General features: G+C 38.5%; 7 protein-coding genes across 9 annotated transcripts; 1 reads left to right on the top strand and 6 right to left on the bottom strand.

The window, feature by feature from the left end:
* Positions 1-264: 264 nt before the first annotated feature.
* On the bottom strand, positions 265-1141 carry LOC126607713 (major strawberry allergen Fra a 1-3-like). The gene is made up of 2 exons (XM_050275424.1): positions 864-1141; positions 265-735 (listed from the first exon to the last, which is right to left on the bottom strand). The coding sequence occupies exons 1-2, from the start codon at positions 1045-1047 to the stop codon at positions 440-442; spliced, it is 480 nt and encodes a 159-aa protein (XP_050131381.1). The 5' UTR covers positions 1048-1141; the 3' UTR covers positions 265-439.
* Positions 1142-4141: 3000 nt separating this feature from the next.
* On the top strand, positions 4142-7118 carry LOC126607711 (uncharacterized). Of its 3 annotated transcripts, none has more exons than XM_050275422.1 (2): positions 4142-4786; positions 5603-7118. In XM_050275422.1, exon 2 carries the CDS (start codon positions 6351-6353, stop codon positions 7023-7025), a length of 675 nt encoding a protein of 224 aa, XP_050131379.1. In that variant the 5' UTR covers positions 4142-4786; positions 5603-6350; the 3' UTR covers positions 7026-7118. The 3 variants fall into 3 exon arrangements, with proteins under 3 accessions (XP_050131379.1, XP_050131377.1, XP_050131378.1); XM_050275420.1 differs by having other exon boundaries at positions 5385-7118; XM_050275421.1 differs by having other exon boundaries at positions 4142-5384.
* A 12492-nt stretch (positions 7119-19610) lies between these two features.
* On the bottom strand, positions 19611-20526 carry LOC126607712 (major strawberry allergen Fra a 1-3-like). Its single transcript, XM_050275423.1, has 2 exons — positions 20244-20526; positions 19611-20090 (listed from the first exon to the last, which is right to left on the bottom strand). Exons 1-2 carry the CDS (start codon positions 20425-20427, stop codon positions 19795-19797), a joined length of 480 nt encoding a protein of 159 aa, XP_050131380.1. The 5' UTR covers positions 20428-20526; the 3' UTR covers positions 19611-19794.
* Positions 20527-26020: 5494 nt separating this feature from the next.
* LOC126609065 (major allergen Pru ar 1-like) lies at positions 26021-27124 on the bottom strand. Its single transcript, XM_050277086.1, has 2 exons — positions 26744-27124; positions 26021-26520 (listed from the first exon to the last, which is right to left on the bottom strand). Exons 1-2 carry the CDS (start codon positions 26925-26927, stop codon positions 26213-26215), a joined length of 492 nt encoding a protein of 163 aa, XP_050133043.1. The 5' UTR covers positions 26928-27124; the 3' UTR covers positions 26021-26212.
* A 6991-nt stretch (positions 27125-34115) lies between these two features.
* LOC126609117 (major strawberry allergen Fra a 1.06-like) lies at positions 34116-36740 on the bottom strand. The gene is made up of 3 exons (XM_050277120.1): positions 36561-36740; positions 34958-35301; positions 34116-34581 (listed from the first exon to the last, which is right to left on the bottom strand). The coding sequence occupies exons 1-3, from the start codon at positions 36738-36740 to the stop codon at positions 34284-34286; spliced, it is 822 nt and encodes a 273-aa protein (XP_050133077.1). The 3' UTR covers positions 34116-34283.
* Positions 36741-43798: 7058 nt separating this feature from the next.
* Positions 43799-44269, bottom strand: LOC126609116 (1-aminocyclopropane-1-carboxylate oxidase homolog 1-like). Its single transcript, XM_050277118.1, has one exon. It carries the CDS (start codon positions 44267-44269, stop codon positions 43799-43801), a length of 471 nt encoding a protein of 156 aa, XP_050133075.1.
* Positions 44270-59011: 14742 nt separating this feature from the next.
* On the bottom strand, positions 59012-60003 carry LOC126608097 (major allergen Mal d 1). Its single transcript, XM_050275868.1, has 2 exons — positions 59716-60003; positions 59012-59544 (listed from the first exon to the last, which is right to left on the bottom strand). The coding sequence occupies exons 1-2, from the start codon at positions 59897-59899 to the stop codon at positions 59249-59251; spliced, it is 480 nt and encodes a 159-aa protein (XP_050131825.1). The 5' UTR covers positions 59900-60003; the 3' UTR covers positions 59012-59248.
* Positions 60004-71178: the final 11175 nt, after the last annotated feature.

Here is a 71178-nt window from a genome sequence, read left to right as displayed (position 1 = left end):
ATTTGCTCATTTGTTAATTTGAGGGTTTTTTTTTTTTTTTTTTTTTCCCAAGGAATTTGGTGGTCTTTTATTCTTTTGTCATAAGAACCTTGCATCCCAACAACCCAAACAGTTGACTTTTGAGTTAATTGGTCTAATTTTAGTCGTATAACTTTTCTTTTCCTTTCTATGTGTAATTGAGTTTACCCCATAGCAGATTGAATGTGAAATTCATGATATTGCAAGGGAAAAATATTACTCCAAGTTAAATGTGTCATCAAATAATTTACATATAACTAGTACATGTTTTATTATTCAGATTAAAAATCAAATACAACATTATTCTTTAATCATATCCAAAGTGCAAGTCAAAGAATTGTTTTGGTACGATAGTAAATTGAACCACACAGCTGAATAAATAGAGAAAGCAAGGCACAAGATTGTTGCCAGAGCGATGGTTTTAGTTGTAGGCATCAGGATTGGCCACAAGGTGGTTCTCAATAAGCTTGAACAAACCATGGGCCCTTTCTTTGCCAGCCTTGACATGTTCTTCCTTAATCTCAACATCTCCCTTGGTGTGGTAATGACTGATGTTTTTAATGATGGAACCACTGCCAGATGCTACCAACTTAATCTCATAAGAGATCTTCTCAATTTTGTCAGAAATGACATCTCCTTCAATCAAACTGTAGCTGTACACAAAGTTATCTTTATCAATTCCCTCAACCTTGTGCTTCACATAACTATATTCACTCCCTGTCAAATAGAAAAATGAAATAGAAATTAAGATACTAGCTAGTATTGTCGAGATATATGTGTGTGTATATATATTAAATAGGTAAAATTAGCAAGTTAATGGAGAAAATAGTTGAAACTAAACAAACCTTCGCCAAAGCTAACTTTCTTGATGGTTCCAACACCGCCATCTCCCTCGAGAATTTCAACAGTTTTGACTGCTTGTGGAGCAATCTTGGGGATGAGGTTGTCAGCATCAAGAACAAGAGCATTGTACAACCTAGCTGGGGGGATGACGGAGGCGTATTCAGTTTCATATGTGAGGACACCCATGATGATGATTTTTAAGAGCTTAGAAAGAATCAAGGAAATTAAGAATGAAATGAGGAAGCAAAGAGGATGATCAACGTTGATGTGACAAAATGTTCTCTCCAGAGGGTGGTATTTATAGATTTGGGAGGGAGGGTACGTGTGTAAAATTAACCCCCTATATCTAAAGGAGTTGGGACAAAATTTGAAGTTTTCAATGGATGCTGTCCATGTGAAAGGAAACTGAAATACTAATTTTCAATTGCATGGCATAAAATAAAAAAAATCAATGCATAAATATATTAGTCAAAGAAAGCCACCAATAAAATTCTAGAACTTGATTAGAAAAAAAAAAAATCAACTTATTTCTACTGCATCTATTAATATTTTATGGGTAAATTACACTTTACCATCTTAAGTTTGAGGTCGATTTCAATTTCTTACAATATCTTTAGAACATTTCACTTTCATACATAAAGTATTATTTTATTTCAATATAATATATTCGTTATATTTTCCATCCACATTTATGTCACGTGGCTAAACACTTAATAAAAAATTTAAAAAATTAAAATAATTATTTAAAGAAAAGTTAAAAAAAATAAATAACAAAAATCCTCAGATCCCATTCGTCTTCCTGAGAATCCCCACCGGCCATCACCCACCCCGCCCCTTCAATCACACTTCATCTAAGAAATCTCCGTAGCTTTCTCGTCCCTACAAACTCTCTACATCTTCGCCATGGAGTTGAAGCACAACCAATCCCAAATTCCAGTAAACAAAAATAATGGATCATACCATGTTTGAACTCTGGATGATTCCTGCAAATAGAACTCGTCTGAGAATCCCAACAGGAATTTGGGGCCAATTTAGGATTTTAGGGTTTCAACTATCAATTGATTTGGGGATAATAGCTATCTATGAGAGAGATTGGAGATGATGATGGGATGCAAACGAAGGACGCAAAAAGGTTGCGGGAGATGAACTAAAAACTTCGATGAAAGAGACGAAGCCGAGAAGGAGGTGATGTCTGCTAGGTTTTTCGTAGCCCAATACTGCACGAGAGATCGTGGCGGTTCTTTGTGGCCCTCACAGATGCCCTTAACTTTCTCTAGGCGGGTGTCTTTGCTGGTGTACCAGGCCAATTCGGTCGCTTTGGGTGGGTTTTCCTCCTACAGCCGCTCAGAGCGGATTTGGGTCGGGGCGGGGACAGGTCGTTGGGTGATGGTGAAAGAAGGTCCTATCAAACTAAACATGTTAAATACCAAAAATATATATGACAACAACAACAACAACAACAAAGCCTTTTCCCACTAAGTGGGGTCGGCTATATGAATCCTAGAACGCCATTGCGCTCGGTTTTGTGTCATGTCCTCCGTTAGATCCAAGTACTCTAAATCTTTTCTTAGAGTCTCTTCCAAAGTTTTCCTAGGTCTTCCTCTACCCCTTCGGCCCTGAACCTCTGTCCCGTAGTCACATCTTCGAACCGGAGCGTCAGTCGGCCTTCTTTGCACATGTCCAAATCACCGGAGCCGATTTTCTCTCATCTTTCCTACAATTTCGGCTACTCCTACTTTACCTCGGATATCCTCATTCCCAATCTTATCCTTTCTCGTGTGCCCACACATCCCACGAAGCATCCTCATCTCCGCTACACCCATTTTGTGTACGTGTTGATGCTTCACCGCCCAACATTCTGTGCCATAAAACATCCCTGGCCTTATTGCCGTCCTATAAAATTTTCTCTTGAGCTTCAGTGGCCTACGACGGTCACACAACACGCCGGATGCACTCTTACACTTCATCCATCCAGCTCGTATTCTATGGTTGAGATCTCCATCTAATTCTCCGTTCTCTTGCAAGATAGATCCTAGGTAGCGAAAACGGTCGCTTTTTGTGATCTTCGCTAGATTGCTCCGGTCATTAGTGTGGATAAGTATATAAATGGATAGAGATAGGAAAGCAAACACAAGATGTACGTGGTTCACCCAGATTGGCTACGTCCACGGAATAGAAGAGTTCTCATTAATTGTGAAGGGTTTACACAAGTACATAGGTTCAAGCTCTCCTTTAGTGAGTACAAGTGAATGATTTAGTACAAATGACATTAGGAAATATTGTGGGAGAATGATCTCGTAATCACGAAACTTCTAAGTATCGGAGTGTGGTGTCGTCTTAACTTGCCTTATCTGTCTCATAGGTAGATGTGGCATCTTCTCTGGAAGTACTCTTCCTCCATCCAGGGGTGGTATCTTTAACTGGTGGAGATGCACAAGGTAATGTATCAATTTCACTTGAAGCTTACTTGTAGTTTCAGGCTTGGTCAAGCGCGATACAAACCATGTAGTAGGAGTCCCCCAAGTCGCCGAGCTAGGGGGTCTGCTGAAAGAGGTGACAGACAAGGTAAGCAATCAGAGCTCCGATTGATTGTTCACCTTCTCCCCATCTTGCAGCAGCATGAAGGATAAAGAGAAGAAAAATGAGAAGAGATGATATGAGATACTTTTGCTTTTGAAGAAGTAACTTTCCACAGGCTTATTCTTGAACTGAGCTGGAGGGTTTTCTGGTTTCCTCCAGAGTATAAGGCCGACTGAAGAATTTGAGGGTCAAAACAAGTCCATCAAATCTAGAGTACGTTCCACCCTGCTGATATGGGATACTTTTGCTTTTGACAGAGTAATGGATGTATCGGCACGTGTGCTGTTACGCTTGTCTCCACATGCTTCCTTGTATCCTTCGCACTTGCCTTATCTGTTCCTCAAGCAGATGCGGAATCTTCCCTGGAAACATAACATGTTGAAGATGAGTACTCGAGAGCAATGCCAGGTAAGTAATCAGGTAAGGGGTTCCAGGCAGTCAGTTCCTGGCTGGAAGCTTGATTCCAAGTGCTGACTGATTGCTCTCTTTCTCCTTGTCTTGCAGGTAAAAACAAGGCCAAAGGAAAAGACAGGGAAAAAGCATGATATGGGATACTCTTGCTTTTAACCCTGATGATATGAGATATTCTTGCTCTAGTATAGCTTGTTTGCAGAGGTATTATCGGGGGGAAAGAAAGCTGAATATTTCGAAAGGCTTCGTTGGGAGTGCCCTCTCAGATATGATGAAGGGTTGAGCATTTTTGCAGGTCTGCCTGTCCGTTGGGGATGGAGGTCGACATATATAGGAGTCTCCCTAACAACAAGTAGTAATGCTATTCCTTTACCCTGCTTGGTCATAGCACGGTAGTGGGAGCTGCCAGTTTCACATGTTTTAACTCTGTCAGAGCACTTTGAAAAAGTGGTCTGTGGTATCTGGCTCTCGAGATTCGGAAAACGATGCCTCTTCGATTTTTGAGAAAGCAATCATGCTGGGGGTCTGGCTCTCGAAATTCGGAGAGCAGTGTCTCTTCGATTTTTGAGGAAGTAATCATGTTGGGAGTCTGGCTCTTGAGATTCAGAGGGCGGTGCCTCTTCGATTTTGGAGCAAGCAATCCTGTTGGGAGTGTTGTCTCGAATGTGAGTAAAGGTTGGGCATGTTTGCTAGTCTACCTTGCCACGAAGCACAAAGGTTGACACACAGGGACTTTCCAATTATCCAGCAATGGTACTGTTCCTTTACCCTCTCTTCGCTTTTGAGAAAGTAGTCATGTTGGGAGTCTGGCTCTCGAGATTCGGAGGACGGTGCCTCTTCGATTTTGGAGCAAGCAATCTTATTGGGAGTGTTTTCTCGAATGTGAGTAAAGGTTGGGCATGTTTGCTAGTCTACCTTGCCACGAAGCACAGAGGTTGACACACATGGACTTTCCAATTATCCAGCAGTGGTACTGTTCCTTTACCCTTATGGGTAATAATATGGTAGCTAGACCTTCAAAATTTATGTGTCTAAACTTTGTTAGTGCTGTTTCTTTGCTATTCTTTTACCTTTCTTGGTCAGAGCGATGTAGTGGGAGCTGCAAGCTTCACGTGCTCAACTTTGGCAGAGAACTTTGGCAAAGTTATCTGTGGTACCCATGAGCTATTGTTGCGTGTGACAGGTGCTGACAAGGCTAGAAAAGTAGGTGCCTCTTCGATTTCTGAGATCGGCCCTCGTGGTCTCTGAGCAGCCCAGCTTTTGAGAAAGCGAGCGCCTCTTCGATTGATTCGGAGAACGATGCCTCATCGATTTTTGAGAAAGCAATCATGCTGGGGGTCTGGCTCTCGAAGATTCGGGAAGCAGTGTCTCTTCGATTTTTGAGAAAGTAATCATGTTGGGAGTCTGGCTCTCGAGATTCGGAGGGCGGTGCCTCTTCGATTTTGGAGCAAGCAATCTTGTTGGGAGTGTTTTCTCGAATGTGAGTAAAGGTTGGGCATGTTTGCTAGTCTACCTTGCCACGAAGCACAGAGGTTGACACACAGGGACTTTCCAATTATCCAGCAATGGTACTGTTCCTTTACCCTCTCTTCGATTTTTAAGAAAGTAGTCATGTTGGGAGTCTGGCTCTCGAGATTTGGAGGACGGTGCCTCTTCGATTTTGGAGCAAGCAATCTTATTGGGAGTGTTTTCTCGAATGTGAGTAAAGGTTGGGCATGTTTGCTAGTCTACCTTGCCACGAAGCACAGAGGTTGACACACATGGACTTTCCAATTATCCAGCAGTGGTACTGTTCCTTTACCCTTGTGGGTAATAATATGGTAGCTAGACCTTCAAAATTTATGGGTCTAAACTTTGTTAGTGTTGTTTCTTTGCTATTCTTTTACCCTTCTTGGTCAGAGCGATGTAGTGGGAGCTGCAAGCTTCACGTGCTCAACTTTGGCAGAGAACTTTGGCAAAGTTATCTGTGGTACCCGTGAGCTATTGTTGCGTGTGGGAAGTGGGTGATTGAACAGTAAGATTCATGTGTTTTCTACTTCCCCAGAAGTCTTCGACAGAATGCCCATAATTTCCGCAAAGCTGAGTGTGCGTGTGACAGGTGCTGACAAGGCTGGAAAAGTAGGTGCCTCTTCGATTTCTGAGATCGGCCCTCGTGGTCTCTGGGGAGCCCAGCTTTTGAGAAAGCGAGCGCCTCTTCGATTTCTGAGATCGGCCTTCGTGGTCTTTGAGCAGCCCAACTTTTGAGAAAGCAAACGCCTCTTCGATTTCTGAGATCAACCCTCGTGATCTCTAAGCAGCCCAACTTTTGAGAAAGCAAACGCCTCTTCGATTTCTGAGCAGGCGCCTCTTCGATTTCTGAAGCTCCGTCGAGTGCAGATTTTTATAGGGGCTGGCATTAAGTTCCAAAGCACACTTGAATCTCCACCAGTAGAAGCTTCATTCTTGCACTTCGAAGATCTTGATTTGTCCGACCTCTTCTCTCTTCAACACCTTTGAAAATGTCTGGCCCCTCTGACCGTCGTTTTGACTTGAACCTTGTTGAAGAGGCAGCCCCGCCTTCTCCAGACAACATATGGCGCCCATCCTTCGTCTCCCTTACTGGTCCTCTTACCGTTGGGGATTCCGTGATGAAGAATGATATGACCGCTGCGGTGGTGGCCAGGAACCTTCTCACTCCCAAAGATAACAGACTACTTTCCAAACGGTCTGATGAGTTAGCTGTTAAGGATTCGCTGGCTCTCAGTGTTCAGTGTGCAGGTTCTGTGTCTAATATGGCCCAACGCCTATTTGCTCGAACCCGCCAAGTTGAGTCATTGGCGGCTGAAGTGATGAGTCTCAAACAGGAGATTAGGGGGCTCAAGCATGAGAATAAACAGTTGCACCGGCTCGCACATGACTATGCTACAAACATGAAGAGGAAGCTTGACCAGATGAAGGAAACTGATGGTCAGGTTTTACTTGATCATCAGAGATTTGTGGGTTTGTTCCAAAGGCATTTATTGCCTTCGTCTTCTGGGGCTGTACCGCATAATGAAGCTCCGAATGATCAACCTCTGATGCCTCCTCCTTCTAGGGTTCTGTCCAGTACTGAGGCTCCAAATGATCCCCCTCCGGTGCCTTCTCTTTCTGGGGCTCTACCGACTGCTGAGACTTCTCCTAAGCAACCTTTGTGAAGGCTCCCTCTTGTGTGTTTATTTTGACTCATGCATATGTACATATTTGTAGCTTATCGGGGATATCAATAAATAAGCTTTCCTTCATTTCAACGTATTGTGTTAAATACACCAAAGCCTTCTTCGCTAAGTTCTTTGAATTTTCTTTTGTTGAAGCTTGTATGTTGAAGCTTTCTGAGTGGAGCATGTAGGTTGGGGTAGTGTTCCCTTAATTTCCCGAGTGAGGAAAACTTCTCGGTTGGAGACTTGGAAAATCCAAGTCACTGAGTGGGATCGGCTATATGAATCTTAGAACGCCATTGTGCTCGATCCTGTGTCATGTCCTTCGTTAGATCCAAGTACTCTAAGTCTTTTCTTAGAGTCTCTTCCAAAGTTTTCTTAGGTCTTCCTCTACCCCTTCGGCCCTGAACCTCTGTCCCATAGTCGCATCTTCTAATCGGAGCGTCAGTAGGCCTTCTTTGCACATGTCCAAACCACCGTAACCGATTTTCTCTCATCTTTCCTTCAATTTCGGCTACTCCTACTTTACCCCGGATATCCTCATTCCTAATCTTATCCTTTCTCGTGTGCCCACACATCCAACGAAGCATCCTCATCTCCGCTACACCCATTTTGTGTACGTGTTGATGTTTCACCGCCCAACATTCTGTGCCATACAGCATCGCCGGCCTTATTGCCGTCCTATAAAATTTTCCCTTGAGCTTCAGTGGCATACGGCGGTCACACAACACGCCGGATGCACTCTTCCACTTCATCCATCCAGCTTGTATTCTATGGTTGAGATCTCCATCTAATTCTCCGTTCTTTTGCAAGATAGATCCTAGGTAACGAAAACGGTCGCTCTTTGGTATTTCTTGATCTCCGATCTTCACCCCTAACTCGTTTTGGCCTCCATTTGCACTGAACTTGCACTCCATATATTCTGTCTTTGATCGGCTTAGGCGAAGACCTTTAGATTCCAACACTTCTCTCCAAAGGTTAAGCTTTGCATTTACCCCTTCCTGAGTTTCATCTATCAACACTATATCGTCTGCAAAAAGCATACACCAAGGAATATCATCTTGAATATGTCCTGTTAACTCATCCATTACCAACGCAAAAAGGTAAGGACTTAAGGATGAGCCTTGATGTAATCCTACAGTTATGGGAAAGCTTTCGGTTTGTCCTTCATGAGTTCTTACGGCAGTCTTTGCTCCTTCATACATATCCTTTATAGCTTGGATATATGCTACTCGTACTCCTTTCTTCTCTAAAATCCTCCAAAGAATGTCTCTTGGGACCCTATCATACGCTTTTTCCAAATCTATAAAGACCATGTGTAAATCCTTTTTCCCATCTCTATATCTTTCCATCAATCTTCGTAAGAGATAGATTGCCTCCATGGTTGAGCGCCCTGGCATGAACCCGAATTGGTTGTCCGAAACCCGTGTCTCTTGCCTCAATCTATGCTCAATGACTCTCTCCCAGAGCTTCATTGTATGACTCATTAGCTTAATACCCCTATAGTTCATGCAATTTTGTACGTCGCCCTTATTCTTGTAGATAGGCACCAAAGTGCTCGTTCGCCACTCATCTGGCATCTTCTTCGTTTTCAAAATCCTATTGAAAAGGTCAGTGAGCCATGTTATACCTGTCTCTCCCAAAAGTTTCCACACTTCGATTGGTATATTGTCTGGGCCTATTGCTTTTTTTATGCTTCATCTTCTTCAAAGCTACAACCACTCCCTCAAGTTGGTGCAAAGATGTCACGCATGCCCAACTTGTCAAGCGAGTTGGAAAACACACTACTAGACACAACTTAGTAAGAACATCAGCAAGTTGATCTTCAGATCACACAAATGGAAACATAATAATTCCAGCATCCAACTTTTCCTTGATGAAATGTTGACCAATCTCCACATATTTTGTTCGATCATGTTGCACTGGATTATGAGCAATCTCAATAGTAGCCTTGTTATCACAATGAAGTTTCATAGCACCATCGGGTTTAAACCTAAGATCTTTCAACAATTTTTTCAACCACAACAACTCACATACACCATGAGACATACTACGAAACTTAGCTTCTGCACTTGACCTAGCCACCACTTTTTATTTCTTACTTCTCCAAGTAACTAAATTACCACCCACAAACTTAAAGTATCCATATGTAGATCACCGATCAGTGATAGAACCTGCCCAATCTGCATCTGTATACCTTTCGACATTCAAATGACTATTCTTGGAGAAAACCGAGTCTCTGCCAGGAGCAATTTTCAAGTACCTCAAAATACGGGTTACTGCATCCATATGAGCTTCACTATGTGAGTGCATAAACTGATTTACCACACTAACTGCATAAGCAATGTCAGGGCGAGTGTGAGACAAATAAATTAATCTCCTCACAAGCCTTTGATATCGTTCCTTATGAGTAGGAACTTGATCTAGAAATAAGCCCAGCCGATGATTCTGCTAAATCGGAGTGTCAACAGGTTTGCAATCTAACATACATGTTTTAGCTAACAAATCAAGAACATACTTTCGTTGAGACAAAAAAAATACCATGCTTGGATCGTGCAACCTTGATTCCAAGAAAATACTTCAATTCACCCAATTCTTTTATCTCAAATTTAGTAGCTAGGTACTTTTGAAGGTGTTGTATCTCCTTCTGATCATCACCAGTCATTATCATGTCATCATCATAAATAATCAATGCAGTTAGCTTACCATTTTGTCGCTTTAGAACCAAAGTATGATCTAAATGACTCTGGATATACCCAAACTTCTTCATTGAAATTGTAAACCTCCAAAACCACGCTCTAGGAGATTGTTTCAAACCATACAAAGCCTTTCGTAACCTGCATACAACACATTTTCCAAGAGATGTTCCGATACCAGGTGGAAGATCCATATAAACTTCTTCCTTAAGATCACCATGAAGGAAAACATTCTTAACATCAAATTGCAACAAAGGACAATCCTGGTTTGCTGTTAAGGACAGAAAAACACGCACAGTATTAAGTTTGGCAACATGAGCAAAAGTTTCCTGATAGTCCACCCCATAGGTTTGAGTATAACCTTTAGCAATTAATCTGGCTTTATACCGGTCAATAGAACCATCTGCTTTGTGCTTAATAGTGAATACCCATCTACATCCAACATATTTCTTCCCATTTGGTAAAGGAACCAAATCCCAAGTAGAATTCTTTTTCAAAGCTTCCATCTCAACTTTCATGGCATTAACCCACTAAGGGTCAGACAAAGTATCTTGCAATTTTGTTGGAATTGATACACTAGATAGCTGACATATGTAAGATGCATATGGTTTGGACAAACGATGAGTAAACACATAATTGTTGATAGGATATTTGGCTTTGACATGCATATCAGGCTCATACTGTACTTTAGGTTTTCCACGATTAGCTCGTGGAGACAACTGATAAGTAGAAAAATCGTCAGAATTTACCTCATGTATGCCATCATCTTGTATCAAACTGTTAGAAGAATCATCACTGGACAAACCATCATCAAGCAACTCGTTAAACATACCAGCAGCAGGCAACCGATCATCAGAAGGTAATTCGTCAGACATACTAACAGACAACTCACTGGGCATATCTGATCTGTCGTCAGTAGAAATAGTTTCGGGGATGACAGGTGACCGATCACTATCTGTAGCTGACTGATCAGTATCACGCAACATAATAGGTTCTGTTCCCAACTCTGTCTGTAACACATCATCTATACCATCTATTCGAATATGCACTTCACTCATCCTCTCCCCCTGAAATGGAGAGTCGGAAAAGGGTTTCACAAAATATGAAATTTCCTCGTGGAAGGTGACATCCATGGTAATATAAGTTTTTTGAGTCGAAGGATGATAACACTTATAGCATTTTTTATTGTTAGCATACCCAATAAAGACACATCGGAGAACATATGCATCAAGTTTACTCCTCTGATGATAGGAAGCTTTGATACAGAAACAAGATAAACATGTTTTTGTAGCACATCAAGCGGTGTCTAAAAATCAAGAACCCTACTTGGAACTCCATTGATCAAATACACAGCAGCCAAAACAACATGATCCCACAAATGATTAAGAACACACTTATCCAACATCAAGGAGCGAGCAACCTCCATTATTTGACGATTCTTCCGTTCGGACACACCATTTTTTTGGAGTGTAAACAGAGTAGTCGTCCGGTGAATAATACCATGATCACGAAAAAAACATGCAAAGTGTGATTCACATATTATCCTCCATTATCAGACCCGAAGACCATAACTTTGGTCTAAAACTGAGTAGACACCATTGTACAAAAATTCTTGAAGAAGCAACGGAACATCACTCTTATTCTTCATTAAGAACACCTAAGTCAACCGAGTACAATCATCAATAAAAGTAACAAACCAACGGAATCCATTAGAAGTAACTTTTGCCAGACCCCACACATCAGAATGTATCAAATTAAATGGTAAAGTAGCTTTAAAATCACTTACGGGAAAGGAGGCACTATGACTCTTAGTCATGACACATGTTTCACATTTGAACTCTGAATCACTACAAGTGCGTAACGAAAAATAAAATAAATGCTTCATTTAACTGAATGGTAAATGTCCCAATCATCGATGCCACAACCAAATTTGATGTCTGTCATCCACTCTAGCACCTTTAGCACCTTTAGCACCTTTAGCACTTCGAAACTCCAAAATTTGTTTCCTAACCACATGAACCATCTCTATAGGGTTAACAAGGACTCCATTAAATACCATTTCATTCCGAGACTTCCAGATTCTCCAGAGCACAAAGACACACTCCTGCAATAAATCCTCTTGTCTATCATTTGGCGAGGTATTAACTTGATTAACTAACAAGTTCCTTCCTTAATTTACTGCTTACCATTTGTAATTTTGTATAATCTTTTCCTTTTTAACTCTGCTATTTACCTTCCCGTTTTATCTGTTTCCTGTGGTTTGACCTTTCAAATTATCTAATTTTGAATCAAAGTCAAATCATTTGATCTAAACTTTTATTTTATTTTTGTTCAAATTTTTATTAATTTCGAACATGAAGACCCAAAAATGCAGAAAATAAATTGTGCTCGAATCTAACGGAGTTTGATACTCTTCCTTCCAAATCATCTTCCCTTTTCTTCCATGCTTTCTTACTTTTATCTTCATCTTTTATTTGTATTTTTATAAAGAAATCAACATTTTATCTTCATCTTTTTTTATTTTTATAAAGAAGTCAACATAAATGTTGATGTTGACGTGATTTAATTGTAACCGTTCAAATAAGAACAAACTAGAAAGGAAAGAAATTTTAAAGGAAGAGAATCATACTTCTTACTAATTTAATCATGCAGCCAATGATACCTAGTTAAAGAAAAAGATTAAAGTCGTCCAAATTTTGATTTACCTTTGATTTTGTTTTGTGTTTCATTTACTTGTAGGAGATTCAAATTGGGTCACTAGCACACTATCATTAGAAAAGGAAACAAAAGTTAATATACAAACTTCTTTTTCTTTTGAAAATGTTGATTATACAGGAAAGTTTTACGATTATGAAAAAATAACTACAACGTTAAGAATGTAAAACACAAGTTCGACTAGATAAATTCTTGAAAAGTACATCATGAATAAGCATCGGAACACATAAGACAACCTTAAGTACATATATAAGTACAAAAACAAAAAACCGTTTTCATGACGATGGTAGAGGATAATGCTTGCTATTTTGATCGATTAATGTTTTACACCAACATAATATTCGTTTGTTCAAAACTTGGAAATCATGTTGCCAAAGTAAACAACCACTTCCATACATTGTGAGGGTGGTTTAGGTTTTCCACCTTCAATTCACCAATAGTGATCATACAATCAACTTGCAAATTTTATAATACCAATTCAAAAAAATAATTTTAATTCATGACAAAATTTCGATTAGCAGGTCGAGTAGGTCAATTCTCACATTAATTCTACGCATTGCTTTTCAGTTTTGGTAGTTTGCTGTGTTGTGTTTGCATGTTTTCTTTTAAAACCTAATTACTTTATTTGTTTCTTAATTTCTTAATCCTCATTGATCTGAATATGGTATGTTTGATGCTAGATTCATGTGTGAATTGTATTTATCATTTATAAATTCAAACATATTTGGCTTATGTGTAAAAGTATAATGACCACACATGTTTATTTGATATGTGTTGTCTACGTGTTTTATTTGAGTATTTTCACATGTGAGGGTGCATGTAAAGATGCAAAATTTTGCCCCACATTGAAAACTCAAGGGACTTTTGCATATCCCAACCTTATTCCGCATTTGAGGTGGAACATTAACTTCCTTCAACCACTCGTCTTCATTGCACTATTCTAAAAATCCTGCCTGGTGCCGCCCAGGCTTGGCCTAGGCGCTAGGCAGACACTTGGCGGCTGGCCACCGTCTTGATTAATGACTAGGCGTTTGAAAATTAAGAAATGACGCTTAGACCTGCTGAGACATCCGCCTACCTGCCCAGACCCGCCTAGGCACCGACTAGGTTGCGACTTACTTAGACAAAAAATAGATAACTTTCTTTTTGCATTTTATTTATTTTTCAATAAATTATAAAAACTTGTTGAATACTTAAATGAACACACATTATATGCTTGTTCCCCATATTTTCATTATGTCCAATACTTTATTATATATATGTCATTCTATTTTGTAGTTTATGATGAAATTATATATATTTTAAGTATAAACAAATACTTATTTATATGAAATATAATAGATTTACTTAAATCCGCCTAGTTCGCCTAGGTAATAGGTGTCAGCCCACCGCTCGATTAGCGCCTATTGTCTTTTAGAACCTTGGTTTCAATTACATTGAAAATTTCTTTTGGAAGTGATAGAGTTAGAAGTACACATTTCTAGCTAATGGAATTTTCAAAGAAGTAGATGTGATAAATATGTTGTAGTAGCCTCTCTGCGATTTATATTTGAATTTTAAATTTTAAATAATTTCTAACCGTATAATATACGATAAACGAACATAATTGTAGAATCCTTAAGATAAAAAAAAATAAAATAGATCCGGTAAGGATCCTTTTCTTTCCCGCTCACCCTTTGACATGTGAAATTCCATTGCACATAAAACTAAAATATTAATATACAGAAAGTTTGGATTTTTCTCTTCCCTTCGTTACCCTTATCATAAATCCAACAAATAAAATAAATAAATAAATAAAATGGGCCCGCCCACCTATCTCTCCACCATCTTTAAATTTGTGCTATTTGGTCATTTTCTACTCTATTAAAAATAGTCGTGTTTTAAATAGAAACACTCAAACCAATTGTACTACTCATCACATAAATATAGTAAACATCACAAAAATTAATAATATAAAAAGTAACTCAACTTTTTGTAACCCTTGCAAGGTTTTATAAAAGAACACAAATCAAAGAATATTCCTTTAGAAATGAGGATGTTGAAGATTTTTTCGCATCTTTATTAGAGCAAGGGTTGATCGAGCTTCCCAAACCTAAGAAACCGGATGAGGTGGGATGAGTAGAAGATCATCACCAATATGAGACTTTTTACTTCGCATTCTCACTTACTGAATTGTAAAACTAATTATTCAGTCAAAACATCCTTGCTTTGTTTTCAACAACAAAAAAAAAAAAAAAAATCCTTGCTTCCCTTCTGCCCACTATGTCCCTACAATATGACCTTTTTACAGTAGTACTCACTGTTAATTGCGTATTGCGCGAGTCTTTTCAGGATTACATCATTTATTTTTCTTTGTTGTCTGGAAAACTTCGTACATGTAAGGTTTGGTGTACTTCAAATGATTTTATATGAATTAGAGGAAAATGATCTATAGGCTCGTGTAAGGGCTGGTTTGGTATTGCTGTGCTTTGAAAAAAAGCTACTGTGAGAATAAGCGGCTGTGCTATGAGAATAAGCGGCTGTGAAATAAATCAGCAGAGTGTTTGGTAAATTTTTTTGTAAAAGTGCTTTTGGAAAAAAAAGCAGTCTAATATTGGGTATTTTCATTAAAGAAGCACTGTAGCTCCATGTGCTTTGAAAAAAAGCCAGTTTTTCAAAGCTACAAATAGCAGCTTCAGCTTTTTCCTTTGATTTCAGCTTATTCTCACAGCAGCTTCCAAAATAAGCTCTTTTTTTCAGTTTACCAAACACCTAAAACCCTCACAGCTTTTTTTCATGGGTGCTTTTTTTTTAAGCACCTCACTCCCAAACTAGGTCTAAGTCATGTGCTTATGTTTGATGAAGTTGTGAGTTCTACGATACGATTGATATTTGATGATATTTGTAATTGGTTAGTATTATTTTGTTCTTTCCAATGGTGGCAATTTCGAAAACAATTTGAAACTCGCATGAACATAAGTGTCAATGTGTTCGCAATCAAAACGCGATTAACTATGTACAGTAAATATTATTTAATAATTCTTTACTTTTTCAATTCTATGCTAATACTATAAGTTGTCATATTCTGTATATAATTATTTTTAATGCAAAAAAGAATTAAAAATAATTACAATTATCTTAGAAATAGCATATTCTTCGATTAAACTGTGGTTGTAGACAAAGTTATCTTTGTCAATCCCATCCACCTTGTGCTTCACATAGTTGTATTCACTTCCTTCACCAAAGCCAATCTTCTTAATGGTTCCAACACCTCCATCTCCCTCAAGAATTTCAGTAGTTTTGATTGCTTGTGGAGCAATCTTTGGAATGAGATTGTCAGCATCAAGAACAAGGACATTGTACAACCTAGCAGGGGGTGACAAAGCCGTATTCGGTTTCGTATGTGAAGACGCACATGGTGATGATTTCTAAGAGCTTAGAAAAATGATCCAAAAAATTAAGAATGAAATGAGGGGAAGCAAAGAGGAAGATTAATATTGTTGTGAAAAAATGTGATCATTAGAGCCGTAGATTAGGGCCGAAGGTTAAGTGTGGAAAGTGGGCCCTATAACAAAAGGAGTTCAGACAAATTTTCAATATTTGTTGTCCATGTGAAAAGGGAAACATATAATATTCAAATTCCGTACAACAATTTATATTTGTCAAAGAAATTAGGCCACCGGTAGAATATAATTCGTTTAGAAAAATTCAACTAATTATTGTGAATGCCAAGTAATTATGTGAAATGCACATGTCATTTTTGAAATGAATATTGAATAGCACACCAATTATGTCCGAAAATCTGATGGAAAGTTCCCAATACATGTGCAATGAAAAAATTCTGAGGTCCAAATGCTGAGTATTATTCAGTATTGGACAAAAGAAGAAAGAAAAATTGATGCCAAGTATCAAACAAGGAAAGAAAGCCTCAGGACCGACCCTAGCTCTAACTTGGACGACCATACGTTCTCCCACCGACTTTGTCAACTGCTCCCATCCTTTTTTCTCTCTCTACAATTCATATATATATATATATATATATATATATATATTTTATTATTATTATTATTATTATTATTTTTTTTTTTTTTTTGACAGAAGCGATAAAATTTCATTACCACAAACTAGGGGTGGGTTTGGTACGGTTACCGTACAAAAACCCTTGTACCAATTACCGTACCAAACTTTCGGTTTGGTAAAATCTATTACCATTACCATACTAAACTTTCGGTATTGCCAAAAGTTCGGTTGACATGGTATGACAATGGTAATTGTCATTTTGTTTTGGGACAAAATCTGTTTTTGTTTTTTTAACCCAATTCAAGGGCAAAACTTTTTTTTTGTACCCTTATCTCATACATTATAGATTAAATTCATCTATTATTCATCATTAACAATTCACACACATAATAATTCAAATGATGCATCAAGATTTATTATGAAAATTAAGCTTACAATCCAAATAGAAGTTACAAACCAAAACAAATAGAAGTTAACAATCCAAATAGAAATTAAAGTTTCAAACCAGATGAAAATTGGAAGTAAACTTCAAAAGGGAGAATTCATTGATCAATTATTCAAGTTTGAGATGTCGAAGCTTTTGGAGGAGGCATTGAACTTGTAGAAGATTGAGTTTGTGTCAAGCCTACATTACAAACAAAGAAAACATATTAATTAGCAGCAAGAAGGATTAAAATTGAAAACCATTTAATAACAAATTTACTAAAAAAATTAAAGCATATCTTTCTTGTTTTCTCTTCTTCTATTTGCTTGTAAAATTGAAGCATATCTTCTGTTGATTCCTTGTAGAAGTTTACTTCATTTGCCCTAAGCCAACCACTAGTACGCACTAGTGCCTTCATTATTTTAGGAGTCAAGGATACCCTAAAAGGGTCAACAAGCCTCCTCCCTAGGCTAAATGCATTTTCACTAGCAATAGTAGAAGTGGGGGTTACAAAGATATTTTGGCTATTTGTGAAAGAATTAGGAATTCTTTTGTGTTTGATTTCCACAATTTCAAGAGATCAAAGTCACCAACAACAATGCTAATATAAGTAGAGTTTTATTTTCAAATTATTGGAATATTATAAATATGTGTTATATAATTTATAAATTATAAATTATATTGTATTTTCGGTATGGTACAGTAATACTGTGGTAATGATATCCATTACCAATACCGTACCATGAAATTTCGGTATGGTACAATACCGTACTATTACCAATTGGTACAAAAAATTTGACACAAAATCGGTATGGCACGGTTGGCAATTCGGTTGGCAGGGCAATTTAGCAAAAAAATCCACCCCTACCACAAACAACCAACCAATGACAAGGGTGCCAGACGGGTACATATGCTCTAGTGATCAATTAGCACAAAAGCAAATTATTAAAACCCCTAAACGGCCACCCCACAAACTACACCACTAGAACAAAGAGTGAGGTAGATATGCCACATAGATGAGACGTGACATACCAAGCACCTAAACCCTCACAAAAGCCATCACAACCAATGAGGCTACAAAAATGCCGTAGCGGCACAAATTGCCGAAGCAATACAGACAAAAAAAAAAAACCCCCAAAGGACCTAGGCTAAAGAACCGACGTGTCCATAGTGGAGAAGCAGGTGCAGAATTGGCAGAAGGCATGGGTTGCAGATGCACGAGCAGAATTGGCAGGAGGCGTGGGACGCTAGCTGTAGCCGGGACGACACCCGGAGGGGTGGAGCGGGAGGGGATATCCAGTCAGAACTGCCATCGTCGTCGAAATGCCACCACAACCCATAAACCTCGCCATTAGCATGACACCATCGCATTACCCTCGCCATTAGCAACTTTATCGCAAGGCAGTGCCACCACAACACAGTCAACAAGAGCCACAAAATCCGAAAGAGCAAACCATAGAAGGAGGGTCCGACCCACCAATCAACCAAACAAACACCAACCCAAACCCGCAGATCTAGCCCCAGACAAGGGAGGAATCCCTGTACGGCAATAGATCTCGAGAATTGGTCTGAGGATTGCAACAGAGTTGGGAAAATTGGTTGCCCACGAAAAAGTGGGGGAAGAAGGTGCTGGGCAGCACCAAGTACCAGAGCGAAAATTGAGAAGGGGGGAGGGATAGCGGAAGGACAGTAAAGGAAAGTGAGGCTCGTGGGAGGAGCGGACGGGGGAAGGGTTAAGGAGCGAGGATTGGAAAGGCTAGGAGGAAGGGACACTAGAAAGAGGCAGGAGAGGCCACCGCCGGCCCCAAGCCAAAACAAGGGACCGACGGTTGAAAATTTTGCAGAGTTTGAGGTTTGTGGTTGGAGAGGGAGGATTTTCCTTAAGAAGATATTCTATTCATATAAATTTGGATGGACACTAAACACCTCCACTACTCACTAGGGTGGCGGTGTGGCGCTATTCTTCCCCTTCAATAAGCCATGGCAATTTGAATAAGCTTTTGGAATTTTTTCTTTCTTTCTGAAATTCAAACATGACAAATTGCCCACTAGCAAGGTATTCTGTTCATGAGCTGGAAGAATAGCCCAACTGAAATGGTAATTTGTGGGATATGAAGATGGATATAATGGTCACCAGAACGCGATGGCAGCAAGTCTTTTTTTTTTTTTTTGTCAAGGAAATTTACGCTATGTTTGGACGAAGGAAATAAACATGGAATTTTGGTAAACGTTAGAATTTATAAATTGGCAGGCACCAATTCTCTTGTTTGAATTCATAAACATAGAAATTTAAAATTTCCGCGTGCAAAAAAAATTTGGAATTTGTGATCTCTAAATCCCAAGTTCAAATTCCATATAAATATGTGTCACTTCTCAATTTCTATGATTGGGAGTTTAAAAATAACAAATTCCGTATTCAATTCCATTGTTCTTTTAGGTTAAACAAACAAGAAAATTTACAAATTTTAGAAAATAAAATCTCGTCATTTTAATTTCTATCATTTTAAATTTCTTAGTAATTTTAATTTACTTCGTCCAAACGTAATGTTATAGTCTTTCATCTTTTCGCCATTAGAATCTTCCATCCCAAGTCCCAACAACCCAAACAGTCAACTTTTGAATTAATTGGTCTAACTTTAGTGGAATAATTTTTCTTTTCCTTTCTATGTGTCAATGAGTTTACACCGTAACAGATCGGATGTGAAATTCACAAAATTAAAAGGGAAAAATAATACTCCAAGTTAAATATCATGAGATAATTTACGTATAACTAGTATACGTTTTATTTATTGAGATTAAAGATCAAATACAACATCACTCCTTAATCATATCCAAAGTGCAAGTCAAAGAATTGCTTTGGCACGATAATAAATTGAACCACACAATTGAATAAACAGAGAAAGCAAGGGATAAGATTGTTGCCATATGGAAGGTTTTAGTTGTAGGCATCAGGATTGGCCACAAGGTAGTTCTCAATGAGCTTGAACAGACCATGGGCTCTTTCTTTGCCAGCCTTAACATGCTCTTCCTTGATTTCAAAATCTCCCTTGGTGTGATAGTGGCTGATGTTCTTGATGATGGAACCACTGCCAGAAGCCACCAACTTAATCTCATAAGAGATCTTCTCAATTTTGTCAGAAATAGCATCTCCTTCAATCAAACTATAGCTGTACACAAAGTTGTCTTTGTCAATTCCCTCAACCTTGTGCTTCACATAGCTGTATTCACTCCCTGTCAAATGGAAAAATGAAACAGAAATTAAGATATTAGCTAGTGTTTTCGAGATATATATTACACCACCATCAACAATAAAGCCTTATTCCATATATATTAAATGGGTAAAATTACCAAGTTAATGGAGAAAATGGTGGAAACTAAACAAACCTTCGCCAAAGCTAACTTTCTTGATGGTTCCAACACCGCCATCTCCCTCGAGAATTTCAACAGTTTTGACTGCTTGTGGAGCAATCTTGGGGATGAGGTTGTCAGCATCAAGGACAAGGGCATTGTACAACCTAGCAGGGGGGATAATGGATGCGTATTCGGTTTCGTATGTGAGGACACCCATGATGATGATTTTTAAGAGCTTAGAAAATGATCAAGGAAATTAAGAATGAAAGGAGGAAGCAAAGAGGATGATTGGTGTTGATGTGAGAAAATGCTCCCTCCAGAGGGTTGTATTTATAGATTCGGGAGGGAGGGTACATGTGTAAAGGAGGACAAAATTTGAAGTTTTCAATGGATGCTGTCCATGTGAAATGAAAATGAAATATTAATTATCAATTGCATGGCATAAAAAAAAATCAATGCATAAATATATTAGTCAAAGAAAGCCACCAATAAAATTCTAGAACTTGATTAGAAAAAAGAAAAATCAACTTATTTCTACTGGTGGGCCAACTTATTAATATTTTAATTTTCCAAAAACAAAATAATATTTTCGTTTCTATTGTTTAAGACCACCAATCAATTCAGAAATCCAATGGAAATGTGCAAGAATTGAGGGTTAATAGAACAATACTTGGCTACTTAAAGATAAGTAGAAATTTCTACTCAAAACTTTTAGTGTTTTAATCACAGAGTTTTGTGCTTATGATCAGAACTGTTCATACTATGAATCACACTGTAAAAATTATCTCTTAAAAAAAAAATTAAAACTAAGGTCATTTAGTTAATCTATTGTAGCAAATACATAGACGGTTTGTAATACTTTTACCAATACCGTTCATTTGTTTTTAAACAGTTTGATGACTAAACGACCTTAATTTTATTTGATTTCTTGCATACACGATCTTTATAGTGTGATTTATAATATGAACGGTTTTGATTATAAACACGAAGTTCTATAAATAGACAACAAACAATTTTGATAAATTTTGAGTAATTAAGAATTTCTACTCATCTTTAAGCAGCCAAGTATTATTCGGGTTAATAATACAAGAGAAGGAAGAAGATGCTGAGTATTATATTCGGCATAAAGACAACCATACAATGTCGGTGGGCTGTTTAGGTTCCTTACTTTTATGTTTTACTGGTTTTACTTTCAACCTAGCAAGTTCATGTAGATTAAAACACCACAAGACACTGACCTTGAGAAGTCATTCTTAGCAGTGTAGCAATCACGAGCACACAACAACTTCGAGCAGCACCTAGAACTTTAGCAATGGCTTTCAGCACACTCACCACCACTATACAACTCGAACCTAAGGGAATTCTTTGGAGTTTGTTTCGATGGTATGTGCAGGGACTTTTGCTTAGTATTTATACTAACTTAACTCTAATGTATCTTCCTATAATGATGACAGTAGGGTTTCTTATTGTAAAAGATATTAATCTCCAAATACTGTTCAAATAGGATAGAATCAGGAGCCCTTATTCTCCCAAATTAACTGGAATATTAACTTTACATGGAGTCCAAGTTATAGCATATTAACTAAACCCTAACCCTACTTACATTCCAAACCAATCCTTATTAACTGTAGTGACCTATTAGCTATTGGATTAGGGTCTAACATCCAACAGTTACAACATGACGTTAAAATTCAACTTTTGGGCTCCTTAATACTGTATAATGATGATATTTACGTTGTGGACATCATATTAAACTATCAAAGTATAATACGTGATTACATTACAAAAATATCGTTTAATTATAGCTATCAATACCCTATATTTTTTTATATTTTAAAAAAAGGTATCGTAGACTATTGATTGTGAAATTTTTTACATATCAGAAAAAAGGATTCATCCATCTAAAAATGTGTTAGCTATGTAAAATATAAAAAAAACTCGGATGAACAATCATTATGTGCTTGTAACAAAGTTTCCAGGTTTTTAATATGTTATAGTACTTCATATTAGGGGTGAGCAAACGGGTCCTGGACCCACAGATCGGGGCGGGTCTAAGCGGTTTAGGACGGGTCCAAAATTTTAAAATTCAACATGGGGCGGGGCAGGCGGGTCTAGGTTAATAGCGGGGCGTGACGGGTCCAAATCCTGGAAGAAACGGGCCCTTGGCCCGAACCGATTTCCACCCCCAAATTGATTTTCGAAGACATCATCAGGAGCTCCACCACCATCTTCTCCCTCTCCGCCCTCCTCTGCTTTCAGGAGCTTTACATCCTACTCCAAAGGATCTAGACCTTCATAGAGGACTCTTCAAACGGGAGCCGAATGTGGCCCCTTGACAGAATCCCTCGCCAACATTTTCCCTAAGCTCACCCTCAACTTCTCTACCTTGCTTGACAGCCTCCCCCATCAAGGAGCTCCAATTAAACGACGATGTCAAAGAGGCCATCTCCCTCCTCCACACCCAGTGCTCCCGCAGCACCACAAAACTGCTCGTCGATCCGAGAGACGACGCCCTTCGCCGCGAGGTTTGCTCCATGTTGATAGCCTCAGGAGCGAAATCGTCCCCGAACATTTGAAGCTCTCTGGAATCTTCGAGCAATTAGGGATTTACGATGATTCAGATTGCAGATAAGAGCTAGACAGCCTCCAGGACGAGTTCCAAAACTAGACGGAGGACGAGTTTGAGTGGGAGAGGGAGTGAGCAGTCGGTGTCGTTGACGCTGTTGATTACTTCATCGAAGACCAACCCCTCTTTTCCAGGTCCCATGGCCGCGAAGCTTTTCCAGGTCCCATGGTGTCGTCGATGCCGTGACTTTGTTGCCGTCGTCAGACGATGTTGATCTCGTCACATAGTTGGTGGCATGTGGTAGTAGATCACGCCATCCCAACGAGCTCGTCGGGAGACCTAAAGAAGAAGAAGAGAACCGAAAAAAAAAAAGACCCGTGGATCCGGCCCGAACTGGCCCATTTTGAATGGGTCGGGTTAGGTCTGGTTACTGTATTAAAATTTGATGGACCCGTCTTGGCTCGGCCCGTTTTCTTTAAATCCGGATCCGGTCCGATCCCTTCAAAATTGAGCTCGGCCCGTACCCAACCCTACTTCATATATTTTACATGTGAAATTTATGTATTATAGTATAATTATATATGTTATAGTGCTATATGTTATACAATAAAGTTAAATAAAATAAAAAAATCTGCATAGACGTCTATGCGTTAGGCCTTTGTCCGCCGTCCAACTAACACATTTTAAAACTTTAGTATAGGAATATTATTTAGATGTAGATAGTATTATATATATTTTTCTCTTTATCAGGTATCTTTTTTATGTCAGACCAAGAAAAAAACATGGTTGGGTGATTATGTATGTTGAACTTGGACTGGTTTTGAGGACAATCAGCTTGTTTGATGTATCAAGACAAATTTTGGGTTACCGATTGGACGATCAGATTGGTTTAGAAGGTAGTTTGTACAATAGATTGTATTTAATTGACATTTTACAATGATTATACAAATATGATTTAAAAAATTAATTCCTACTTATTCATGCGGTCCGAATACAAAATGATCCACGCCTTTTGCATATTAAACATACTTAAACATACAGGGCTGGAAAAAATCCCAAGAATCCCAGACCATACCGAAAAAATTCCGATCCTGAACCGAAAATATCCCAAACCGAAAATCCCGAAATTTTTGGTACTTATCCTGAACTGATCCTGAGCCATTCGGTCTACCCATTCATTGGTTCGGTAATCCCGAACCGAATCGAAGGGATTCCTTTGTATGCCTTTGAGTTGTTTTTTTTTTTGGGATTTATTGGTTGTATAAAAGCTAAAAAATGCCGTGCATTCCCTCATTTCTATCCAACCCTATTAGCGCCGTTTGGCTCCTCCATTCTCTCTCTAATTGCTTCGTGAGACTTCTTTCTCTCTCTTCAATTCTGACAACAAGAAAACCTAGCCTCCCCCATTTTTGCTTCATCCACCATGCCTTCCTCTGCAAATGAATCCCCCATAAATCATTCACACAACCATAGCTACCTTCACTGCAACTCAATCCCCAATAAACCACTCACTTAGCCATAGCCATGTCCACTGCAATTTAGACTCGAGCTCTCGAGTTCTCTCTCGTACCATCATAGACCCTAGCCTCCATTTCTCCTTGGATCTGTGAGGAATGATCGTTGTCAGAACCTAGAAGCCGCCATCATTGAATTTCGTACCTCCGTGAGCTCGTTGAGGTCAATGGTGGTTCCTGATCTCGTTCTAGTTCTGAGCCTTGGGCCTTCGGGAGACGGTAGCCATGTCGATGAATTTGAGGAAGGTCGACAAATCCCGAATTGTACCGAAATTCCGAAATTTTTTTGGGAATCCCAACATTCAGGATTACCGAAATATCGGTTCGGTTTTGGTTTTCAGAATCTCATGCCGAAAAATGTCTATTCGGAATTTGGGATCCCATTTTTTGGTACGAAATCCCAAATCGAACCAGCTAAACATACTGTTAATAATATGAGAACTTTAACAAAAAGCTTCCGATACTATTCACTTTAACAAAAAACCACATTTTAACACTAAAAAGTCAATCCTGGTACTATTCACTTTACCCTTTATTTTATCTTTATCGTTAAAACTCAAAGTTTTCAAGTCATTTTCATTAGTTTTCCTTAATAAAAAAGGATTTTTTAGCCAAAATGGTTATGAGATTATTATAGCACCTCACTTTGATTGTTGTGATTTAAAATCAATAAAAATGATCCTTGAAATTATCAATGATCAATTATTTTGATTCTTCTGTGCCTTTTGCATATTAAACGTACTTAAACATTTCCATTGTCAATTAAAAAAAGACTTTTGGTTCTTGGGTTTCAAACTTCAACGATTCAACAGATAAAATATATGTTGGGCTTAAAAAAAAAAAAAAAAATTCCTTTTGCTTTTATATTGATAGGGATCCCTATTCGTTCCTAGATTCCCGTCACTATTGATTTATTGTCTTAAAACATATGGATGGGCGCTTACAAAATTTGTCACACTGTAGCATCCTTTGGATCCTTATAAGGTCCAAGTTCTCTCTGCTTTGTAACTTTTAAATGTTAGAACAAAGTTTAAGAATATACATGGGCTGTGTTAGTTCTTTCCCTTGTTGTGGTTGATTAATTTGGATGATCAATTGGTGTTTGGTAGAAAACATGTTTTGGGTTTGGACAAGGCAGAATTGTAGTAGAGAAAATACACACACAACACACAATCGAAAAATGTTACACCTGAGGTAATTATCATATTGGGATCGATGTCAAGATTTGATCAATCACAGATAGACCTGTAGTGTACAACACATTTATAGAGAGTGTAAAGTGGTCATGGACTGCCTCACTAATCTCGGAAGTAAACTTGAGTTGGGGCTTAGTGTGTTTCATGGCGCTCAAGATTGTATCAGGTCCTTTTTTATGACAATTTACAAAGTATTTCTAGGCCTCATCTCATATCGGTTCTGATACCACTTTGTACTCAATTCATCTCTTTCGTAATTCTTAAATCAGCTGCAAATTTATGGTGTTTCTGCAACTAGTTTCTTATTTTGCGGGAGTTTTAAATCATTTCCACTCCAGTAAATCAAAAGAAGTGATTTACTAAAATAAAAACAGTTGACAGAGGCCAATTAAGAATTTCCGGCTAGAATTCCAATCTGTTTATCATCTGAGATTTGCCCTTCCACTTTACTTAAGATGGATGCCGCTGAGATATTTGGAGGAACTATCTGATAAAAAAAATGGATAAACTACTTCTACACAACAGATCCCCTGATTAAGTAAATTAGAACCGAAACTAAATATTTCTTAATCACAATCTTGTACAACAAGAAAAAAGTTTAGGAAAGAACAAGAAGAAAAGCACTTACGGAAAAAAGGAAAACAACATGAACAATATGTTAGATATATTGTACACAGCAGAATTCCCAAAAACTCATACGACTACTGAACGTTTTCTTAAAAATTTTCAGACGTAGGCGCGAGGGTGCGCCATGAGATAGGCTTCCAAAACTTCATACATCCCAATAGCTCTATCCTTGCCAAGCTCAATGTCTTCTTCTTTGATCTGTATATCATCTTTGGCCTTGTATGTGCTGGTCAAATGACAGATGCATCCTCCTCTTCCATACCCCTCAAACTTGACATCATATGTTATGTATTCAAGCTTGTCCAACAAGTGATCCGTTGCATCGCTTTCGATGAAGGTGTAGGTGCAGCTGAGTGCCTCCTTGTCCAAAGCATCAATCCTGTGCTTAGCATATTTCATAGGACTAGCTGCACATCCCCAACAAAACCAACACAAAAATTAGATATTGAATTTCATGTAAAAACAGAGAAAGAAAAATGGAAAATTGACCGAAATGATTTTGTTTTTCAATATATTGTCTATATCATTAATATTTGGTTTAATTTTGATCGGTTCAACAATTGAGATTTGATTTATTATCCAATTTTCCAAGAAAAAGAGGGTTGACTTTTAATTTGCCTAACAATTTACCTTCAGTGAAGTTGATCTGTTTGATGGTTCCAACTTCTCCTGAACCGCTAAGGAATTCAATACTTTTAATTGATGAGAACATGAGCTTGGGGCAGATGTTGTGGGCATCCAAGATCAAGGCGTTGAACATCCTCTGTGGCGTCACCTGAGTCACAAACTTCTGGCTGATCTTGGTGACACCCATGCTTGCCTTGCTTGATGAACAACACTCGGGAGTTGGGATGAAAGAAAAAAAAAAAGGTTTTGAATTGTGAAAATATCAAGAGGGAGGGAGGAGCAAAGGTTATCCGATTAATTATTTTTGAATGTGAATGATGAAGACAAAACTTTAGGTGGTGGGCTGCTGCTGCTTTGCTTGGAAGTTGTTGGTATGAATTATATTTTTTTCCATATGCAATATGTAATGGTGGAATGCGATGTATAAGTTGGACCAAATGTAACCTAATGTGGACTTTTCGACAAGGGGAGGGAATCCGATGGTCCCCTCTTTAAAAATGACAAACTGGATGACTTGGAGTCACATGAAATTTTCATGCTCTGAAAGGTACATGGTATGTTTTACATTTAGGAGGAAGGTTGCTTGAAATGTCAGGCTTCTAGTGACATGGAATTTTCAAAGTTACATGATATCTTATATATTCAGCAGGAAGACTGCTTGAAATGTTAGACTTGTAGTGACACGGGAAATTTTCATGCTCTGAAAGAAGATCTAGCTCATCTTATATTAAGCAATAATCAAATCTAACTTTGTCAAGACTACATTAATTTCCATGCAATGTTCAAGTTTTGGTGCTCGTAGAGTTTGTTCAAGCTTTGGAAACAATTTGGTACCGACCACCACTACCGACCAATTATGTTTCCCTACTGATGTTAAGTCACCACCATCACCTCTTCAAATTTTGTAACACCTATTTTGATGCAACAATCTATATTATTACCATTTATCTCCATTTATAAGGGTGAAACTAGAAATTTTACGAGGTAGGTTATTATGTCTTAAATAGGCAATATCTGAATAAAATTCTATTCCTTTTCTCACAAGGAAGAAGCTTGAATGTTATGGCGCAACTGATTGACTATTGTTTCAGATTGAGTCGCTAAAATAAGATAGCCTAAACTATTTTAAATAGGGAGCGACACCAAAAATTAGTACTAAGATTGATTAGTGTCAAAACCATAATATTCCCTCGCCTTAATAATACTTAAATGACATCAACCACTGCACGTGCAAGCCTATAAGATCAAAATAGCTCAAACAAATATACGTGGAAGGAAATTAACTGTATTCTTCCATTGTAAATATTAGATCAGAATACTTTTATACCCTTTCATTACTGTAAAGATCGAAAGTGAATATATTTAAATCTTGTTTATTAACCAAAAAACATTCGAACCTCATTACATGAAGATGTTAAGCCCACCCCACTGTCTTATCACTCTATCCACTTTAAAATATAAATGTCAATGACAAATATCTCCTCTTATAAAATGACATTTAAGGACTTAAACAATAAATACTAACATTTTGCCACATCATCATTAGTTGAAATGGCAGGAAAAAAAAGAAATATTTTTTTAAAAACCCACCCTACTGTACAAGCCCAACCAATCCACACTCGCACACCTCCCTAACGGTGGCGTCGATGCCAGCTCCTCCCTTTTCAAATTCCCTTTCTCTCACGATGGATGACAGCCTTAATCTAATTCTGGCGGAATGGAGATTGTGTACAGCGAAGGGGAATATATGGGTGGAGCCGTGCATGTGGGTGGTTATAAGGCTATGACCGTGCTGCGAAAGGTGGCATGGGGTAGGGCTTATGTGTTGGCACGGCTGAAACTTTGGGGGTAGTGGTGTTGTTGGGGTTTTGGAGGTTTGATTGTTTTTACAGCGAGTGGCGAGAGTTTTGTCTTTGAAGGTTATTTGTACCATACTTGACCAATCCTGAAACTATTGAGCACCGGTTAACGTTATACCGTCAAGGACCCAGAAGAGTTTCCCTCCAACCAGAAGGCCAATCACAGTGCAACACGTGTCGACATCAGAAGCCAATCATAGCGCGACACATGTCAACATCAGAAGCCAATCATAACACGACACGTGTCAATGTCAAAATGAAACTAGAAACTCTCTTCTATAAATAGAGATCATTCTCTCACAATATTTCCTAATGTCATTTGTACTAAATCATTCACTAATACTCACTAAAGGAGAGTTTGAACCTATGTACTTGTGTAAACCTTTCACAATTAATGAGAACTCCTCTACTCTGTGGACGTAGCCAATCTGTGTAAATCACGTACATCTTGTGTTTGCTTCCGTGTCCCTATCCATTTACATACTTATTCACACTAGTGACCAGAGCAATCTAGTGAAGGTCACAAACTTAACATTTTCTGTTGTACCAAAGTCCTCAATGATTTTGTGCATCAACAAATGTCAATCTGCCTCATTTCAGTTCCTTTTTCTCTCCTAAATATGTTTAGAACACAACCCTCAATCCAATAAAAAGAATAAGGGAGCAAGCAAAGTAATTCTCACTACACATGTACCAAAGTGCAGCAGTGCATTGACATACTCATATTTCTTGTCCGTAGTTTGATATTCAATCTTTAATTGGCACTCTTACTTGGTTTTGTATGATGATATATATGTACCAGTACATCTTTTGCCATCTCCATCCTTCTTCGAGCTTGACCTAGAAAAGAGGTAACTGTGGACCTTCTGACACACCATAACCTGGGAAGGTCGAAGCATGTTGGCCATCACCGTGAGGTGACGTAACCATAAGGGTAAGTGATGTGAAAAAGTGAATAAATTTAAACCTAAAAGTGCCTAAAACAAAAGAGTGTGCGGGTGAGCGGGATTGCACCCATTTCACACGTAATGGTAGAGCATAAGAACAGTACAATAATTAGGGTGAGGGTTATACCACTAAGGTACCCATCTACTAAGATCTTGCCAAAGTCCTCATTTACACGCAAGCACAACTACTAAACCTGGAGGGGCGAAGAACAAAGTTGAGTGGGTCAGTAAACAACGTTTTGTAAAAACCTTTATTTTTTAATATACTAACCTCTCACCGTAAAACAAGCATAGTTTCTTTAAAACATACTATGTAAGTATGTATAACTGTTGATGTACAAAATCAGTGAGGATTTTGGTACAACAGAAAGTGTTAAGTTTGTGACCTTTGCTAGATTGCTCCGGTCACTAGTATGGATAAGTATGTAAATGGATAGAGATAGGGAAGCAAACACAAGATGTACGTGGTTCACCCAAATTGGCTACGTCCATGGAGTAGAGGAGTTCTCATTAATTGTGAAGGGTTTACACAAGTACATAGGTTCAAGCTCTCATTTAGTGAGTACAAGTGAATGATTTAGTACAAATGACATTCGGAAATATTGTGGGAGAATGATTTCCTTTTATAGAAGAGTTTCTAGCTTTGTTCTGACATTGACACGTGTCGTGTTGTGATTGGCTTCTGATGTTGACATGTGTCGTGCTATGATTGGCTTTTGATGTTGACACGTGTCGCACTGTGATTGGCCTCCTGGTTGGAGGGAAACTCTTCTGGGTCCTTGACGGTATAACGTTGACCGGTGCTCAGTAGTTTCGAGATTGGTCAAGTATGGTACAAATATAAACAATAATACAATAGCATTATAACCAGAAATATGCCAAGTCATGATATATCAAATGTTGTAGTAATATAGTCATGTGATAATCAAGTATAGCTAAGTGCTCATCCATTTAAGCTGACACATGAGTTTGAACAAATAATTTCTGACACGAACAGGACTGGGTGTAATCAATACGCTATAGTACTACGATCACGTGAATACTGGTGCAGAAGCACGTCACATACAAGTCGGAACGCCTAATGCAATATGCCCAACAGGACTGGCACCTAACTTGGATCCAAGGCTGTGAACATACACATGAAGGACTGGCCCTGGCCCTAGGGTGAGTACTAACACCGGTGCAGCAAGATGAGCATGTACAGATATGTATGAAAGTCATGACAGTAATATCCCAACCATATAACAACATTTATCACATTTAATATCACAATAACGAATACTTGGCAATATAAGCGTAAAAGTGAAGTAACTACGCATTTAGGGAAACTTTCAATATGTATAGGTATAAATAAACTGCCCACTCACAGATACGCCGTCGAAACGAAGCCTCCTAGCCTTGCTTAACCTCGCAAATCCTCAGGATATGTTTCCCTTATATGTGAAATTACTTATTAACTTAGTTTAATAAAACATACACGGAAACTTAAATAAAACCTCCGTAGATTGCTCAAACCTAGGGTTTAAATATATAAAATCGATTTACTCGACGTCACAGACACACACGTGTCAACCACACGTCGGCCGGAAGCCAGACGCGCTGTCACGTGCCGTCACAAAAGGCTGCACAACCTACCACGCGCTGTACGAGCCGATGGCATGTGGTTGGTCACGCGCGTTCATGCGCTTGCGAATACGCGTGTACTCGCATTCTCCACGATTTTCTGCAGTTTTTTTTTGCCAACTTCCCAAGCCCCTAACGAGCTTGATTCTCAACCAAAAACACTTCTATAATAGCCAAATTAAATTTAGGAATGTTATGAATTGATCCATATTCACAAAAAGTTCAAATGTGGTCTGTGTTAACCAGGAATTTGGCCTGAAAGTGGCCAAATGACCACGGATCCAAATTTCCAGAAAACTAGGAATTTCTTCCCAACTTTGAAGGCTAATTTCTAGTTCGATTCTTAACCATTTTCAGTGATACAAAAAATGAATATAAAGCTAGAATGTAGTGAACAAGGCTATACCTATTTGAAGCTCAGTCGTGGTTTATGTTGGTCGAGGAAACGGTTTGAAAGTGGCCTGATGGCCACGGTTCTCCTCAAAAAATCTAGGGAGTTTCTTTCTTCAAACCGTTTCTTGATCAGAAAATGAAGTTTCGCTGGAGAAGGAAAGTGACCAGTGGTAATGGTCATTGGCAGTGTAAGTCCTAGTTCTTAGGCTGAGAAACTCGCATATCTCATTGGAGCAACCCTGCTAGTAGTGGTGATGGTAATGTGGCGTGACAGAGGTGAAGGAACTCGTCGGAGCGACGTTTGTGTGGTGGTGGTGGTGTCTCTATGGTTGTTCACCGAGAGAGAGAGTTTGAAATGAGAGTTTTAAGTGAGAGAGAGAACCTTTTGATTTCTGATTGGGTGCAAGGTTGAGGTAAAACAATTTGATTGGTGGAGAGGAAAAGAAGGAAAAAGCAAAAGTTTGATGGTTGATGGGTGTGAAAGAAGGGACCGGATCCCTTTTAGGGATTAGATGGATTTGTACAAATTTTTATGTACAAATATGTCATTTCGACAATGTTTTGACACCGTAAATTCGTACGCGCGTGTATAAAATTACCTGTGACTAACATACTTTAACGGAGCGTAACTTTTTCGTTACAGATCTGATTCGACTCTAACACGCGCTTACGCATTCGTAGCGATGAGTACTATTTTAGTACGAACCCAGGAAAATGAAACTGAAAGCCGAAAACCACATCCACGTTAGATTCCATTGTTGTCCAATAAGGGTATGACCGTCAATTTACACCAACAAAAAGAAAATTACAGTGAAAAGTAGGGACGGGTCACCACACCTTCCATGTCTGCCTTGATGGATTCTTGTTTGTTGTTTGAATTACTGCTAAATATGTCCCATGGTTGGTTTTTTTCTTGAGATAAATATATTTACATGTATATATACGTATATATATTTATATTTATATATACATATTACAAAAAATAAAATTTAAAGAACTTAAGATATTTAAAAGGTTATAATTGGAATAATGGTGGGTGGGAAAATAGCAATGTTATTATTTACCTTTTTATAGTGGGTGGGAATATAATTGGGTGGACAAATAAAACAATGGATGAGTTTAGTACCACTCTTACATGAATTATATGATCAAATCATATATGATTTAGCTTTTTGTTTTACTCACTATAACAATATTGACCTTGACTAAAAAAAAAAATATTGACCTATAATCATAGCTTATTGTACAATATTGATATTTTTTTGGTAAATTGTATCAATGGCCTCTCAATTTTAATCAAATTGGAGAAATGGTTTCTCAGCTTTAATCAAATTAGAGCAATGGTTCCACAACTAAAAATCCATTACCATTGATCCCTCAACTCATCAAAACGAGCAACTATTGTCTTTTTCATCAACCCCGTTAGAATTTTCGTTAAAATGAGTCATGTGCCATGCACGTGAGGCTAAATCAAAGAACAAATATAAAAAATCAAATAAGAAAACTTGTATCAATGGTCCCTCAACATATGCTTTCCAGCCTTTAGGCAGCAGAAGGATCAGAACAAAGAAAACCCAAAACCTTCCTCTTTTCTTCATCATTTTAGCATGAGAGCTTTCACCAGCATCTCTGATCTTTATGATTTGATGGGCCTCTATCACTTTTTGTTGTATTTTATTCTATTATGAGAAGAAGAAGAAGAATTTGGTTGACATTAATTCCTTCCTTGCGGATCTGAAATGCTAAGGAGAGCAAGACATAAAAAAAAAAAAAACAAAAAAAAAACAAAAAAAAACAAAAAACAAAGCAAAAAACAAAAAACAAAAGAGAAAGAGACAGAATGGAAAAGGAGGAGGTGGATATGAGATGCCGGCAATGGAAGGTTTGCCGGTCTCGGTGAAGGAGACCGAGAAAGGAGACAGACAGAGAGACAATGAAGGCAATAGGAAGGAGACATGGAGGCGAAACCATGAGAGGAGTGTTTATGATCTTTTCTTAATAAGTGGGTATAATAGACCCCAACAAAAAAGAGACTAAATTTTCTGCACTCAAAATAGGTGTGGTTTTTTTGTGACTATAATAAATGACTGACATGTATTTATTATCTCAACTTTTCTTAATTTTATTGTAATAAATTTAATATGTGTCAAATTTATTAGAGTTATAGAGAGGTCATATATATTTTCGATGCAGAAGACTTGATCTCAACAAAATACCCAAACTCATCTAATCCATTTTATTTATGATCCTATTAGAATAAAAGAATCCATGGATACAATCATACAAGTACCCATGGGTCAAATGGCCATCCCTGAGCCCATCAGTCAAGGATTGGTTTTTGGGAGATTGTGGCCCCATAGTTTATGTTCCTTTCAAGCTGAGCCCATTCTAAACCTTATAGGCTTTATAAATAAATGAATAAGAGGCAAGGGGCAATAATTTTCCCGCACCCATCTTATTCTCTATACATTTTTATTTATTTCTGACCATTAAATTGTTGAAAGAGGAGGATCAAATGACCGAAATTAACGGAAAGTTTGTAGGAGATGAAAATGAGTATGTCAAAATCATGGAGAAATTCTTTTTATTGAAGTCAATGCATGGAGAAAGTATGTTCCAATGGCCGTAGTCACAGGCATTGTCAAGCATATTTCTATTTATCAATCCCCACAAGCTAGTGAAGGCAAAACCCCCACCGCCCCCTACCCCACCCCTAAAAATTTAAGCATAGGCATCAGGATTTTGGAGGAGATAGGTTTCCACAACTCTGTACATCCCCAAGGCCTTTTCCCTGCCAGCTTTTATTTCTTCCTCTTTCAGCACAATGTCACCCTTGGTGTAGTAATTGCTGACCAACCGGTTCTTACTACCCCCATCTGATGCAGCTTCAAACTTAGCCTTATAAGTGATGTATTCAAGTTTCTCCACTACTAATGGTTCTCCTTCAACCAAAGTGTAAGCATATACAAAGTTCTCTTCGTCGACTTCGTCAACCCGGTTTATCACAGATTTGAGCTGGCTACCTACATGAAAAAAATTATTACATGTATTCAACAACTTTGTACATTATAAAATGATCAACATGTGGGGTGTGTTCTCCGGCATATATATTATGTTGCCGGCCAAACTATCAATCTGATACAACATATTCAAATAAGTGTATATTTATTTAGAGGGACGGAAAAGGGGAACCAAAACATCCTTCACCTTAGCTAGTTTGAAAGTGGATGCTTTGCATCATCCTAATTTAAAGAGCTAATATCGCCTAATCTTCTCTTTTATGAAAATAAAAAGTGAAAGTATCTACTCAAATAGTGGTATAGAATCTTTGGATTGATAGTCTAGTACGAGAATATTTCACTCGCAGTGTTGTATGGTAGCCAGGTATTATTTACATGCCTTCAGCGAAGTTGATCTTCTTGATGCTTCCTGCTCTTCCGTCACCTTCGAGGGTGTCAATGCTCTTAACAGCCTCTGGCATGAGCTCTGGGATCAGGATGTGAGCATCAAGGACCAAGGCCTTGAACAACCTGTCCGGAGGGATTGGGGAAGTGTACTCATCTGTACGAGTGAAGACACCCATGCTGGAATTTACAAAAATGAAATGAATAAGCAAATGGCCTGTTTTTGGAAAAAATGGTCGGGGGGGGGGAGAATATATATAACGATGAAGTTGAGGATGTTGACGATTTATGTTTAACATAAGGGGCGGTATTTCCAAGGTTGATTTCCCAATCCGCTTTAGGAAAGACAAAAGAAAAGAATCTTTTTTATTTTATTTTTTATTTTATTGAAATGACATAATACAACGCATGAGGCGTTTCCAGCTGCTTCTTAATAAAGAGTTTTTTTTTTAATGAAATGTTTTTTTCAGGATCTATTTGATAATTATTTTAGTTTTTAAAACGAAAAATTGTTTAGTTACTACTTTGAATATTGCAAGCCAAATTTTTTTTTTTTTAAATAACGATATATTTACACATACCGTGTTTTACCGCTATGATGAAAAACAATCATGCTTATGCATCATGGTATGGGTTTAATCTCCACTAGTTTTTCTCCTTTTAACAACTTAATTCACTAGTGCTATCATTTGTAAAAGAAAACACACTATATATATTTACACTTAGTATTGAGATAAATTGGTTTCGAACTCACTATCAAGGATATTCGAGTATAAGACTTCTCACTTACAAAGAAAGAAGAATACTGTTAGACCATAGTACTAAATGATATTAAAAGCCAAACGAAAATTTGAAATCTCATAAAAGTAACTTTCAATTTTGATTTTTATATTTTTTTGAAAAATAAAATTAATTACTAAACAAGTTTTCAGTTTTCAAAAAAAAAAAAAAAACACAAAATAGTTGGCAAATGACTAAATAACACATCTTAATTTGGTTAAGGATATCCATAAGTTCATACATACAATTTTTCTTACGACACAATGAGACTAATGAGGGATTGCATATTCAATGTTAAGGATACCACATGTACCATATTAATGTACCATTTGTATGTGCCACATCAATTAATTATATACATCACTTCACATAAATGGTACATCAGTATGGTATAAATATGTAGTCTCCTACGTAATCCCAGTGAATTACAAATTAAAAAATTAGCCTTGTTAAAATTAATTGATATTTTCGAAGAGATTGCGCCTTGTTAGTAATGATCCAAAAATCAAATAACAAGAGGGACATGTCAATGATAAGTAGGTAGGGTCCGCGTCATGGACGATTGACACTATGAGCACACGATGACAGATAAATGTATGGATACGCTTTTTAACGTCCAGCTTTGTTAATTTTTTATATTTTTAAAATATTTCAATTTATATTTACTTATCATCTTATTTTAATATTATACTATTAGAAAATTCATTAAGTAAATCGTTAAATAATAACGCGTTAAATCCAAAAATCTCATTCGTCTTCCCCACGCATCACCCACCTCCAAAAATCTCACCCGAGCCACCCCTTTCTCTCATACCCCACCCCCAAAAATCCCCTTCTCTCGGTCGTGCTTGAACAACCCGGACCGCTCGACCCACCTGAAGAGGCGGAGGTGCGCGAAGGTGCGGATGCGGCTTCCAAATTCCCCTACCCAGGTGAAGTTTTGGGGCTCTTGAGCTTCTTCACGCTGTCCTCCAGCTGGTTGCCTGGACCACATCCACCACTTGGCTTGAGGTCCGATTCAAATCCGACGAAGAAGGATGAGGGATTGTTGATGGATAAAGTGGATGAGAGGGTGGTTGTATGTGGCGTGTGAGATTTGGGAAGTGAGGGGCGTTGGGTTCATCCTGGTTTTCAACATGTTTTGGGATTAGGGAAGTGAGGATTTTAAGAGTGGGATTTGGGAAGCAGATTTGCATCTGGGTTTTGCTGACGAGTTTTCAAGGGCCATAGGCGAGGGTTTAGGTTAGTTGGGAGAAAAGTGATTTTAGCTGTTTGATTTCTAACGAGGATGGGTGGGGTTACAGATAGACGGGGATGGGAGGAATCGAAGTATGGCTCGACGAAGCTGGCGGCGTGGATCTGGAAGAATGGTTCCCACTAATCTCGACGAGCTCCGCCGTCAAACGGCTATGCAGCTGATAACGCCATAGGTCACATCGCTGGAGCCGTCGTGGCGAGGCCGTGGAATCTGAGGATGAGGAGGGCAGGGTGCAAGGCTCCAATCGACGATGGCGGTGGCAGTGTTGGATGAACGATGACAACAAGAACAAATTTCTGGGTGGGGTCCACTTTATTTTAATTTAGGTTTATTTTTAAATAATATTCAATTATTTTTATTTGACAAGTCATCAAAAAATGGGCCATATATTTGCCGCATCACCATTTTAACGGTCAATTTAACAGATTAAGTAATGGTTGAATGAAATTGCAATAAGATAGTATTAAATATATAAAATTGAAATGTTTTAAAGATGTTGTATGAGATCGTAATTGACCTCAAATTTGAGAGGGTAAATTATAATTTACCCTTTTTTTTTCCTTATAGCTTCGCATGCTTTTTGATATATTAGCTTATTTCAATTTAGTTTTTAATGAAGTGAAACAATTTCGATTCGATTGCTCCGCATGCTAATTTATTTATAAATTATGTCAGATTAGGTGTTAGATTAGTTAACAATAAGATTCTTGATATGATTTTTACCACTTGCAAAATGAGGGATAAAAACACTTAAAATAATTGCAAGAGTGTAAGGTTGTCGTATTATAGTAGTTGAAGTTGTGAACACGGAAAATTTCTGAAACGAAAGAGACAAGAACAACGCGCACAAACAAATATTATGTATTTTGATGATTTTGGGTTACAATCTCTCTCTATTTTGATCCTCTGATTCGATCTCCGTAAGGTGTTGATTTGTGGATGTTTCGTTTGATCCAAGGGCCGTCGAGGCTTGATCTTGGATGAACGAGGATGAACGGATCTTCAAGGGCTTTTGGGCTTGATCTTGAAGAATGGTGATTGACGGATCTTCAAGGGCTTTTGGGCTTGAACTTGAAGAACAGTGATGAACGGATTTCCGAGGGCTTTTGGGCTTGAACTCGAAGAACAGTGACGAACGGATCTTCGAGAGCTTTTGGGCTTGAACGGATCTTCGAGGGCTTCTGGGCTTGATCTCGAAGAACAGTGATGAACGATGAACGCTTTCTTCAAGGGCCGACGGGGCTTGGGCTTGATGAACAGCGGATGAGCAGATTTTGTTGATGTTGTCGATCCAAAGGGGCCGTTGGGGCTTGATCTTGGATGAACGGATGATGAACGATGGTGCTTTCTTCAAGGGCCGTCGGGGCTTGATCTTGAATTGGTGGATGGTTGATCCAAGGGCCGTCGGGGCTTGATCTTGGAAGAACGATGAACGAAGAACGAAGAACACTTTCTTCAAGGGCCGTCGGGGCTTGATCTTGAATTGGTGGATGATTGTTGATCCAAAGGGCCGTTGGGGCTTGATCTTGGAAGAACGATGAACGAAGAACGAAGAAGGCTTTCTTGATTCTTCGGGAACCTGGATGCTTGAGAGCTTCGGAGTTTCAGAGCTTCAGAGCTTCAAGGTGTAATATGAATTGGTCCCCCCTATGAATGAAATGGGCTTGTATTTATAGAATTTTCCAAAGCCTAATTTTGAATATAATATCCCAGATGAAATAAGTCATTTTTGCCAGGTGTTGACACGTGTCCTATTTGATGACTTTTCCAACTGATTTCAATTTTCGTTGAGTCACACGTTACGTGTAAAATTTATGTAATATATGAGCGTTGACACTTTGATTTATCGGTCAACATTTATTTACCAAAATTTCGATGTCTACAAATGCCCCCACTTCAAGGCGCGTCGTATACATGTGTTTGTCACGTGTAAGAGATGCGTTTTGAAGTCCCTTACTGTAGATGCCGATCCAAGGGCCGTCGAGGCTTGATCTTGAATTGGGCTGGAGATTTCTTCAAGGGCCGTTGAGGCTTGATCTTGAATTGGGCTTGAGATTTCTTCAAGGGCCATTGAGGCTTGTTCTTGAACTTTTGTTTGAAATTTCTTCAAGGGCCGTCGAGACTTGATCTTGAAGGTTGAAATTGGACCACAAGGAGTTTCATGTGGTAGATGATCTTTGGCTTTGGTAGTGGGTGAATCGGCACGTATTTTGTTGCGCTTGTTGACTTTCCACAGCTTTGATCTTGAACTGGGTTGGAGGGTTTTCTGGATTCCTCTAATTGTTGATTTTCCACAGCTTATTCTTGAACTAGGTTTTGATTCAAGAGTGGTAGACACTTGATCTTGAATCGGACTTGTGATTTCTTCCAGGGCCGTCAAGGCTTGATTTTGAATTTGGCTGGAAGCTTCTTCAAGGGCCGTTGAGGCTTGATTCTTGAAAGTTGACTCGAACACATGGCAAGCAGGCACGAGGTAAAGGTGACAACCTGTTTCTTTGTTCAATCTTTCTAATTCACACCTGAGCAGTTTGGTCAACGGTATGATCTTCAAGATTGATGAACTCTTCTTCCAGTTGGTGACTTGATCTTTAAGGATTCGATTCAAGGGTGGTGAATCGGCACGTGCAGCCCACAACGCCTAGTAAGTCGACCCAAGAATTTGAGGGTCAAAACAAGTTCACCGTCCTCAGGCAGATGCGACATCTTCTCGAGTTCTTCATCTCAGACTCTTTCTGCTGAGTTGACTGTGCATGCTGCATTCTTCTCTGCTTGTTTCTTCAGGCAGATATGGCAGCTTCTCGAGTTCCTCAGTTCGGACTCCTTCTGCTGAGTTGACCGTGCAGACCGCATTCTTCTCTGCTTGTTCCTTCTGCACCTTGTCTCCACATGCTGCAAGGTATCATTTTCACTTGCCTTATCTGTTCTCCAGGCAGATGTGGCAGCTTCTTTGAAAGTACAGCAGCAGTGGAAGGCGAGTACTCGAGAGCAGTGCTAGGTAGGCAATCAGGGAAGGGTTCCAAGCAGTCGGTTCCTTACCCGAGTTTGAGTGGAAGTTCCGGCATATTGTTTTCTTTATCCTTGTCTTTGTAGGTAAGAACAAGGACAAAGGAAAGGACAGGGAGACGCATGATATGAGATACTCTTGCTTTCTACCCTGGTGATATGAGATACTTTTGCTTTGGAGCCATTGGCTTGCAGAGGTACCCCAAGGAATAAGGAACACTGAATGACTCGAGAGGTTTCGTTGGGAAAGCATTTTTTTTTTAAGATGAAGAAATGCTCTGTATGTCTGCCTTGCTATGGAAGGTGAAGGTGGACAGTTATAGGAGGTCCCTTAATACCTGTAGAGGTACTATTCTTTCACTCGTGTCGGCAATTAACGCGTGATTGAACAGTAAACTTCACGTGCTTTCTCCTTCACCGAAAATCTTCGACAAATTGCCCGTGATTTGCGCAAAGTTGAGTGTGCATGTGACAGGTGTTGACGCGGCTGAAAAATACTGGCGCCTCTTCGATAACTGGGATCGGCGCTTCGACAAATTGCCCGTGATTTTCGCAAAGCTGAGTTTGCGTGTGACGGGTGTCGACGCGTCTGGAAAAGCAAGATGCTTCTCCGATTTCTGAGCTTGCCTCTTCGATTTCTGAGCTCGCCTCTTCGATCTCTGAAATCTCGTCGAGTGCTGATTTTTATAGAAGCGTGCAGTTCGTTTCAAAGCACACTTGAATTTTCGCTTGTGAAAACTCCCCTCTTGTACTTCTAAAATCTTGATTTGTCCGATCTCTTCTTCCTTCAATACTTTGAAAATGTCTGGACCATCCGACCGTCGTTTTGACTTGAATCTTGGTGAAGAGGCAGTCCCGCCTTCTCCAGACAACATATGGCGCCCATCATTCATATCCCTTACTGGTCCTCTTACCGTTGGGGATTCGGTGATGAAGAATGATATGACCGCTGCGGTAGTGGCCCGAAACCTTGTCACTCCCAAAGATAGCAGACTGCTTTCCAAGCGGTCTGATGAGTTGGCTGTTAAGGAGTCTCTGGCCCTTAGTGTGCAGTGTGCGGGTTCTGTGTCCAACATGGCCCAACGCCTATTTGCTCGAACCCGTCAAGTTGAATCGTTGGCGGCTGAAGTGATGAGTCTCAAACAGGAGATTAGAGGGCTCAAGCATGAGAATAAACAGTTGCACAGGCTCGCACACGACTATGCCACGAACATGAAGAGGAAAATTGACCGGATGCAGGAATCTGATGGTCAGATTTTACTTGATCATCGGAGGTTTGTGGGTTTGTTCCAACAGCATTTGCCTTCGTCTTCTGGGGCTGTACCGTGTAGTGAAGCTCCAAATGATCAACCTTTGGTGCCTCCTCTTCCTGGAGTTCCGCCGAGTGGTGTGGCTTCAAACAGTCAACCTCCGGCGCCTCTCATTTCTGGAGCTCTGCCGAGTGGTGAGGCGGCACCTGATCGTCCTTGAAGATCCCCTCTTGTAAATTTGATTTGATTTGATTTTTTTTTTAAGGTATGTATAATGCAAATTTATGTAAAATTTCCATAAAAATCAATAAAATGGACTTTTATTTCTCTTAATACATTTGTTTTTTTTTTTTTTTTTTTTTTTGCACATGGTGCCAGATGCACCATAACTCTTTATATATATATATATTTTTTTTTTTTTTTTTCTTTTCACGTGGTGTCACACACCCTCACTCTTTAAATATATTATTATTTTATTTTATATATATATATATATATATATATATATATATATATATATATATATATATATTTTGCCTTTAATTATGGTGACAGCTGCACCCCTCCCCCCTTTTTTCATATGGTGCCAGACGCACCATGTTCCTTCATCATCTTTTTATTATTTTATTATATTTTATTTTTTTCTTTAATCATGGTGTTGTGTTCCACCAAAATTTTTTTTGCATAAATTTGGATGACGGGTTGAGGAATTTGCAGGGAAGGACGGAGCAGCGGAGTTGAAGCCCGAGGACGCAAGAGACGGAGGAGCTTGGAGCTGCTCGTTGGGGCAGAAGCCGAACTGCTGCTGCTGTCGTCCTTGTTGCTTGAAGACGGTGAGGACCTAGGAGAGCCGGAGTTAAGCTTGGAGGGAGGCGCAAAGCAGTGCAGGTGTTGTTGTCGTCGAGGTGGTAGACTTCCATGATGGCAGAGCTTTGTGGAAGTTTGTTCACTTGAGGTTTCGCTGGAATAATGTTTCAGGAGGTGGAACGGAGTGGAGGACTGCAAAAGCCTCTATTGAGGGCAAGGACAGCGATGAAGGTCCTGGTGCTGGAAGAAGTTGCTGCTGTCGCTGTTTGTGAAGAGAGATATTGGAGAGGAAACGCACGTGACCAGGGAGGAAGATGACTTTCTTGCTGCCTGCAGCAGATCCCAGATGGACAGCGGCGATTGAGTGTTCGGGCTTCCGTGGCTCGAGCGGAGGATGCAGAGCTGGTGGCGACCGAGACCAATGACTCGTGATACTGGCCCAGGAGCTCCTGGACGTCGGCTTCCCTATGTTGGAGAGGATGATCCAAGATGTTGCCGTGCCATGCAAAGGAAAATATGACAAGATGGTGCTGTGCCATGCAGGGAAGACGAAACAGCTATAATCTCGCAACTCCCTCGCTTTTGTTCATACTTGCCGCCAGCTGGTTCACGCACTCCACACATGTGTTGCAGTTGCTGCTGCATGGTTATCAAACTGAGACTTACCAGCAGAAGTGGATGGGCACGGCCGTGAAGTTTGGACCGAGAGCACGGAGGCCTTGGGCGAGCTGGAGCTGCTGTTTGGAGAGTGACGAAGCTGTAGGCGGCGGAGGAGGAGGACTGGATACGTAGCGACAGTGAAGGAGAAGCACCAGGACCGGTGGATTTGCGGGCTCTGCGCTGAGGCGATTAAGGACGAGAACTCGAGGTCGTCGAGGAAGATGGACCAGACCTTCGACCGTGTCAAGCATAACCTGCGAATGTTTCATCCACGAAAGTCGTTTTCAACCACCAGGTCTTCAAGCCTGCAGATGTTCGAGACGGGTTTCATTTTCAATGTACTCGCCGTCAAGCAGATGTACTCGTAGACCAGCATATGCTGCTCTAAGATGTTGACGAGTGTGGGCACTGTCACCGGTGATGTGTTCCCCAAATTAAAGATCCGGTACGGCGCCGCTCCCTGCTTCTTCCAGAACAACCTGAGTGCGTGTTTTCCTTGAGCCTTCATAGCATGCCCAGCAATCAAAGCATTCCAGGACACCTCATTCTTGGTGTCCAAGGCGTCAAAGACCAACTGGGATTCATCCATATGACCACACCTAGCATACATGTCCACAAGAGTAGTGCCCACATAGACATTGGAATCAATACCGTACTTAAAGCAATAAGTGTGAAGCTGCCTGCCATGGTTGTCATCAGAGACAGCGCCAGAAACTTTCAACAAGCTAGACAAGGTGAACTGGTTGGGTTCCAGCCCATGGCGGAGTCGGTAGATGGAGTGGGGACGAATCGGCGAGTAGCGAGGCTAGTCAACTATCCAGGACGTTGAGTGAATGACTGCTGAGTTCTTGTTGAGCAGAGAGAGAAGGGACAATTTTGGATGCCAAAATTGGAGAGCTAATGTGTAATGTTTTAACTCTCACAACTGTAGAACAATCCATTCCCCAGTCTGAGTCATTGCTGTTTGCAGCTTCATCCCCTGAAGGTGACTTCTTTAACCATTGCAACTGGTTCCTCATCTTGATTTTCACAGCCCTCGCAATCATCCATATCAGGCTGGTTGTCATTCAAGATTTACTCCTGATCCCACTCAGCAACCGCATCCGGACAGATCTCAGGCACCTCTAGAGGATTCGCCGGCATGGGGCCCAACCTAACTACTAGCGTGTCCCTCCAGCTGGCGGCTTTTGAGCTGTAGAGGTCGAAGTTGGAGGCATAATTTACGCCTGTCACCGTATCCCTACGGTAGACCCGTGTTTTGACCTCCGCCGGCCGCTCATGAAAGGCCTTGATGGCTGAGATCGTACGGTCCAGAGCTGCCAACGGGATTCCGTGATTTGTGACCTGGAAGAAACCGAACTTTCGGCACGCCTGGTTGATTTGGTCAACGATGGATGAACGGTGATGGGTGTGCAGGCCGAACTGGCCCTGGCCAAGGACTCTCCCCAGAGAGTAGAGTTGGGTGAGGTTCTGGGTCTTATAGGGTAGGACCCAAGTCGTCGGCTTTAATGAGGATGCGGCGACGGAGCTTGATTTGCTGCTCATCGCAGTGAGATCTGAGAGCTCCGTTGATTTGATGAAAATGGAAGACGATGACTGATGAACCAAGAATTCTGAAGGCCAAGAGCCCTCATCTCTCTATCTGCTAAAATTGTCATACTTTTTCCATTTCTCTTCTTCTGAGAGGCCTGGGCTTTGACTTGCAGAGAGATTGGGCTTTGGGAGCCGCTTGTAGAATTTTGACTAAAGGGGTTGCTTCTTGTGGCCACTTATATATATATATATATATGTAAATACATAAAACATATATCTCTTTTTCTTTTTTTTTTTTTTTTTTTTTTTTTTTTTTTACAAAGAAATTGTAATAGCATCAAACTTTTAATAAAAATCTTTATTCCTTATTTTGGTTTGACTGAACTCAAATTTGAATATTCGAGCTGCCTACGTACCCCTCCAAAGAAGAGATCAAGTCGTAACGTAGTTCAAATGCATACATTTTTTTTTTGGTATTTTTCTTTTTGTGCCGTTTGCAGTTTTGACTCATGCAGGCAAGGAGTGTTGGTGTCGTTTGCAATTTCAACTCGTGCAGACAAGGAGCATTTGGTGCCGTGTTGCAGTTTCAGCTCGTGCAGGCAAGGAGCGTTGGGGTTGTCTTTTATGCTCGTGCAGACCAGGAGCGTTGATGTTGCCTTTTATGCTCGTGCAGACCAGGAGCTTTGTGCCATGCAGTTTAGACTCGTGTGGGCGAGGAGCCTTGTGTCTTGCAGTTTAGGCTCTTGCAGACAAGGAGCTTTGTGTCTTGCAGTTTAGGCTCTTACAGACAAGGAGCTTTGTGCCATGCAGTTTAGACTCGTGCGGGCGAGGAGAATTTGTGAATTTTGTCAAGCAATCCGGGAGAGGCGTTCCTCACAATTTTCATAGCAAGGAGCTTTGACCGCGTGTTTGAAGAAGTTTTCGGGCAAGAAATCGCGCATCGTGATGGGGATGGACGATCTATGTGTCGAAATTTCATCATCTTCAACACGTTCACGTTGCTTTGAAGGTTGACAAGAGTTGCTTTGCCCCCTTTCCGATTGGCGGACTTGTGGATGAGACGTATGCTTCTTGTGCAATTTCTTAGGAGTGACTTGAGTCCATCCTTCTACTTTGCTTGTCTTGGAGGATGCCCCCAGCGGTTGAAGTGAAAACCTTGAGTCGGAAGAGCAAGAAGTGAAGGTGGTATAGTTTGACTTCGCCACTTCGTCAAGATCTAGCTCGATGATTCCTTTCTGAGCCAGCTTCATGATGAGATCTTTCAGCACGAAACATTTTTTCTGTCGGATGACTGATGAAGCGGTGGAATTTACAGTACCTTGGGTTGTCGGTACGATTCATCTCTTCCGGCCGTCTGCACTCAGGCAAACTGATCACCTTCTTGTCCAACAGGTCATCCAGCATGGCAACTACATCAGAGTCGGGGAATGGATAAATCTTCTCCTCAAGCTCCTTCAGAGTGCGTCTACGCATCTCTTGATCACGAAAAGCTTCGGTTTGAATCGCCTTGCCTCGTGTGGAGATTTTGACGGGAGTTGTGTTGACCGTCATCGCTTCCTTGGTGGGTTTCCATGTGGCCTTTTCCACCTTTGTCCCAAGAACTTTGTCGTTCTTGTAGTCGGCGATCGGTTCTTTCTTCCCATGATGGGCGATGCTCAACTCCATGTCATGGGCGCGAGTAGCCAATTCCTCGAAGGTCCGTGGTTTAATGCCTTGAAGGATGTATTGCAAACCCCATTGCATGCCTTGGATGCACATCTCGATTGAAGAAATCTCGGAGAGTCTGTCCTTACAGTCGAGGCTTAGATTACGCCATCGGTTGATGTAGTCCATGACTGGTTCTTCCTTCCATTGCTTCGTGCTCGTCAGCTCTAGCATGCTCACAGTGCGGCGGGTACTATAGAAGCGGTTGAGGAATTCCCGCTCTAACTGCTCCCAGCTGTTGATGGACTCAGGCTCTAGGTCTGTGTACCACTCAAAGGCGTTTCCTTTCAGCGAGCGCACAAACTGCTTGGCGAGGTAATCCCCTTCGGTTCCTGCGTTGTTGCAAGTTTCAACGAAGTGGGCAACGTGCTGTTTCGGGTTTCCCTTTCCATCAAATTGCATTAACTTTGGTGGTTGATAACCCTTCGGCATCCTTAAGGCGTCGATCTTCTTTGAATACGGCTTTGAGTACAACCCGGAGGTATTTGAGCTCCCTTCGTACTGTGCCTTGATGGTGTTGGTGATCATCTCTTGCAGCTGCTGGATAGAAATAGATCCCATGAGTGCTGCTGCTTGGTCTGGCTTCGGCTTTGCATCGTTTTTCTCCACCTGAGGCTCATCTTCTTCGTCATCTCTTCTCTTTAGTGGATCATTCTCTGGGTCAGGTTTATCGCCGTCCTGCGCCTCCAGTCGGTTGACTAGTGCTGCAATTTGCAAGTCTTTTTCTTCCACAGTTCGGGTTAGCCTTGCGATCGCTTCATTCATTTGAGCCAGTTGTTCTTCAACGGAGGTAACGCCGATAGTCATGACTTGTGCGACCAATAGACGTGACTTTCCTTTAGACATCCAGGATGCTGATGAAGAACGTCGTTGGGTGCTTTGGGATGTCAACTTGTGTGCCTCAGCAGCATGCTTCGGTGCCCCCAGCAAGGTCAGGTTGATGACAGACTCACACCTTTGATGCTCCCCTCGCTCTTTTAGCGGCACCAATTTTGAAGCAGCATGTTGAGGAGCGGTTGTGGCGCCAATGGATTGTCCGTTTGCGGCAGAAGTGCTTAGGATCCTTCCATCAGTGGTTGCAAGAACGGCTTGTCCCTTGCTTGATGCCATTGACTTTGAGGTGTGCTTGGATTCCCTGAACGGAGAAAGAGATGAGAGGTAGAGATTGTCCCACTGGGCGTGCCAATTTGTGAACACGGAAAATTCCTGAAACGAAAGAGACAAGAACAACGCGCACAAACAAATATTATGTATTTTGATGATTTTGGGTTACAATCTCTCTCTATTTTGATCCTCTGATTCGATCTCCGTAAGGTGTTGATTTGTGGATGTTTCGTTTGATCCAAGGGCCGTCGAGGCTTGATCTTGGATGAACGAGGATGAACGGATCTTCAAGGGCTTTTGGGCTTGATCTTGAAGAATGGTGATTGACGGATCTTCAAGGGCTTTTGGGCTTGAACTTGAAGAACAGTGATGAACGGATTTCCGAGGGCTTTTGGGCTTGAACTCGAAGAACAGTGACGAACGGATCTTCGAGAGCTTTTGGGCTTGAACGGATCTTCGAGGGCTTCTGGGCTTGATCTCGAAGAACAGTGATGAACGATGAACGCTTTCTTCAAGGGCCGACGGGGCTTGGGCTTGATGAACAGCGGATGAGCAGATTTTGTTGATGTTGTCGATCCAAAGGGGCCGTTGGGGCTTGATCTTGGATGAACGGATGATGAACGATGGTGCTTTCTTCAAGGGCCGTCGGGGCTTGATCTTGAATTGGTGGATGGTTGATCCAAGGGCCGTCGGGGCTTGATCTTGGAAGAACGATGAACGAAGAACGAAGAACACTTTCTTCAAGGGCCGTCGGGGCTTGATCTTGAATTGGTGGATGATTGTTGATCCAAAGGGCCGTTGGGGCTTGATCTTGGAAGAACGATGAACGAAGAACGAAGAAGGCTTTCTTGATTCTTCGGGAACCTGGATGCTTGAGAGCTTCGGAGTTTCAGAGCTTCAGAGCTTCAAGGTGTAATATGAATTGGTCCCCCCTATGAATGAAATGGGCTTGTATTTATAGAATTTTCCAAAGCCTAATTTTGAATATAATATCCCAGATGAAATAAGTCATTTCTGCCAGGTGTTGACACGTGTCCTATTTGATGACTTTTCCAACTGATTTCAATTTTCGTTGAGTCACACGTTACGTGTAAAATTTATGTAATACATGAGCGTTGACACTTTGATTTATCGGTCAACATTTATTTACCAAAATTTCGATGTCTACAGAAGTAAGATCGTTTTCCACCGGAATTGAATGAATAATTTGTATTTAAAACCAACTCTTAATTAATTATTTAAAACAAAGTTTGGAAAATGTTGATTTTGAAATTTAAAATATTAAAAACGAATTTAAAATAAAAATAATTAAATAAATTGACTATAAAACAATTTAAAGAAAATCAATTTAAAGAGACAATAGGGTTCTGCTATCACTTTAACAATCATACGTAGTTCTTCCAATCACTTATGAATTACCCATGCGTATTTTGAAGGTTAGATTTTCTTAATATATGTCCTACTTGGAATCTCCAACATATAACGTATATCTAACATGTAACGCGTTCGGACGTTCGGATCAAATATGAACATAAAACACTTATTAAGTTTTATGAAAACCATTTGAAAAACCATAGAACCCTTAAAACGTGATATTCATCCTAAGTGAAATTACAATTACTAACCACAAGAAGCTAGCGTCAATTTCAGGGAACCTTTTGACCAAAATTACATCAAATTACTTTTCTAAAGATCATATTGGTCACTGGCGGAGCCACTTTAAGGGCTACCTTGGGCTATAGCCCATGTAGCTTTTAGTGAAAAATAAAATTTGACATGTAATTTTTATTGATTTTCGAATGTAGCTTACCATATATTTAGTCACTAATCCAAATTCTCTTGGTTTGATTATATAAAATGATATAATACAGTTTACAAACTATCTCTTTTTCTTACATTCTTTTTTCTCATCAATTTTTGTATATGTACAAGTTTGGAATTATTTGAATTTAAACACGTATTAATTTGTTTAATAACAAAAATTCATGGCTCACCTTGTCAAAATTTTCTTTAGCTAGCTGATACTGTGAAAATACAATATCATGTTTTTTTGTTTATAAAGATATAAATCTTTAAGCTAGCCCACCCGGTGAAAAATTCTTAACTCCTCGTATTGGTGATCAAGCATAAGATCCACTCAGTGAAAAATTCCTAGCTCCACGTATTGGTGATCAAGCATTATGACAATTAGATAGTTTAAAACAGTGATCAATAATTCAAAGCATGCATGCAATCAATCACAAGCAATTAAATAAAAATTACATATTCATGTTAAGGCTCACGGCTTCGCCCTAACAAAACAGATTAGTTACACATATTCATAATTAAAAATATTATTATGGAAAAAAAAGGATTAAAAACACCTTAAAGTAAAAGTCTGAAAATCTTCAAGAACCTTAGACAATTTCCTATCTCCAAAGTCGCCTAAAAGAAGTCGTCAAAAGAGTAAGGCCAGCCAAAGCCTTATATCCCTCTCATCAGCTATCGCATAATCCCTAATAAAGTCCTTTTATCAAACTAGGAAAGCAAATAAAAATAAAATATTATAGAGAATAAAATTCTAATTAAGCTAGGAGAATCTGCAAGGAAACTGTTCAGTCATGTTTTACCCTCAAATCTCTTTCAAATCCGGCCCATGATAGCTTTTTTTATAAGATCGAAACATTCTGAACACATCTCCAGAAGGGGCCAACTCCAAAATAGGTCATCTTGGGCTCCAAAGCTCGTAATCAAGCCCAAAATGTCACTTTAGCGTTGCGCACTGCTCTTTTATTCTATTGTCAGAAAATAATCGATTGGTGGAAAAATATGATATTTTGACACGATCAAGCTAAGTGACTCACGAACGTCCTCCAACTAAAATTACTCCAAAATTCATCCATTTGGTCACGTTTTCCCCCAGAAGAAGTCGGAACTCATATATTGAAAATACATTTAAAAGTATCAAAATTCTTCCAAAATAATAACCAAAATAAATTAAGATTAGGGTAAAATATGTAATGTAAAATCTACTCATCAGTTCTAACCCACCCCATCATGCAATGACTCTATACATTTCCACCATTGTGGTGATCTTAATAAATTTGTCAATGAAAAAGAAAACAAAAGCCTTAATCCTAGTTTTAGGCTTACACCAATTTGAACGATTTCTTATTTACATTAAAAAACAGGCTTAGACATTTGATCACATTAAGAAAACTTATTCTTTACCCAAATATATATAGAAGATTTTATGTAGATCAGATCAGATTGCTCCAAATCAACACGCATAATATATTTTCCAAGTTGCTTCTTCTACGTCCCATTAGATTTTATTTATAAAATGAATAGTTTGACGTATTTAAAAAATACAGGGGGTTAGCTGTCAAATATGATACTCAATACTTAGATGACTGAAGAGGTAATTAAGGAAGGTTGAGTTGTCAATGCTCAATATACATACAGATGACTTTATGTTTCGTTTCTATCGTTTCTCTGATCGTTTCTTTCTTATATTTTTCTCTGCCTCATGACTCATGAGTCTAGACTGTCTAGACCAACTTGTTGAAGTTGTTAGGATTTCTAGCCGTTACTACTAGGGTTCTCAATTTTTAGGGTTGTCAGTCACGTAGGAGTTCAATAATCCTTATACTTGAGGGACAAGCTTGCATTTTCTGTTTTTGACGTAGTCTTTACCACGATTATAGTACCTGTAAAATTGTGGGCAGTTGCTCTTTCTTCTAGTTCAAGTGTAAGGCTATTTAATAACCATAGTAGTTGTTTTTCATTTAATAAGAATTCTCCCTTGTTTACGTGAGCTTTCAAACCTTGCCTTACAGAAGTTCTTTGCAAATTTCTTGGTTCTAACATTTGGTATCAAAGCCCTGCTACGGGGCTTGATTAAAAAGCTTGCAACCCAGGTGCTAGAGTGAAGAAACAAGACATGGTATTTGAGAACAGTTTCATGCAACCAGCCATTCCAAGGTTTGATGGACACTACGACTACTAGAGCATGCTAATGGAGAATTTTCTTCGTTCCAAAAAGTATTGGAACTTGGTGGAGATGGGGATCGCTGCTGCACTAGGGGGATCAGATTCCAGTGAAGTACAGAAGAAGACTCTAGATGAACTGAAGCTGAAGGATTTGAAGGGCAAGAACTATTTGTTCCAAGCCATTGATCGGTCAATATTGGAGACCATTCTGAAGAAGGATATATGGGATTCCTTGAAACAAAAATATCAAGGGATTGCACATGTAAAGCGTGCTCAATTGCAGACTCTTCGCAAAGAGTTCGAGGTGCTGCACATGAAGAATGGAGAAACAATCAATGACTACTTTGGGAGTACACTTTCCATAGCCAACAATATGAGAACTCACGGGGAGAAGATGGATGATGTGGTGATCATTGAGAAAATTTTGAGGTCCACGACTTTGAAATATGATTATGTTGTATGTTCAATTAAGGAATTTAATGATCTGGACACCCTGTCCATAGATGAACTTTATAGTAGTCTTTTGGTGCATGAGCAAAGGATAAATCGACATGTGTTGGATGAACAAGCACTCTAAATCACCCATGGAGTCTAGTAAAGATGACGAGATCGAGGAACTTATCGAGGCAGAGGAAAAGGACGGGGTAGGCTAGGGTTTGATAAGTCAACCCTAGAATGCTATAACTGCCATGAACTAGGGCACTTTCAGTGGGAGTGTCCTAAGAAACCTAAGCAAGAGAAAACAAACTATGTGGAGACAAAGGAAGAGATGTTGTTGATAACACTTGTGGAGTTCAAGGAGGCAACAATGGAGCACATATAGTTTTTTAATTCTGGCTACAACAATCATATATGTGGCAAGCAGGACATATTTTGTGAGCTTGATAGCATTTTCAGATAATCAGTGAAACCGGGAAATGATTCGAGTTTGACGTGCAAGGCAAGGGAAATGTGCGAATGGAGGTGAATGTCATTGTGCATGTGATCACAGGTGTTTTCTACGTGCCAAATTTGAAAAATAATTTGTTAAGCATTAGTCAGTTGCAAGATAAAGGGCTTACAATACTCATTCAACATGGAAAATGCAAGATCTTTCACTCTGAGAGAGGTTTAATCATGGAGACCAAGATGAGTGATAATAGAATGTTTGTAATGATGGCTTGTTGTCCACCAAAGGAACAAAATTGTTTCTCCTCGTTGACCACAGATCAAGCAAGACTTTGGCACTGTCGCTATGGGCATCTCAGCTGGAATGGGCTTAAAGTGCTTCAACAAAAGCAAATGGTGGAAAGATTGCCTCACTTCACAGCCTCTCAAAGGGTGTGTGAAGATTGATTGGTAGGAAGACATCACCGAGATCTATTTCCCAAAGAAAACTTATGGAGAGCCTTCAAGATTCTTCAGTTGATGCATGCTGATAAATGCAGACCAATTAACCTTACCTCGAACAACAACAAAAGGTATCTCATCACCTTTATTGATGATTTCAGCATAAAAACATGGGTCTATTTCTTAGTGGAAAAGTCAAAAGCATTTGGCACATTCAAATCCTTCAAAGCATGGGTTGAAAAAGAATTTGGGGCATTCATAAGAAGTTTGAGAACAGATCGAGAATGAGAGTTCACCTCGCATGAGTTTACAAATTTCTGTCATGAGAATGGGATTCATAAGCAGCTTACACTCCCAACAGAACAGTGTCGTAGAAATGACGAATCGCACAATAATGAATATGGTGCGAAACATGTTATCAGCAAAGTAAATTCCCAAAACTTTCTGGCATGCAGTAGTGAATTGGACGATACATGTGTTGAATCGATGCCCTACTCTTGCTATGAAGAACAAGACACCTGAGGAGGCTTGGAATGGACACAAACTATCGTTGGATCATTTCAGGATTTTTGGTTGCATTGCTCATGTTTATGTACCTGACAACAAAAGGGTGAAGCTCGATGCCAAGAGTTATAAGTGCATATTGTTTAGGGTAAGTGAGGAATCTAAGACTTATTGACTATTTGATCCTGTTTTACATAAAATAGTTATAAACCGAGATGTTGTGTTTGAAGATGATCAACAATGGAGTTGGGATGATAGTCACAAGGAGGCTATATTGGCAGATCTTGAGTGGGATATTGATGAAGAAGTTAGCATATTAAGGAAGGAAATTGACCTCAAGTCTGAAATTGATGAAGTTGTGGGAGAGACTGAATATGAGTCTGATCAAAGTGGCTCATTGGTTGAAGGAGACATTCAAAATGATGAGATCTCACCTCGTATAGGACGAACTCAAAGACCACCAACTTGGATGAGAGATTATGAAACAGGTCAAGGTCTATCTGATGATGAGAATGCTAGCATGGCTGACTTGGTGTTATTTACTAATCAAGATCCCACGACCTTTGAAGAAGATGTGAAGTTTGGAAAATGGAGACAAGTTATGGATCAAGAGATACAAGCCATATAGAAGAACAATACATGGGAATTGATGGAGTTGCCACCAGGAGGGAAAACAATTGGATTAAAGTGGGTGTTTAAGAAAAAACTCAATGAGAATGTGGAAATAAACAAGTACAAAACTCGACTAGTTGCTAAGGGATACTGTCAAGAATATGGGATCGATTATGCAGAGGTATTCGCACCAGTGGCTCACCTAGACACCATTCGAATTGTCATTTCCCTTGCTGCTTAAAAGAATTAGGTGATCTATCATCTTGATGTCAAATCTGCATTTATGCATAGGGAGATTAATAAAGATGTGTTTATCGATCAGCCACCTGGATATGAACAAAATGGGTATGAGTCTAAGGTATATCGACTTAAAAAGGCTTTATATGGACTTAAACAAGCTCCCCGAGCCTGATATAGTCGTATAGAGTCCTACTTCATTAAGGAGGGATTCAACAAGTGTCCTTATGAGCATACCTTGTTCATTAAGACAGCAGAATGAGGTAAAATTTTAATAGTGTGTCTTTATGTTGATGATTTCATTTTTACTGGCAATGATGAAACAATGTTCGAACAATTTAAGAAGTCTATGATGGTAGATTCGACATGACTGACCTTGGAAAAATGAGATATTTCCTTGGTATTGAAGTGATACAAAGTTTTGATGGGATCTTTATCAGTCAGCGAAAGTATGCTCAAGAGGTCTTAGAGAGATTTAACGTGGATCAGTGTAACTCAGTTCTTAATCCTATGGTCCCTAGTTTTAAACTCACAAGGAGTCGAAGCTAATAGCACTGTTTACAAACAAATGGTGGGAAACCTTATGTATATAATAGCCACACGTCCCGATTTAGTTTGATCAGTAGATAGATGGAGCGTCCAACTGAGTCTCACTTGCAGACAACAAAAAAGGCTCTAAGGTACGTTAAAAGGACTATTGACTTAGGGATTTTCTACAAGAAGGGAGGAATTGATGAGCTTATTGGATATACGGATAGTGACTATGCTGGTGTTCAAGATGATAGAAAGAGCACCTCAGGTTACGTGTTTATAATGAGTTTAGGTGCTGTTTCTTGGTCCTCAAAGAAACAACCAGTTGTTACTTTATCCACCATTGAAGTGGAATTCATGGCAGCAGCATCGAGTATATGCCAAGTTGTATGGTTAAGAAGGATCTTGAAGAGTCTTAATCAGGAGCAGTGTAGTCCAACCTTGGTATATTGTGATAATGTTTCGACGATCAAACTCTCAAAGAATCCTGTGATGCATGGTCGTAGCAAGCATATTGATGCAAGGTTTCATTTTCTTTGAGATTTGGTCAAAAGTGGGTTTTGGAGCTGGTGCAGTGTTCAACTCAAGAACAAATTGCAGATGTCTTAACAAAACCATTGAAGGTTGATGCTTTTCTGAAGATGCGAGGTTTACTAGGTGTTTGCAAGTTTCAGTAGACTGAATATCTGTGGTATTCAGTTTAAGGGAGGATGTTGAAGTTGTTAAGATTTCTAGCCGTTACTACTAGGGTTCCTAGTTTTTAGGGTTGTTAGTCATGTAGGAGTCCAATAATCCCTATACTTGAGGGACAAGCTTGCATTTTCTATTTTTGACATAGTCTTTACCACAATTATAGGACCTGTAAAATCGTGGGCAGTTGCTCTTTCTTCTAGTTCAAGAGTAAAGCTATTTAATAACCACAGTAGTTGTTTTTCATTTAATAAGAATTCTCCCTTTTTAAGTGAGCTTTTGAACCTTGCTTTACAGAAGTTCTTTGCAAATTTCTTGGTTCTAACACAGTTCCTCCATATTGACATGCGCAATCACAAGTGGTCATGTAACAAATAATTAGTTTGGATAATTTAACACATAATAAGTTGTTGTTATTCGAATAATTCAAAGCTTTCAATTAGATCCACAAGTTTTGGAATGAATTCCGATCGTCTGAAAATCACCCTTTAAGAGCAAGTCCACCGTTGGACCTTGCTCAGGGGGATAGGCGAGAGGAAAGAGCCCGAGGGCCGGTGGGTTCGGCTCCAGCGTTGGTCAGCTCGAGTGAGGGTGGGAGCTCGAGGGCCAGGCCCGTGAGGGATTGCTAGCCCTTCAGCCCGAGGGGTATGACATCAGGCTGACGCCATGCCTGGCGTCGGTCCAGTCGAACCCGTTTCAGTTGAACCAATTTCTTAGGTTCGCAGCAGCTTGCCCAGTCTCACATGCCAATACCCAATCTCTTTAAATCTCTTTACTTTTTGATCTGGGTTTCCAATATTTCACCCTCAAATCATATCTTCTGCCATTAAAAATATCCATTTTTTTTCACTTTGAATCCACTGACTGAAAAAATCTCATCTCCGTTCTGGTGTTCTTTAAGCCTCCTATGAGTACTTCACTAGGTTCTGAGAGTTGGGTTTTGTCACAATAAGTCAGTTTCTTCTCTCTCTCTCTCTCTCTCTCTCTCTCTCTCTCTCTCTCTCTCTCTCTCTCTCTCTCTCTCTCTCTCTCTCATGCATTTTGTGATTGGGATTTGGAATATGCGTTAAATTGTGTATTTTGTTGCTTTATGTTTAAAAATTTTGTGGGATTTGGATGTTGAAGCTGATTTAAAGAAATGGTTTTATATGATGGTACAAATGAAACAAGAAATGATTTTGATGATAAGTTGAGTTCTACCCAGTTCATTGTGTATGTAATTCATGCTCCCTTATGGATCTTGCTTGGATTTTTCTGTGTGCTTTTGGGTGTGAATTTCCAGTTAATAAAGTTTGTTACTTTGATTTTACATGTTTTGAAAGTTCGAGTCTTTGTCGAAATCTATGCCTAATAATAGTCATTTTGGGTAAATGACACGTGGCGTAACGAGAACGATTTAAAATATCTTATCTGAAATTACAAATAAATTTATTTAGTATTATTTTGTAAAAAAAAAAATTAATAATATTTTATTACCTATTGCTAGGGCTATTCAAGTGCATAGATGAAGATGCAAAAAGCAATTACTGTTCATTATAACAGTTACTGTTCACATGGTGGATTGAATAGTGAATTGCTTAGAAGGAGGGAGGGCTTCAAGGTAGAGTTGCTCTAACCCTACTATCACGTAAGAAACTTTTGTTACAATAAATAGTGGAGTAAAGGGTTATAAGCAAGTCATGTCAACATCACGACGGTATTATTACCTTAACTTAAAACTTAGTATTATTTAACCCTTCAATAGTCATGTACATTGTAAGTAAGTTGTACGTGAAGTTTTTTGTCGTATACGTCTTAAGCCTTACTCTTTCAATCCTGAATTTGTGGGTCCTCTGGCGCAACCTTCAAATGACAATAAACCCAATGTACTCCAAAGAAAAAGTCTAGCAACCAACGACTTTTCAATATGCTTTTTAATTTGGATGTATTCCTTAAAACCAGAAGACCTTGTCGGGAAGCAAACTACCATCTTTAATTCTGTATCACCATTTTGTTTGGATAATTAAGCTGCATCAATTTTAATTTTTCGTCATTATTTCTTTTCGTATGCAGTACATATGTGTTGATGGTAGTACGTATACACTACCATCGTAGACTTGCCTTTTGTATAATCTGGTTCATCATACTTTTATTATGCCAACCCTAAAAATCCTTGGTTGACGGAGACTGAGTCACCGGCTCAAGTCACACGATCTACCGGCCAAGAAAGTCGTTCCAATTATATATAAAAAAATTTTAGTGCAACGATAATGTACATTAAGGGAAGAGGGAATTCGGCTAATCTACATAATGAACAATCTAATTTGGTATTGAATTTGTTATCTGCGAGATTCGAACCTAAAACATTTTACTTACAAGTGAATAAGGACTATGATTCTCTCTCCTTATCTTTCCATCCCCTCCTCTCACTCCCACATTCTCTATTTTGTCTTTCTTCTTTTTATAAAAAAAATTAATATAAAATGTTGACGTGACCTAACCGTGACCGTTCAAATAAGAGAAGAGTGAATGAGAGGAAAATAAAGAGAGGAGAGAATCCTACTTCTTAAAGAAGAATACCACTAACTATAATACTGAATGACAAGTGGTTCAAAATTTTAAATAATGGTTTTTCTCTTTCTGCAATATCTTTCTCAGATTTGTTGGAATTTGTATTTGGTCACATTTGTGGATGGATCATGGATGCACATGCACTAGGTCATGGGTCACCAAACTAGTGGACCGTCTCCTTATCTGTTTGAATTTTCTATTTGTGGTTGTATTATCTATTTGAAGTATTGTATTTCTAAACTAGCCGGTTCATGTTTGTCTAGTTCTAAGACATATTTATTCATACATTCATTTTTAGTTAGCACATATTATTTTTAATTTTTAATTATTGAATCGAATGAATTGAAGAATATCAATGATCAAAATATCAATGATCAAAATTAATAAAAATGTGTAAATAAAAAAAAAGGTGTAATATAAATTACTCAGTAGATCTTTAACTACTTACAAGTTATCACGAAAGTTTATGATAATTACTGAGCAGCAGTCTTTATTACTTAGCATTTTCGTTGGAAACAGTTACTTTTCTTTTGGGATAGACAGCAGCAGTAGGCTTTAATTATCTCGTTTGGAAATGTGTTTTTATAATAATTGAAAACACTTTTGAGAAAATATTTTTTGGTTTTAAAAACACTTGACGTGATTTCTTTAAGAATCACATAATTGATGCTTTTTAAATGAAGCAATTGAAGTGTTTTTCTAAAATTAACTTACATTTTTAATAAAGATTGGTTTAAATTTTTTTTTTTTTCGCTTTTAGTTATTTAAAAGCATGAGTCCTAATTTAGGTTGTCGTATTTTCCAACCAAAAGTAAGTATTACCTCAAATTTGTCAAGAACTACATACTAATAATACTACATTCATAGTACCTTATCGATGCCCAACTCTTGAACGGATGTTATGGTTTGTTTTTGGTATAGTTGTCCAAATGAGACTGAAGCAAAATATCAACTTTTCCAAGTCAATTGCTGTTAACATAGGGAGCGATTTGAAAATTCTTCTTAGCTCTTGGGGCAGGGGGAAGCCATTCTTAATTTGATGACTTGGAATATTTGTGGGTTCTGGTTATGCTGCAGAGTTGTGACAAAATCTGGTTTTGTTAGATAATGTTTTGAAGACTTAAGGGATTAGGAAAAGGAGAGAATTTGTCCCATCACAACTTGTTACGATATGAAAAGGATGGACATATGGTTATTTAAAAATGTGTAAATATATTATTGTTTATAATCAATCGGTGAAACTCAAAAATTTCCCGTGTCAATAGATTTGCCTCTAAAAGATGTATAATTAACATTTTTAGGTTTGAGAGATTATATTTACACACCCCAAATTACTTCTCCCACACCCTTTTAATTTTTTAATATTTTTCTATCAAGTGTTAGTGGTGTGTAGAAAATATTAAAAAATTAAAAAGGTGTGAGAAGTAATTTGAGGTGTGTGAATATAATCTCTCTTAGGTTTTCAAGAAGTTAGTCAAAATAATAATAATAAAAGAAAAAAAAATGATCAATGGTTGCAAGTGAGACATTAACTGATTTCATTATATTTATAGATAATACACTTACAGTCTGCAACTTTTTTTTCAAACAAATACATCAAGGGCAACCAGAAGATGATCACAACCATAAACTTATTTTTCAAAGCCAAAGTGCCCAAAACCATGGCTACTTTGGGCTGACTAGAAAAAGCATACAAAGAAAAGCCACACAACCTTCGACTGAAGGGTGACACCCAAAATACCATAGAAACATATTAATTTAGTTGTATGCGTCGGGGTGGCCCTTAAGGTAGCTCTCAATAAGCTTGAACAAACCATGAGCCTTCTCTTTGCCAGCCTTGACGTGCTCTTCCTTGATCTCAACATCACCCTTGGTGTGGTAGTGGCTGATACTCTTGATGATGGAACCACTTCCAGATGCCACCAGCTTGGTCTCGTAAGAGACCTTCTCAATGGTGTCTGTCAAAGCATCTCCTTCAATCAAAGTGTAGGCGTATGAGTAGTTTGCCTCGTCAACCGAGTCGATCTTGTGCTTCACGTAGCCGTATTGGCTGCCTGTGAGACAAATAAATTATTTATTGTTAGACTGTGAATATAAACCGCACATAATCATATATATAGAAATCCACTAGCGCTGTAATAGTTTGACAACATCAACATGTATATGTGTTGATAAAATTTGTTAAGCGAAACCATCTAGATAATTATCAATGCTAATTATCTGACCTTCACCAAAAGTGATCTTCTTGATGGTTCCAGGGCCACCGTCTCCTTCAAGGATCTCAGCATGCTTGATTGCCTGGGGTGCAATCTTGGGGATGAGGTTATCAGCATCGAGGACAAAGGCCTTGAACAATCTTGGTGGTGGAATCTCAGAGGTGTACTCGTTCTCAAATGTGTAGACACCCATGATGAGAAAAAAGAGGGTTGAGAATGAGCAAAAGAAAGCAACTACCAAGGATGATGGTTTGAGTGAAGGTTGAGAGTTTTGTGTTGGAGATGGGTGCTGAGAGGTGGTATTTATAGGAGTAGAGTTTGGGGCATTTTGTCATTTTGATCATTCGATCTCTACAAATTTACAAGGATCTTAAAATGTTTAATAATTTGTGTCACTTGTGTATTGGATATATCTAAGTGACGGTATACACACTCATTTTTACCTCCCACACATCATTGTTCATTGTAGTCATTGATCTTCTTCAATTAATCTGACCCGACAAACAAAATTATGAGGAATGTGTGAGAATTAAAATTGAGTGCGTAGATAATACTATCTTTAATTAAAATCCATGTTTTGGTCAAATAAAGCTCATTTGAATAGATTAATAAAAAGGTCCAACTGGATTTTGACGGCCGGTGATTTTGTAGCCAAGGAAATAAAGGCTTTCTAGATGTATGGTTTCAATTCTTCCCTTTGATGATCATCCCCAGTACTGGATGTGCATGCACATAGGGTTTCAACTTTCAAGGCTGCTTTTCAGATTCTAGTGACAGTCTGCAGATCTCACTTGATTTAGATGGTAACATTCTAAAAGGTAGGAATGTAAGAGACGATCGATGCTTTTTGAAAATAACATGTTTGGAGCTTTTTAAATCATATAGTTCAGGGGAAAAGGCAACCAAAGGATAAAAGAGCACACATTATTATGACAAAATTGACCAATAATTATAAATGTTAAAACGTTTTTAGTTTGGCTTGGTTAATTATCATCTTGGTAAATTTTGTTTTCACTTGTTTAATTTGGGAAAGGATGAGGATGGGGTGTTGAAGACTTGAGAGTTCTTTTTGTTTCAACAATGGCAACTGGCAGTCAACGTTGCCTATCAATTTCTCTCATTAATTTCCAGTTGCTTTCTCAACAACTTCTTAGTATAAATTAAAAGGAAAATTAATAAAAAGCGCTTGAAAACTTTGAGTTTTAACAATAAGGACAAAATAAAGGATAAAGTGAATAGTACCAGAATTGACTTTGTAATGTAAAAATGTGATTTTTCGTTAAAATGAACAGAACCGGAAACTTTTCGTTAAAATTCTCTAAATTAAATTCTATATCTTGCACTGGAGTAAACTCCTTATTAATTTACTTGGAATTAAATAAATTCGTTACAAACGCTGAATAACTAATGGTACCTGATTATACTTGGGGATGGATATCTACATTGTGACAAAATAATCCAAAGTTTTGATTTGTAAACTCTGTCATATTTATTTATCATGAGATAAATTTTGTGGCTGATAAACTAGTTAACCTTAGTTTATCGTGATCACTAAATTCAATTTGTTTCGATCAAGTGATCTGCTTCTGTTCAACATCTCTTAGTGGCAGACGCTGCTAAGATTTTTTAGAATTAGTGGTATTATATTGTAGTTTTCCTTGATTGGGCGTTTAGGCTTGTTGCTAACAAGTTATAGGCTAATTTATGAAATTTGAGATTAATAAAATAGGGAGATTATATTTACACACACCAATTTCACATCCTTTTAATTTTTTAATATTTTTCTATCAAGTGTTAGTGGTGTGTATAAAATATTAAAAAATTAAAAAAATGTGAGAGAAGTAATTTGAAGTGTGTGGATATAATCTCTCATAAAATAATGGTAAGAAACCAAAATTCAATCGCTTCATTCATACATGAACTAAATGGTAGGATTAATGGGGTTTGGATCCCATCTGGATCCAATTGTGGAGATCCTAAGAATCCTCACATATTAGCTATTTATCGTACATTGTGCGATTATAAATTATTTGAATTTTATTATTTAAAATTAAAGATAAATAATAGTTGACGAAAACTGATCGCATAATATACGATGAACGATTAGAATGTGAAGATCCTTATGATCCTGTAAAGAGAATCTGGAGAGATCCTCATCCGGATTAATGGAGCAGTTTACATTACCAAATACCACATACGGACAGCAACAACATGCTTCAAACTTACAGCTGAGCATGTAGTATCTCATGAACGTGGCCAATTAACTTTACTTTATAAAAAAAAAACCAATAAAAAAGTTTGCGCAATAATTCTGCCGAAAGCTGGAGGAAGGTCATCATAGAACATGATAACATTTATGCTGACTATTTTATTTTATGTCTTTCTGTAAAAATGAAGAATGGTGTTATCAACACACATATTTTTATTTTTTATGTATTCATCTGGATTTTTTGCCGTTAAATTAAATAAATTGAAAGAGATCAATAGAAAAAAATTAATAAAAATATTTGAGTAAAAAGAGATGCTTGAATAATACTAACCACAGTGAAAACCCCTACCAAAGTACTAGCTAGTCTACTTATATAATAAGTTTCCTAGCAGCTGTTGTAATCAATTAAATATAAGTTTCCTAGCAGCTGTTGGAATCAATTAAAGTATATCGAACATCTTTTATTCCTTACAAATAAATGAATTATTATTTTTGTTTTGTTAAACTATTTCTACCACCCATATATTATCACGAATTCAATGGATTCTGCAAGTTATAGCCTGTACTACGTTCATTATTTGTATTTCAACCAACCAATTAATAATTTTTTTTTGTTGCTCTATCAACTAATCATAGTTGACTAAATAGTTTTATTCGTACCATAAGCTCTTCTGGCGTAATAATATAGATATAAGCTCATGTGAACAATTATTGCAGGTTTGGCAGCCAATAATGTTTTGCCATTCTGTTTCAATCTACTTAAATCTTCGTTTCTAATGCAGTGTGTATAATCCGGCAGTTTCAATGAGACATTTTGAAACACATCTTTCGTTGATAATCTTTTAGCAAGATATAGTAACGCGTCAACATGTCAACACTGCAATGATGTTAATGATATCTTTTGTTATCACAAAAGTACTATGGATCACCCCTTTGGTCTTCGAAATTATGCTTGCTTTGTTGGATATGTTAACGTAGGTTATTTATCTGACACACACCAGACACATTTTCAGACGGGTTATGTCTTCATAGTTGCAAACATCGCAATATCTTGTAAGTTAACCAAACAGACATTAGTTGCAACTTCTTTGAACATGCTAAAATTCTCGCCCTTCACAAGCCTACACATGAGTGTTTTTGACTGAGAGCTTTATTGAGCATATTCAAAGCACATCCAGACTTCGTTCTATCATTGATGTTTTCGTTTCGTCGTTGATGTCCTGACAACGATTATGAAGACAATGTCGCTTAGATTGACCGGATCAAGAAATGATACATCAAAGGAGACAATAGCAAACATATTGCGCTGAAGTTTTTCTTCTCCCATTATCAGCAAGAGCATCCGAAAATTAAAGTCAAATTGTCTTGCCGACCTCATTGTCAAAGTCTACTTTTCAGAAGCTTGTTTAAGAAATTACTATGCGTAAACTGTTTGATCTGCAACGCTTGTAGTTCTCAAGGGGAGTTTTGCAAACTCAAGAGGAATATCCTGTAATATATTCGTTTGACCTAAAGTGTATTCTTTTCCAATGATCGGGACCATTTGTTCCATTGAGTTTTTGTTGTCTAACGAGGTTTTGAAGAGACGCCAATTATAGGTTGGTCATACCTTTGTGTGCATTTTACTCGCATTCTAGATACGTTAATTTTGACTTATTACATTTACTCTCTTTTTTCCTTACACTATGGATTTTGTCCATATCGGATTTTACTATTTTCAGGTTTTGTGAGATTTACTCCTATATGCAGTTCCCTATTTGAGACTAGCTCGCGTGTTGCCTATAAATAAATGCCTATACGAGACGACTTCATCAACTTCTTCGACTTCCTATCTAAAGATTTGATGCAACTACTATTTGAATATTTACACACTCAAGAAGAAGTGTTGTAATTAATATTTAACATAGGTAGTATTATAGTAGGATTTCTATGTAATACAGATAATACTTTCCTATTTTACCTTATACACTTGAAGAGCAAATTTTTTCTCTCTATTACTTGTATACTTACTACAGAAAAAGGCATTGGTAGAAGAAAAACGCATCTCTAAGCCCTTTTCTCCACCACTGCACCCTTCTATTTCCATGACCCCGCAATAAATAAGAGTTAAAAGTGGCTATAGTTATATACATTTATTCGTTTGAAAGTATATGCAATTCTACAGTAATTTTAGTGAAAATGATAAGAGTAAGTGCATGTACGCCTCTGAATCGAAACATATCTAAGAGTATGTTTCCATGATTTTTTTTCTTCATATGATGTTTGGAAAATAAGAAAAAGCTGTATTTTTCACATGTCCCACCTCATCGCCATAAAGATTAACTAGCCTCCCTGCACGCGCATGCAGAAGGGCCTTTTATGATTATGGTGTTTTACACACGACTTATACAATTTAAATATCCACCTGCTAGATGAAAAAAAAAACACAAAACTGGTAACACAATTTGAACAAAAAAAGAGTTCTCAATCATGGAAAAACTCAATTTAATGTGAAAAAACTATGTTTTAATTTCAGGGCTTGACAATAGAATATTAGAATTTGCATTTGATTCAAATAAGTAAACTGATAAAGCAAACGGTAACATAATCTACATCGATTTAATTATCCATCTAAAAAGACAGAATTTATATCGATTTAATTATCCTTCCAAAGTGACATTTGAACAAAGAATATTTTTAAGGATCCAAACAGCCATTGAACTAAACAATTAAAAAGTAAAAACAGCAAAGCATTCCTTGAATATATATATATATATATATATATATATATATATATATATATATTATAATGTATTTGGTTCTTTATACCTAAAAGAAAAACATTGGCTTTCTTGGTATGCATAGTTGTCGGAAATTTACAGACTCAATCTCAGACTCAAAAGACATTTAAGGAAAAGTAATAAGAAAAATAAGTAGTGGTTTTACCTATACTCCATGTGCGGACTCCAATTTCCAATCACAATTCAAAATTCAAGAGGCCTATAAATCAAACATATAGGAAAAGATTAGTAGAAGAAAAAGAAAAACAACTGAAGTCAAAATAGCATCTAACAAATCATTTAGGCTTAATAACATTATTCAATTTTTCCATTAAACTTGACATAGATACATTCTCAAATCAACGAAATAGAATGTACCCATATAAGTTTAAAAAAAATGGATTAGAGAAAAGATTGAACGAAATTTATATAAAAAATGGGTACATTTTAAAAAAGGGCACATTTTTAACAAATTGGTATATTTAAAAATGGATACATATCAATTTTTTACAAAAATTTAATGGTTACAAACTTATTCCAAATTTATTTTTGGGTTTTTATCACAAATGATCCCTAAAATGAACTATCACCATCAAGATGGTCCATGAAATTGAAAATCAATCAATGTAATATCTGAGATTGCCTACCACAAATCAACTTGGTCCTTGCCGTTTAATTCGATCAAGTTTTCTGTTAGTTTGCTAACGTAGCACACATGTGGCCAACACAACCAATGATTTAGTGCCATGTATTATTGTTTAGCCAAATAAAATAATTATAAAAAAAATCCAGTCTGAGCCCTCTTGCTCCTCGTTCTGGCCACAATTGCAGAGCCCTTCCAAGAACTCAGTGTGTGTTGCTGTAAGAAAGTGGAGAAAGCAAGAATATGGGTTCAAGAGGAGCAACGTGGGTGTTGCAGAAAGAGAACGAAATTGCAAGCGGTGTTATAAGTAGATCGATGGATAGAAGACGTGTCGCATCAGCACACGGACAACGCCACTGCCTGGGCGATGGAAGGATATGCAGAGGGAGAATGGGTGGCTGGTCAAGCCAACAGATCAACGAATAGAGTCAAAGAATCAAGGGCTTGGCTGGTGGTTGGGATTTGGAAGGAGTGGTTGCTGGTTAGGATCTGGCATAAGTGGTGGCTGGGTTATGGCATCTTAGGAAGACGATGATGCTGCCTGCTTCATCTTCTTTTTCTTTTCTTTTTTTCTTTTTTAGTTTTGGGTATTTTTTTATGGGTTTTTAAATTCGTCTTTTTATGATTTTATAGATTTTTCCACATGGCACTATTTAATTGGACAGGGGCTTTACTTGTATGCCCTATCAACAGAAAACTTAACGGATTAAACGGTAAGGACCAAGTTGATTTGCGGTAGTCAATTTCAGAAATGACATTGATTGATTTTCAAATTGAAGGACCAACATGATGAGTTAGGCCAATTTTAGGGACCATTTGTGATGAAAAAAACCTTTACTTTTTATATTTGGAAAATGCTTGAATTGAAAATTAATTAGGAGTTTATTAAGGGTGTGAGTATTAAAACTCTAAAGCAATTACTAATTTTTTTAATATAAAAATTATGTAACTATTGTAAACTTTCCTAGTTTAAGTGCGATTGTGTAAATCTTATATTATATTTGATTTTAGTTATCATTTCCTATTACAACTTGTATTCATTGAGGATGAAGGAATATCTTCTCTCCTTTTACTACTATAAATAAAGGCACTATGTAGGAAGGATAACATACACAGTCTTCTACAATTCTACAAACACATCCCTCTCACTCTCTCTTCTCCTTGTTGCCGGCCCCCTCACCTTTGTTAGATAAAATAGGTTACAATACGTTATCAGCACGCTTCTACGGCTACGCTTAGGAATCTAACGTTGAAGAGTTTTTCTGCATCCAACCAGTTCATCCATATCATCACGTAATTAGGTTCTTTCAAAACAACGGTTTTTATCTCGATATTTTTGCAGCCCTAATAGCATGAATATTCACCATAATGCATGACCCAACTTTACGTTTTTTTGAATTTTAGATTCTACATAAATTGTATATGCATTATATTCATAATTGTTGAATTATGTGAATTTGATATTTGCTACGAATTGCATCAAATATATGTACATACATTAAAATATTGAATTGCATATGCATGAAATTGAATTATATATGAATTGAATTGAAAAAAAAAAAGGAAAAAAAATCAAAATCACCACATGGGTTCTTCGAACCCGTGACCCCGAGCAAGCAAGGAGCATCAAAGCTCATTTGAAACTTGACTCTCATGGCGTCCAAACCCAGAAAATCTACTTCGCCTGTAACGAGACCACGGCTTTGACGTGCAATTTTGTGACCAAATTTGACATGGTATCATAATTTTGATTCTATAACATTGAAATTTCCGAAGAAATTTCATCGAATTTGGGTGAAATTCCAATTTGAATTTCTTAGGTTTTTTTTCCCCTCGATGTCGAGGTACTCCTTTCATCCCCCATAACTTTCTTGTTGTCGAACCTCTGACCTTGCACCGAGAAATTTTTCCCACAATATGGCCGTCTGCAGTGGTGGCACTGGCCTTTGTCCCCAGTGACTGCACCCAACTTCGGATGGGGTGTTCTTGGTTGAAACCCTAAGCCCCAAATCTTTAGGCTGACCTTTCTCGGCCAGCAGAAAAAAAAAAAAGAGAATTTTTTTTTTAGAATGGGCTCCCATGATGCAGCCCAATACATGGCTCAACCCAACACTGACCTAAGGGGTTATGGTGTCCCGGCATTGTGTGCCGCACCGGATCTCAACTCTCCTGATGCATATGTGTTCCCCCGTATTACGTCACACATGATCCGGCCTACTATATTGGGCCTGCAGCCCACTATTCATATTAAGGCTTGATTAGCCCGTGAAAAAAAAAAAAACCAAATTTTCGGGCCTGCGTGCATTTGGCTGCATTGATATTTTTTTTTGGGGTTTGCCTGTTACGGCCTGTTTTGTCCCTAACCAAAATTTGCTCAGCCCACCCGTGGGCTTTGGCCTATATTTTTGGGCCCTGAGTTCTATTGTTTAATATTTTTAAACAAATTGGGTTTTATAGTTTTTTCACCCACACTTTAAATTTGGCCCGAAGTTCAATTAATGAATTCAATTACAATCGTAGACCTGAAGTTCTATTTGCATATTTTTGTATATATATTTGTGTTTGCCTGTTGGAATATATGAACATGAAGTTCATAATTATTTTGAAACTTGAAGTTTCTTAAAAACATGCCTTATTTAAAAACCTGAAGTTTTCATTTAAAAACATCACCCATGAAAACCCGAAATTTTTCATGCAAAATTAAACCAATACATGTCTATTATAACCTGTATATTCTACTCCTATGTGAATGGATTGATTTTTTTCTCCATTACACTAACCACATCTTGTCCATCTATTTTGTGATAGGAACATGTCGAACTTGAACAAACTTGACTTCACCATCTTTGGAAAAAACTACCACAAGTGGGTCCATGATGTGAAACTCCACCTCACTGCAAAGAACTTGCGTCTTGCCATTGAAGAAGAGACGGACAACCCTGTTGGCAAAGCTGAAAAAGCCATTGTTATGATCTTCATCCGAAGACATATCCATGACGTCTTGCAAATTGAGTATCTTGCTGAGGAGGATTCACGTGCACTATGGGTCGCTTTGGCTGATCGTTTTGATCATCAAAATGACTTATTCTTGCCTGAAGCAAGACATACTGGCAACATTTGCGCTTCCAAGACTTTAAGTCTGTGAATAAATATAATTCTGAAGTTTGTCGAATCTGATCACTTTTCAAGTTTTGTAACAAAACTTTGACTAAAGAGGATCTCCTAAAGAAGACCTTTTTGACCTTCTCTACGTCTAATATTGTCCTGCAACAACAATATAGAGCTTAGAAGTTCACTAGGTTCTCGGATTTGATCTCTATTTTACTTCTCGCTGAAAAGCAGAACTAGCTATTGATGAATAATCATCAAGCTTGACCTATTGGGATGACTGTTGTGCTTGAAACACATTATAGCACAAATCAACGTACAAAACGCCAAAAGAGGCATGGTAAGAGTGGCCAGAAGCCATCCCACCAAGGTCAACATAGTCAAGGCCCATCCAAGGGAGGAAACAAAGACCAGAAGCTCTCAAACCTCGTTTCTAAGGCCTCGAACTTCAAGAATAAGGGTAAAGCACTTGAAACATGGATGCAGACATGTGTTATCGCTGTGGTTCAAAGGACGATTGGTCCTGTGTTTGCCGAGCTCCCAAGAAGGTTGGAGATGAATATAATTCTCGTTGTAAGAAGTTTGAATCAAACTTCGTACAAGTGGACGAACCAAAGACTACAATGATGGAGGTTTATGACTTTCAAGAGGATACCACCCATATGGAAGATTAGAATGTTAGACATAAACAATTTTAGTTAGTTAAAATTGAATAATGGGGTTGAACCCTTCATTTGTTTTTTTTGGTTGATTTTTGAACAGTTTTCCTTTATGTTTGGATTATTTTTTGGTGATTTGTTTTTGGATATTAAGTTTTCATTAATTACCATCCTTGAATATATGAAATTATTTTGAATTGATATTTGTTTTTAGAATTTTTATGCATGTGACCGATTCAAATTAATTTTTCATTCTAGGTATGACTAATGGGGAAGTTAGTTGTCTGGCAGATAGTGTAACCACACATCGTTTTGAGTGAACGCATCTATTTCACTAACTTCATACATAAGAATACACATTTGACAACCTTTTCAGGCCTATCCAACCTGATAGAAGGATACGATAAGGCACGTGTAATGTTGTCCAATGGTATAATCTTAACCATTGTTGAGACACTTGATTCTCCACATTCTGGAAGAACGTTGTTAAGTTTCAAGGACATTAGAGATAACAATTACCACGTTGAAACCTATGTAGAAAACGGAGTTAAACTTATATGCATAACTTCATACGAATATGGCCAAAAGTATATTCTAGAAAAGATGGAGCGTATCTCGAGTGGCCTATATACTACGACCATACGCCCTATAGAATTCCACTATACGGCTGGCCCTACTACTGGGACCACGCACGAAATTACACTTTGGCATAATCGTTTGGGACATCCTAGATGAATAGCAATGCGCTGAATCCTTAAATCATCACACGGGCATCCACTAGCCTGAAGTTTAGGTTCGATCCAAGGAATCACATGTCAAACATGTTCAATGGGAAAACTTATTACCAAGCCTTCTTATGACAAGATTTGTTTGAATCCTCCCATTTTTCTATAACAGATTCAGGGGGACATTTATGGATTGATTCACTCTCCATGCGGACCATTTAGATACTTTATGGTTTTGGTTGATGCTTCCACACGTTGGTCACACGTGTGCTTGTTGTCCACAAGGAACGCTACATTCTCCAAACTGTTAGCTCAGGTTATCAAGCTCGGGGCTTGCCACCCTGATTATCTGATCAAATATATTCGATTGGATAATGCTGGAGAATTCACATCTAAAACTTTTGATGACTATTGCATGTCAGTTGGGGTTGAAGTTGAACATTTTGTACCCCATGTTCACACCTAGTATGACTTGGCAGAGGCTTTCATTAAGCGCTTACAAATGATTGCTCGATCGTTGGTCATACGTACCAAACTTCTGATTGCTGCTTGGGGCTATGCAATATGGCACGCAACAAAGTTGGTCCGCCTGAGGCCTATTGCAACCCAACTATTTTTGTGCCATTTAGTTGGTTACCGGATACGAACTCGACTTATCATATCTGCATGTTTTTTGTTGTGCTGTATATATGCCGATCTCCCCGCCCTTATGTACAAAAATGGGGCCTCAGTGAAGGATGAGAATCTATGTCAGATATGATTCTCATTCGATTATTCGCTACTAAGAACCTTTGACATGCGATCTGTTTACCGCTTATTTCGTGGATCGTCACTTCTATGAGATAGTCTTCCCGTCATTAGGGGCAAATAAGAATGTTAACGTTTTTGAAGAATGACATGAATTATTGTGGATGACCCCCATTTTGTCTCATTTAGATCCCCGCACCACTCAGTCTGAAACTGAAGTGCAGTGTATATTAGATCTCCATTGTATAGCTCAGAGCATACCAAATGTTTTCACCAATTTAGCGCGCGTGACAAGATCACATATTCCAGCTCCAAATACGCCTACAAAGACGGATATACCAAATGTACGATGGACTTCCTTCCTGGAACCCTGGGACACCAATCTTAGTGATCCACGTACATTACCGGCTAGCCAATCATTTGGCCCTACACAAAAGCATGGCAGACCCCTTGGTTTAAATGATTCACACCCCCGGAAGAGGAAATCCACAGCACAAGGTCCCGAAGAGCCTACCGTGAATCTGACTATCGCTTACTCATTCTATCCAATTCATGACGAAATTCTAAATTATGGAAGTGTCCTTGAAGAGACAAATCCTCCTTCCGAGAATCGTGGGATTTC

This window comes from Malus sylvestris, chromosome 16 (assembly GCF_916048215.2).
Source record: "Malus sylvestris chromosome 16, drMalSylv7.2, whole genome shotgun sequence".
NCBI classification, from domain to species: Eukaryota; Viridiplantae; Streptophyta; class Magnoliopsida; order Rosales; family Rosaceae; genus Malus; species Malus sylvestris.
Note: the sequence above shows the minus strand (reverse complement) of the source record. Positions and strands in the feature narration are given on the sequence as shown.

What these genes read in the sequence shown, in the direction of transcription:
- LOC126607713 (XM_050275424.1), bottom strand. Translation starts at nt 1,047, where the DNA reads ATGGGTGTCCTCACATATGAAACTGAATACGCCTCCGTCATCCCCCCA. An exon ending in GAAAGTTAGCTTTGGCGAAG is followed by an intron (nt 736 to 863) that starts GTTTGTTTAGTT and finishes TCTATTTGACAG; the next exon opens with GGAGTGAATATAGTTATGTG.
- LOC126607711 (XM_050275422.1), top strand. Translation starts at nt 6,351, where the DNA reads ATGTCTGGCCCCTCTGACCGTCGTTTTGACTTGAACCTTGTTGAAGAG.
- LOC126607712 (XM_050275423.1), bottom strand. Translation starts at nt 20,427, where the DNA reads ATGGGTGTCCTCACATACGAAACCGAATACGCATCCATTATCCCCCCT. An exon ending in GAAAGTTAGCTTTGGCGAAG is followed by an intron (nt 20,091 to 20,243) that starts GTTTGTTTAGTT and finishes TCCATTTGACAG; the next exon opens with GGAGTGAATACAGCTATGTG.
- LOC126609065 (XM_050277086.1), bottom strand. Translation starts at nt 26,927, where the DNA reads ATGGGTGTCACCAAGATCAGCCAGAAGTTTGTGACTCAGGTGACGCCA. An exon ending in ACAGATCAACTTCACTGAAG is followed by an intron (nt 26,521 to 26,743) that starts GTAAATTGTTAG and finishes GGGGATGTGCAG; the next exon opens with CTAGTCCTATGAAATATGCT.
- LOC126609117 (XM_050277120.1), bottom strand. Translation starts at nt 36,740, where the DNA reads ATGTGGTCCAGGCAACCAGCTGGAGGACAGCGTGAAGAAGCTCAAGAG. An exon ending in AGGGGATTTTTGGGGGTGGG is followed by an intron (nt 35,302 to 36,560) that starts GTATGAGAGAAA and finishes TCTTTCCTAAAG; the next exon opens with CGGATTGGGAAATCAACCTT. An exon ending in ATCAACTTCGCTGAAGGCAT is followed by an intron (nt 34,582 to 34,957) that starts GTAAATAATACC and finishes TCATGTAGGTAG; the next exon opens with CCAGCTCAAATCTGTGATAA.
- LOC126609116 (XM_050277118.1), bottom strand. Translation starts at nt 44,269, where the DNA reads ATGAGCAGCAAATCAAGCTCCGTCGCCGCATCCTCATTAAAGCCGACG.
- LOC126608097 (XM_050275868.1), bottom strand. Translation starts at nt 59,899, where the DNA reads ATGGGTGTCTACACATTTGAGAACGAGTACACCTCTGAGATTCCACCA. An exon ending in GAAGATCACTTTTGGTGAAG is followed by an intron (nt 59,545 to 59,715) that starts GTCAGATAATTA and finishes TTTGTCTCACAG; the next exon opens with GCAGCCAATACGGCTACGTG.